The sequence below is a fragment of the Ranitomeya variabilis genome, chromosome 2 (assembly GCF_051348905.1).
Source record: "Ranitomeya variabilis isolate aRanVar5 chromosome 2, aRanVar5.hap1, whole genome shotgun sequence".
NCBI classification, from domain to species: Eukaryota; Metazoa; Chordata; class Amphibia; order Anura; family Dendrobatidae; genus Ranitomeya; species Ranitomeya variabilis.
The window spans coordinates 599,643,481-599,712,416 of record NC_135233.1 but is presented as its reverse complement, the minus strand read 5'-3'; the positions used below and the strand labels follow the sequence as shown (position 1 = coordinate 599,712,416).

At 45.6% G+C, this 68,936-nt stretch overlaps 3 protein-coding genes across 8 annotated transcripts; 1 reads left to right on the top strand and 2 right to left on the bottom strand.

Moving 5' to 3' along the window:
- Positions 1-9,744: 9,744 nt before the first annotated feature.
- GABARAPL2 (GABA type A receptor associated protein like 2) lies at positions 9,745-15,575 on the top strand. The gene is made up of 4 exons (XM_077288580.1): positions 9,745-9,866; positions 13,450-13,505; positions 14,106-14,278; positions 14,989-15,575. Exons 1-4 carry the CDS (start codon positions 9,833-9,835, stop codon positions 15,077-15,079), a joined length of 354 nt encoding a protein of 117 aa, XP_077144695.1. The 5' UTR covers positions 9,745-9,832; the 3' UTR covers positions 15,080-15,575.
- Positions 15,576-17,231: 1,656 nt separating this feature from the next.
- Positions 17,232-35,712, bottom strand: ADAT1 (adenosine deaminase tRNA specific 1). Of its 5 annotated transcripts, none has more exons than XM_077288584.1 (10): positions 35,564-35,712; positions 34,730-34,875; positions 27,862-27,918; positions 27,216-27,270; positions 26,220-26,350; positions 25,561-26,071; positions 25,336-25,475; positions 25,031-25,130; positions 24,712-24,798; positions 17,232-17,830 (listed from the first exon to the last, which is right to left on the bottom strand). In XM_077288584.1, exons 1-10 carry the CDS (start codon positions 35,566-35,568, stop codon positions 17,704-17,706), a joined length of 1,359 nt encoding a protein of 452 aa, XP_077144699.1. In that variant the 5' UTR covers positions 35,569-35,712; the 3' UTR covers positions 17,232-17,703. The 5 variants fall into 5 exon arrangements, with proteins under 5 accessions (XP_077144699.1, XP_077144700.1, XP_077144698.1 ...); XM_077288585.1 differs by having other exon boundaries at positions 35,519-35,592; XM_077288583.1 differs by having other exon boundaries at positions 35,422-35,590.
- Positions 35,713-45,206: 9,494 nt separating this feature from the next.
- Positions 45,207-56,602, bottom strand: KARS1 (lysyl-tRNA synthetase 1). 2 transcript variants are annotated; one of them, XM_077288578.1, is made up of 15 exons: positions 56,503-56,596; positions 51,916-52,088; positions 51,570-51,702; positions 51,274-51,436; positions 50,958-51,051; positions 49,160-49,346; positions 48,116-48,241; positions 47,919-48,038; positions 47,690-47,852; positions 46,435-46,608; positions 46,236-46,321; positions 46,017-46,102; positions 45,803-45,929; positions 45,493-45,636; positions 45,207-45,409 (listed from the first exon to the last, which is right to left on the bottom strand). In XM_077288578.1, exons 2-15 carry the CDS (start codon positions 52,047-52,049, stop codon positions 45,323-45,325), a joined length of 1,824 nt encoding a protein of 607 aa, XP_077144693.1. In that variant the 5' UTR covers positions 52,050-52,088; positions 56,503-56,596; the 3' UTR covers positions 45,207-45,322. The 2 variants fall into 2 exon arrangements, with proteins under 2 accessions (XP_077144693.1, XP_077144694.1); XM_077288579.1 differs by lacking the exon at positions 51,916-52,088 and having other exon boundaries at positions 56,503-56,602.
- Between the last annotated feature and the right edge of the window lie 12,334 nt (positions 56,603-68,936).

The window sequence follows — 68,936 nt, the reverse complement described above, 5'->3', positions numbered from 1 at the left end:
ACTGTCCATGAAATAGCCTTGGAGTCAATTGTCCAATTACTTTTGTTCCCTTTAAAAACAGGGTGGCACATGTTAAGGAGCTGAAACTCCTAAACCCTTCATCCAATTTTAATGTGGATACCCTCAAATGAAAGCTGAAAGTCTGAACTTCAACTGCATCTGAATTGTTTTGTTTAAAATTCATTGTGGTAATGTCTATAACCAAAATTAGAAAAAGGTTGTCTCTGTCCAAATATATATGGACCTAACTGTATATGTCATTGAGACACACACACATATATATATATATATATATATATATATATATATATATATATATATATGTATATATATATATACAGTCATGGCCAAAAGTATTGACATCCCTGCAATTCTGTCAGATAATACTCAGTTTCTTCCTGAAGATGATTGCAAACACAAATTCTTTGTTATTATTAACATCATTTAACCCCTTAGTGACAGAGCCAATTTGGTACTTAATGACCGAGCCAATTTTTACAATTCTGACCACTGTCACTTTATGAGGTTATAACTCTGGAACGCTGTATCGGATCCAGCTGATTCTGAGATTGTTTTTTCGTGACATGTTGTACTTCAAGTTAGTGGTAACATTTCTTCGATATTACTTGCAATTATTTATGAAAAAGACGGAAATATGGCGAAAATTTTAAAAATTTTGCAATTTTCAAACTTTGTATTTTTATGCCCTTAAATCAGAGAGATATGTCACGAAAAATAGTTAATAAATAACATTTTCCACATGTCCACTTTACATCAGCACAATTTTGGAAACAAATTTTTTTTTTGTTAGGGAGTTATAAGGGTTAAAAGTTGACCAGCAATTTCTCATTTTTACAACACCATGTTTTTTTTAGGGACCACATCAACTTTGAAGTCATTTTGAGGGGTCTATATGATAGAAAATAACCAAGTGTGACACCATTCTAAAAACTGCACCCCTCAAGCTGCTCAAAACCACATTCAAGAAGTTTATTAACCCTTTACGTATTTCACAGGAACTGAAACAATGTGGAAGAAAAAAATGAACATTTAACTTTTTTTTGCAAATATTTTACTTCAGAACCATTTTTTTTTAATTTTCACAAGTGTAAACACAGAAATTTAACCATAAATGTTGTTGTGCAATTTCTCCTGAATACGCCGATACCCCATATGTGGAGGTAAACCACTGTTTGGGCGCACCGCAGAGTCTTGGAAGTGAAGGAGCGCCGTTTGACTGTTTCAATGCAGAATTGGCTGGAATTGAGATCGGACGCCATGTCGCGTTTGGAGAGCCCCTAATGTGCTTAAACAGTGGAAACCCCCCACAAGTGACACCATTTTGGAAACTAGACCCCTTAAGGAACTTATCTAGATGTGTGGTGAGCACTTTGAACCCCCAAGTGCTTCACAGAAGTTTATAACGTAGAGCCGTGAAAATAAAAAATCGCATTTGTTTTCACAAAAATGATTTTTTCGCCCACAAATTCTTATTTTCACAAGGGTAACAGGAGAAATTAGACCACAAAAGTTGTTGTGCAATTTCTCCTGAGTACGTCGATACCCCATATGTGGGGGTAAACCACTGTTTGGGCGCACCGCAGAGCTTGGAAGTGAAGGAGCACCGTTTGACTTTTTCAATGCAGAATTGGCTGGAATTGAGATCGGATGCCATGTCGCGTTTGGAGAGCCCCTGATGTGCCTAAACAGTGGAAACCCCCCACAAGTGATACCATTTTGGAAACTAGACCCCTTAAGGAACTTATCTAGATGTGCGGTGAGCACTTTGAACCCCCAAGTGCTTCACAGAAGTTTATAACGTAGAGCCGTGAAAATAAAAAATCGCATTTTTTCTACAAAAATGATCTTTTTGTCCCCAAATTTTTATTTTCACAAGGGTAACAGGAGAAATTAGACCACAAACGTTGTTGTGCAATTTCTCCTGAGTACGTCGATACCCCATATGTGGGGGTAAACCTCTGTTTGGGCGCATGGCTGAGCTCAGAAGCAAAGGAGCGCCATTTGACTTTACAATGCAAAATTGACTGGAATTAAGATCGGACGCCATGTCGCGTTTGGAGAGCCCCTGATGTGCCTAAACAGTAGAAACCCCCCAAAAGTGACCCCATTTTGGAAACTAGACCCCCCATGGGACTTATCTAGATGTGTAGTGAGAACTTTGAATGCCCAAGTGCATCACAGAAGTTTATAATGCAGAGTCGTGAAAATAAAAAAGATTTTTTTTTTAACAAAAAAGATTTTTTAGCCCCCAAGTTTTTATTTTCACAAGGGTAACAAGAGAAATTGGACCCCAAAAGTTGTTGTCCAATTTGTCCTGAGTATGCTGGTACCCCATATGTGGGGGTAAACCACTGTTTGGGCGCATGGCTGAGCTCGGAAGGGAAGGAGCGCCGTTTTGGAATGCAGACTTTGATAGAATTGTCTGCTGGCGTTATGTTGCGTTTGCAGACCCCTAATGTACCTAAACAGTAGAAACCCCCAACAAGTGACCCCATTTTGGAAAATAGACCCCCCAAGGAACTTATCTAGATATGTGGTGAGAACTTTGAATGCCCAAGTGCTTCACAGAAGTTTATAATGCAGAGTAGTGAAAATAAAAAATATTTTTTTTTCCCACAAAAAAGATTTTTTAGCCCCCAAATTTTTATTTTCACAAGCGTAACAAGAGAAATTGGACACCAATATTTGTTCTCCAATTTGTCCTGAGTATGCTGGTACCCCATATGTGGGGGTAAACCACTCTTTGGGCACACGGCAGAGCTCGGAAGAGAAGGAGCGCCATTTTGGAATTCAGACTTTGATAGAATTGTCTGTGGGTGTTATGTTGCGTTTGCAGAGCCCCTGATGTACCTAAACAGTAGAAACCCCCCACAAGTGACCACATTTTGGAAACTAGACCCCCTAAGGAACTTATCTAGATATGTTGTGAGAACTTTGAATGCTCAAGTGCTTCACAGAAGTTTATAATGCAGAGTAGTGAAAATAAAAAATATTTTTTTCCCACAAAAAAGATTTTTAGCCCCCAAGTTTTTATTTTCACAAGGGTAACAGGAGAAATTGGACCCCAAAAGTTGTTGTCCAATTTATCTCGAGTACGCTGATGCCCCATATGTGGGGGTAAAGCACTGTTTGGGCGCACGGCAGAGCTCAGAAGAGAGGGAGCACCATTTGACTTTTTTAGCGCAAAATTGTCTGTTGTGTTTGGAGACCCCCTGATGTACCTAAACAGTGGAAACCCTGAAATTCTAACTCCAACCCTAACTCCAACACACCCCTAACCCTAATCTCAACCCGGTCCATAATCCTAATCACAACCCTAACGATAATCACAACCCTAACCCCAAACAGCCCTAATCTCAACTCTAACCATAACCCTAATCAAAACCCTAAATCCAACACACCCCTAACCCTAATCTCAACCCTAACCTCAAACCTAACCCTAATCCCAATACGCCCCTAACCCTAATCCCAACCTTAACCTTAACCCTAATCCCAACCCTAGCCCTAATCCCAACCCTAATCCCAAACATAACCCTAATCCCAACCGTAACCCTAATACCAACCCTAATCCAAACCCTTACCCTAATCCCAACTCTATCCCTAACTTTAGCCCCAACCCTAACCCTAATTTTAGCCCCAACCCTAGCCCTAACCCTAACTTTAGCCCCAATCCTAACCCTAAATTTAACCCTAACCCTAGCCCTAACTTTAGCCCCAACCCTAACCCTAAGGCTACTTTCACACTTGCGTCGTGTGGCATCCGTCACAATCCATCGTTTTGGACAAAAAACGGATCCTGCAAATGTGCCCACAGGATGCCTTTTTTGCCCATAGACTTGTATTACCGACGGATGGCCACACGTCGCGTCCATCGTGCACTGGATCCGTTGTGTTTTGGCGGACCGTCGTCACAAAAAAAGTTCAATGTAACCTTTTTTTTGTACGTCGCGTCCGCCATTTCCGCGCATGCGTGGCCGTAACTCTGCCCCCTCCTCCCCAAGACAAAGACTGGGCAGCGGATGCGTTGAAAAACTGCATCCACTCCCCACGTTGTGCACAATTTTCACAACGTGCGTCGGTACGTCGGGCTGACGCATTGCGACCGCCCCATACCGACGCAAGTGTGAAAGAAGCCTAAGGCTACTTTCACACTAGCGTCGTACTCGGCCCATCGCAGTGTGTCGGGCCGATGTACCGACGCTAGTGTTGTAAGCGCCGCACAACGGGTGCAGAGGATGCTGTTTTTTCAACGCATCCGCTGCCCCATTGCGAGGTGCGGGGAGGCGGGGGCGGAGTTCCGGCCGCGCATGCACGGTCGGAAATGGCGGACACGTCGCACAAAAAAAGTTACATGTAGCGTTTTTTTGTGCCGACGGTCCGCCAAAGCACGACGCATCCGTCGCACGACGGATGCGACGTGTGGCAATCCGTCGCAATGTGTCGCTAATGCAAGTCAATGGAGAAAAAAACGCATCCTGCAAGCACTTTTGCAGGATGCGTTTTTTCTCCAACGACGCATTGCGACGGAAGCCAAAAAACGCTAGTGTGAAAGTAGCCTAACCCTAACCCTAAATTTAGCCCCAACCCTAGCCCTAACCCTAGCCCTAACCCTAGCCCTAACCCTAACCCTAGCCCTAACCCTAGCCCTAACCCTAGCCCTAACCCTAACCCTAACCCTAGCCCTAACCCTAACCCTAATTTTAGCCCCAACTCGTCTCTCCTGCCGGCCGGCAGATGGCAGCAGATGGCGGGCGCACTGCGCATGCGCCCGCCATTTTCTTTGCAGAGGAAGAAGCCGGCCGGCAAGAGGAGACGCAGGAGGACTCGGGGACACCGGGTGAGTATGATAGGGTCCCCGAATCCCCCTATTTCTCTGTCCTCTGATGTGCGATCACATCAGAGGACAGAGAATTACAGATCGCTTTTTTTTTTTTTGCGGTCGCCGGTAAACAGTTAATTACCGGCGATCGCAAAACAGGGGTCGGTAAAAACCGACCCCGATCATGTTCTTTGGGGTCTCGGCTACCCCCGGCAGCCGAGACCCCAAAGATCTTCCGGGTGCCGGGCGGCGGGCGCACTGCGCATGCGCCCGCCATTTTTTCCCGGAAAAAAGATGGCGGCGCCCATCGGGAGCCACGAGGAGCACCGGGGGAGATAGGTGAGTATTGGGGGGCTATTGGGGGCCATCGGGGACACTATTTCTCTGTCCTCCGATGTGCGATCACATCGGAGGACAGAGAAATTAAATGGCAAATCGCGTTTTGTTTTTTTTTGTTGCGACCGCCGGTAAACGGTTAATTACCGGCGATCGCAACTCGGGGGTCGGTAAAAACCCCCCGAATCATGTTTTCTGGGGTCTCGGCTACCCTCGGCAACCGAGACCCCAGAGAAAATCCGACTCTGGGGGGCGATATTCACTTTTTCCACAGCGCCGTTAATTAACGGCGCTGTGGTTTAAGTACCCTTAGCGGCCGCCGTTAAAAGGCGCATCGGCGGTCGTTAAGGGGTTAATTTGTCTTAAATGAAAAAAACACAAAAGAGAATTAAGCAAAAAGCAAAACATTGATCATTTCACACAAAACTCCAAAAATGGGCCAGACAGAAGTATTGGCACCCTCAGCCTAATACTTGGTTGCACAACCTTTAGCCAAAATAACTGCGACCAACCGCTTCCGGTAACAAACAATGAGATTCTTACAATGCTCTGCTGGCATTTTAGACCATTCTTCTTTGGCAAACTGCTCCAGGTCCCTGATATTTGAAGGGTGCCTTCTCCAAACTGCCATTTTTAGATCTCTCCACAGGTGTTCTATGGGATTCAGGTCTGGACTCATTGCTGGCCACCTTATAAGTCTCCAGTGCTTTCTCTCAAACCATTTTCTAGTGTTTTTTTGAAGTGTGTTTTGGGTCATTGTCCTGCTGGAAGACCCATGACCTCTGAGGGAGACCCTGCTTTCTCACACTGGGCCTTACATTATGCTGCAAAATTTGTTGGTAGTCTTCAGACTTCATAATGCCATGCACACGGTCAAGCAGTCCAGTGCCAGAGGCAGCAAAGCAACCCCAAAACATCAGGGAACCTCCGCCACGTTTGACTGTAGGGACCGTGTTCTTTTCTTTGAATGCCTCTTTTTTTCTCCTGTAAACTCTATGTTGATGCCTTTGCCCAAAAAGCTCTACTTTTGTCTCATCTGACCAGAGAACATTCTGCCAAAACATTTTATTCTTTTTTGGGTAAATTTTGGCAAACTCCAGCCTGGCTTTTTTATGTCTCGGGGTAAGAAGTGGGGTCTTCCTGGGTCTCCTACCATACAATCCCTTTTCATTCAGATGCCGACGGATAGTACGGGTTGACACTGTTGTACCCTTGGACTGCAGGGCAGCTTGAACTTGTTTGGATGTTAGTCGAGGTTCTTTATCCAACATCCGCACAATCTTGTGTTGAAATCTCTTGTGAATTTTTCTTTTCCGTCCACATCTAGGGAGGTTAGCCACAGTGCCATGGGCTTTACACTTCTTGATGACCCTGCGCACAGTAGACACAGGAACATTCAGGTCTTTGGAGATGGACTTGTAGCCTTGAGATTGCTCATGCTTCCTCACAATTTGGTTTCCCAAGTCCTCAGACAGTTCTTTGGTCTTCTTTCTTTTCTCCATGCTCAATGTGGTACACCCAAGGACACAGGACAGAGGTTGAGTCAACTTTAATCCATGTCAACTGGCTGCAAGTGTGATTTAGTTATTGCCAACACCTGCTAGGTGCCACAGGTAAGTTACAGGTGCTGTTAATTACGCAAATTAGAGAAGCATCACATGATTTTCCAACAGTGCCAATACTTTTGTCCACCCCCTTTTTTATGTTTGATGTGGAATTATATCCAATTTGGCTTTAGGACAATTCTTTTTGTGTTGTTTTCATTTAAGACAAATTAAATGAAGATAATAAAACCAAAGAATTTGTGTTTGTAATCATTTTCAGGAAGAAACTAAGTATTATCTGACAGAATTGCAGGGGTGTCAATACTTTTGGCCATGACTGTGTATATATATATATATATATATATATACTGTATTTATATTTAATTCAGCGCTAGATATCCTAAAAGCCGGTAATTCAATTGCCGGCTTTTCATTTCTCCTTCACAAACCCGACAGGATATGAGACATGGTTTACATACAGTAAACCATCTCATATCATTTTTTTTTGCATATTCCACACTACTAATGTTAGTAGTGTGTATGTGCAAAATTTGGGCCCTCTAGCTATTAAATTAAAGGGTTAAATCCCGGAAAAAATTGGCGTGGGCTCCCGCGCAATTTTCTCCGCCAGAGTGGTAAAGCCAGTGACTGAGGGCAGATATTAATAGCCTAGAGAGGGTCCATGGTTATTGGCCCCCCCCTGGCTAAAAACATCTGCCCCTAGCCACCCCAGAAAAGGCACATCTGGAAGATGCGCCTATTCTGGCACTTGGCCACTCTCTTTCCACTCCCTTATAGTGGTGGGATATGGGGTAATGAAGGGTTAATGTCACCTTGCTATTGTAAGGTGACATTTAAGCCAGATTAATAATGGAGAGGCATCAATTATGACACCTATCCATTATTAATCCAATCGTACGAAATGGTTAATAAAATGCACACACACATTATTCAAAACTATTTTAATGAAATAAAGACACGGTGTTTTAATATTTTATTAGACTCTTAATCCACCTGAAGACCCTTGTCACCTGAAATAAAGTAAAAAAAAAAAAACAACAATATTCCATACCTTCCGTCGTTCCGTCAGTCCTACGAGATGTAAATCCATCTGAAGGGGTTAAATCATTTTACACTCAGGAGCTGTGCTAATGCAGTCGCTCCTGTCTGTAAAACCCCGGGGAATGAATGGAAAGCAGGGGAATGTCCTGTAGTTACCTTCATTTGCGGTGATGCACCCCCTGCTGGATGTCCTCATATGAACTCGAGCCTGGGAAACGTTCCCACGCTCGAGTTCATATGAGGACATCCAGCAGAGGGCGCATCATCACGACTCAAGGTAACTACAGGACATTCCCCTGCATTACATTCATTCACAACATTTTACAGACAGGAGCGACTGCATTAGCACAGCTCCTGGCTGTAAAATGATTTAACCCCTTCAGATGGATTTACATCGTGGGACTGACGGAACGACGGAAGGTATGGAATATTGTTGTTTGTTTTTTTTTTACTTTATTTCAGGTGATAAGGGTCTTCAGGTGGATTAAGAGTCTAATAAAATATTACAACAACCTGTGTCTTTATTTCATTAAAATACTTTTAAATAATGCGTGTTTTATTAATCATTTCGTACTATTGGATTAATAATGGATAGGTGTCATAATTGACGCCTCTCCATTATTAATCTGGCTTAATGTCACCTTCCAATAGCAAGGTGGCATTAACCCTTCATTACCCCATATCCCACCGCTACAGGGAGTGGGAAGAGAGTGGCCAAGTGCCAGAATAGGCGCATCTTCCAGATGTGCCTTTTCTGGGGTGGCTGGGGGCAGATGTTTGTAGCCAGGGGGGGCCAATAACCATGGACCCTCTCCTGGCTATTAATATCTGCCCTCAGTCACTGGCTTTACCGCTCTGGCGGAGAAAACTGTGCGGGAGCCCACGCCAATTATTTCCGCCATTTAACCCTTTTTTTTTAGCAGCTACAGTGCCAAAATTTTGCACATACACACTACTAACATTAGTAGTGTGGAATATGCAAAAAAAAAGGGATATGAGATGGTTTACTGTATGTAAACCATGTCTCATATCCTGTCGGGTTTGGGAAGGAGAAATGAGAAGCCGGCAATTGAATTACCGGCTTTTCACTAACACCGCTGCGTATTTCTCGCAGGTCACACTGCTGGTCCGTGTGTAATCCGTATTTTTCTCGCCCCCATAGACTTTCATTAGCGATTTTTTTGCGCAATACGGTGACAAACGCAGCATGCTGCGATTTTCTATGGCCGTACAAGACCGTATAATACGGATCAGTAAAATACGGCAGATAGGAGCTGGGCCATAGGGAATCATTGGGCCGTGTGTTATGCGTATTTTACGGGTGTATTTTCTGCGCTCATACGTCTGGAAAACTCGCTAGTGTGAAAGTAGCCTAAGGCTGCCGTCACACTAGCAGTATTTGGTCAGTATTTTACATCAGTATTTGTAAGCCAAAGCCAGGAGTGGGTGATAAGTGCAGAAGTGGTGCATATGTTTCTATTATACTTTTCCTCTAATTGTTCCACTCCTCGTTTTGGCTTACAAATACTGGTGTAAAATACTGACCAAATACTGATAGTGTGACGGCAGCCTAAGATTAGGGTTTGTATTAGATTAGGGGTCTGTATTAGTTTAGGGGTCTGGTCTGGGGTCTGTTAGTTTAAGGGTCTGATCTGGGGTCTCTATACATTAGGGTCAGGTCTAGGTGAGAGTCAGCATGTGTTGGGGGCCATCTCCACTACTTGAGATCCATGTGCTGTATATAGAGGCTCCTGCTGTCTGTGGTGACACTTGGTGTTAGCTCAGGGTGATCCTTGGCCTCGGGGTCACTGACAGCAGAATGTGACACGTGACCCCTCTCTGACACTGCACTCACACGGTGACGCTGCCTTGTGACCACCTGACTGTCCGGGATGACGTCACTGGCGCGGCCTGTACGTCCCACGTGACTCCTCCCTATTTTCATTCAATTGTAGGAGGAGTCACAGAATAGAAAGCTTTTTACCGCGGAAGTGACGTCAGAGAAGGCCCCGCCCTGTTGTTGTTGTCGTTGCTGTCTGTGCTCGGGAACATGAAGTGGATGTTCAAGGAAGACCACGCACTGGGTGAGAGGCCGGGGGCGGCGGGAGTCCCGACAGCTGATCTGTCACACTGTGCTGCCATGTCACGACAGAGGACGAGGTCATGTCCCCCATACACTGCAATGTCGCCCCCCCGTCCTGTGTATTATACCCCCCTCCCCCTGTACATTATATCCTGTGTATTATACCCCCCTCCCCCTGTACATTATATCCTGTGTATTATATCCTCCTGTCTCTCCCCCTGTACATTATATCCTGTGTATTATACCCTCCTGTCTCTCCCCCTGTACATTATATCCTGTGTATTATACCCCTGCCCCTGGACATTATATCCTGTGTATTATACCCTCCCCCTGGACATTATATCCTGTGTATTATACCCTCCCCCCTGGACATTATATCCTGTGTATTATACCCTCCTGTCTCTCCCCCTGTACATTATATCCTGTGTATTATATCCTCCTGTCTCTCCCCCTGTACATTATATCCTGTGTATTATACCCTCCTGTCTCTCCCCCTGTACATTATATCCTGTGTATTATACCCCTGCCCCTGGACATTATATCCTGTGTATTATACCCTCCCCCTGTACATTATATCCTGTGTATTATACCCTCCTGTCTCTCCCCCTGTACATTATATCCTGTGTATTATATCCTCCTGTCTCTCCCCCTGTACATTATATCCTGTGTATTATACCCTCCTGTCTCTCCCCCTGTACATTATATCCTGTGTATTATACCCCTGCCCCTGGACATTATATCCTGTGTATTATACCCTCCCCCTGGACATTATATCCTGTGTATTATACCCTCCCCCCTGGACATTATATCCTGTGTATTATACCCTCCCCCTCGACATTATATCCTGTGTATTATATCCTCCTGTCTCTCCCCCTGTACATTATATCCAGTGTATTATACCCCTGCCCCTCCCTCTGTACATTATATCCTGTGTATTATACCCCTGCCCCTGGACATTATATCCTGTGTATTATACCCTCCCCCTGGACATTATATCCTGTGTATTATACCCCTGCCCCTGGACATTATATCCTGTGTATTATACCCTCCCCCTGGACATTATATCCTGTGTATTATACCCTCCCCCCTGGACATTATATCCTGTGTATTCTACCCTCCCCCTCGACATTATATCCTGTGTATTATATCCTCCTGTCTCTCCCCCTGTACATTATATCCTGTGTATTATATCCTCCTGTCTTTCCCCCTGTACATTATATCCTGTGTATTATATCCTCCTGTCTCTCCCCCTGTACATTATATCCTGTGTATTATATCCTCCTGTCTCTCCCCCTGTACATTATATCCTGTGTATTATATCCTCCTGTCTCTCCCCCTGTACATTATATCCTGTGTATTATATCCTCCTGTCTCTCCCCCTGTACATTATATCCTGTGTATTATATCCTCCTGTCTCTCCCCCTGTACATTATATCCTGTGTATTATATCCTCCTGTCTCTCCCCCTGTACATTATATCCTGTGTATTATATCCTCCTGTCTCTCCCCCTGTACATTATATCCTGTGTATTATATCCTCCTGTCTCTCCCCCTGTACATTATATCCTGTGTATTATATCCTCCTGTCTCTCCCCCTGTACATTATATCCTGTGTATTATATCCTCCTGTCTCTCCCCCTGTACATTATATCCTGTGTATTATATCCTCCTGTCTCTCCCCCTGTACATTATATCCTGTGTATTATACCCCTGCCCCTGTACATTATATCCTGTGTATTATATCCTCCTGTCTCTCCCCCTGTACATTATATCCTGTGTATTATACCCCTGCCCCTCCCTCTGTACATTATATCCTGTGTATTATACCCCTGCCCCTGGACATTATATCCTGTGTATTATACCCTCCCCCTGGACATTATATCCTGTGTATTATACCCTCCCCCTGGACATTATATCCTGTGTATTATACCCTCCCCCTGGACATTATATCCTGTGTATTCTACCCTCCCCCTCGACATTATATCCTGTGTATTATACCCTCCCCCTCGACATTATATCCTGTGTATTATACCCTCCCCCCTCGACATTATATCCAGTGTATTATACCCTCCCCCTGTACATTATATCCTGTGTATTATACCCTCCCCCTGTACATTATATCCTGTGTATTATACCCTCCTGTCTCTCCCCCTGTACATTATATCCAGTGTATTATACCCCTGCCCCTCCCTCTGTACATTATATCCTGTGTATTATACCCCTGCCCCTGGACATTATATCCTGTGTATTATACCCCTGCCCCTCCCTCTGTACATTATATCCTGTGTATTATACCCCTCCCCCTGGACATTATATCCTGTGTATTATACCCTCCCCCTGGACATTATATCCTGTGTATTATACCCTCCCCCTGGACATTATATCCTGTGTATTCTACCCTCCCCCTCGACATTATATCCTGTGTATTATACCCTCCCCCTCGACATTATATCCTGTGTATTATACCCTCCCCCCTCGACATTATATCCTGTGTATTATACCCTCCCCCTGTACATTATATCCTGTGTATTATACCCTCCCCCTGTACATTATATCCTGTGTATTATACCCTCCCCCTGTACATTATATCCTGTGTATTATACCCTCCTGCCCCTCCCACATTTATATATTTTTGTTCTGTGTATTTTCTATTTGTGGTGGAAGATAAATAAGTGACGCCATTCTTGTAGATTGGGACATTTGAGTCTCCGATAATTCTCCGGGGCAGCGGTCACACGTCTGTGATATCAAGTCACCGGCTAAGATCAATAAGCAACCCTCGTGGGTCTCCGCCCCTTCTACCGAGCCCCTCCAGCCTGCCTCGTGCCCCCTCTCCTGTTCTTCCACCCTCTCTCATTTCTCCTGGCTCGCGCCGCCGGTCATGAGAAGGCCTCACTCGGACATTTCCATTTCTTAATGAAGCGTTACACAAAAATGCTTGGTCTGAGACTTGGGCCGCTCGGTATTCATTGCCCGGGGGGCCTGAGCCCTCTCCTACTGTCCGTCGGATAGGTGGCGACATAGACTTTTCGCCCCACCTCTCTTGCACCCGTACTCTCAGGACGAGGATCGTCTGCCCCGACTGAGATTGATGTGATCAGTCACTGGTCATGTGATGTGCACCCCCAGCTTATTGACCCAAATTTGTCTTTGACGGTCAGTTAGATAAACGATAAAGTATGACGAGGGAGAAGTCCGGGTTTATTTTGTAAGTCAAATGTGGGGGGCTACGGGCTTGGATAAAAAAAAAAAATCTTGTGTGGTGCCCCCTTTCTATTTCTTATTGTTCATGAAGTGGATGTTTCATGTCCCCCTATATCTGTCTGTTTTGTGTGTGACAAGCTGCTCCTTGTTACTATCTGGCCCAGGGAGCAGGTGCCTTGTGCCAGGTACATCGGGGCCACGCACCTGTGCAATCCCATGAATAACCTGCCATGTCTCACTCCTAAAGAATCTCTTGTCGGCGGTCGCCCCACATTCCTGCCGTGCGGCTCACTTGTCTGGTGACTCCTCCGTCATCTCCCAGTTATTATGTGGATTCTTTCCTGAGTCTTCCTTTATTCCTATTTTTTTTTTTTTTTTCAGAACACAGGTGCGTGGAGTCGGCGAAAATTCGGGCCAAATATCCGGACCGCGTTCCGGTAAGTTGTGATGTTTCCTGCGAGGGCTCATCCATTATTCAGCACTTGCTCTATTAGAGCTGTATATAGATTGCATTGGGTACAAGCAATAATTCCCCTCTTATCTCCATGTACCAGAATCTGTTTGAGATTCCATTATCCCATAGTCTTAAAGGAGACCCTACACTTATCAATAATACGTATTATTGCTACCTGGTGTAAATTGTTTTTTTGTACTCCATTATCCGGTGCTGTTTTGGTTTTGTTCCTGGGACTTTTTGCTCTTGTATATGCTCCATTTCTTTTATATATAAATCTAGTCTTGTTAGCCAAGTGGGTGTGATCCTCAACTCTTCTCTATTGGTAGCTTTTTATGACCACACCCACTTTGATAATGCAAAACATACAGAGGTCCCACCAAAATCGTTAGGTTCGACCCATTTTCATGTAATGGATATGGTCACCAAAGTGGCCCCTCACTTGTGCAGATCCTCTGTTATTCCTTCTGGAAATGTTCCCAATAAATCGAGTTGTCCTTATCAGTATGGGACATTTAGTGGTGACTACTCCTCCATATACAGTGATAATTCACAGCACTAATATGACTCGTGCACTTCCCAGGTCATCGTGGAGAAAGTATCTGGTTCACAAATTGTGGATATCGACAAGCGGAAATACCTGGTCCCCTCTGACATCACCGTGGCTCAGTTTATGTGGATCATTAGAAAACGCATTCAACTGCCTTCAGAAAAAGCCATCTTCCTGTTTGTAGACAAGACTGTGCCTCAGTCCAGGTGAGATGAGGACGACATAATCGCTGCACATGAGAATGACTCCTAACACCCAGCTTGTGCCGCATGTTGGGGAGAGCACGCACCATGGGTTGTGCCAAACATTGTGCACCACGGTGGGGCGCTGCACATCATGGTGAAGGGCGCGCGCTGGGGAAGTGGGGTGTCTCAATGTTTAGCCAGGTTATCCCCTTTAAAAGATACTGATTGCATCTCTGTTGTGCCACACTGGAAACAATGCGGCTCCTGGCCTGGCACATTGCCGATGGGGCACTTGTCATTAAAGTATCCCCCCTTGGTGTTAAGGTACCTACACATCTTAGATCGCTGGGGGCTGAATACTAATCCTTTGCCGACTCCTCCATAGTTCTGTGGGGGGTATTGAAGGGTGATAACAGCTAGATTGGTGGGAACTCTCACACTGATGGCTGCACGTCCTGCACTGAAACGGTGCGTGCTGCCGCTTCATTCCAAGTTCTGGACCGTCACACTCGTTATTCATCAGACCCCAACAATCTAGCAATTGTCACTTGTCCTGTGCATGGGAGAGAACTTGGAATATCCCTTTTAAAGAGGTTAGCAGATTTCCAGATATATTAACAAGCCGTGGAAATCAGTCTTATCAGTGTCTAATCAAATGAAAAAGCCAAGGATTGATCCCGTGAAACGACAGTGTGGTTCAGTAATTTTTTTCCTGTCTTTTTCCCCTTCAGTCTAACCATGGGACAGCTGTACGAGAAAGAGAAAGACGAGGACGGCTTTTTGTACGTGGCGTACAGCGGAGAGAACACGTTCGGCTTTTAGACGCATCAACGGCTTGTGAATCTTGTAAATAATGTCAGTGGTTTTAACATGATGTGTAAGTCTCCATCCCGTAGGATTAGATGCATCTTAACTGGACGCCTTCTTTTGGTTTTCTTTTCCACGTCTTGTCCTCCATCTTTGTCTAAATATATATATATATTTTTTTTTTTAACGTAATTTATTATTTGTGCTTTGTGAAGACGTCACTTTACTGCCAAAGAGGCCGGCGACGTGTCAGAAGTTAGAAATCTGCAGCCTATTTACTCTGGCAGTGAAGTGGTTAAGTAATAGTACTTAGGAAGAGGTGGGGTCCGGCGACCCCCGCTAGTAGCATTCATCATATAAATAGGTTTTGGATTTTGTTTCCATGGTTCTGTCATTTGCTGACCTTCGCTATAAGACACAGACGATTAGTGATTGATATTGTAATCAGTAATTACCGGTATGTAATCTTCACCTTTACAAATTCCTGCAAATAAAACCATTCAGTCCATAACTTCTCGTTTTGACACAGTAAGGAATTATTCACACTATACATTTTACATCTCCAGACCTCAGCTATGGTTTATGGCAGGTCCGCTGAACGATGGTGGCAGCCTGTGGAGCTGTCCTGGAAGCGGCACTTCCCCTTCTTCTACTCAAATGTATTTGTGCCTTTTAGACACAAATACATGAAAACACTGTGGAGCTGGGACAGGAGCTGCGCTCATCAGTCCTTCTCCCCGGTGTGCAGCAGCGTGATGAGACGTCGCAGACAAAGGTAAGTGCTCCATCAAGGAGCCGAAGACTGAATTCAAAATCATTGTGGATGAGATGGGGAGGGGGTTAATGTTACTGTGAAGACACATAATTGGGGTGACCATTTTGAAAGGGGGCATAGTTTTGTTCGAGGTGGTGGTGGAGGGGTACCTAATTCAAAGGGGCAGTGTGGGGGGTATATTTTGCAGAGGGGGAGTACTGTCTGGTGAGGGACATTTTGCAGAGGGGCAGTACTGTCCGGTGGGGGAACATTTTGCAGAGGGGCAGGGCAGTAATGTCTGGTGGGGGAACATTTTGCAGAGGGGCAGGGCAGTAATGTCTGGTGGGGGACATTTTGCAGAGGGGCAGTGCGGTTTCATGGGAGACATTTTGCAGAGGGGCAGTGCGGTGGGTTATATTACGCAGGAAGCACAGGCGTGCAGCATGGGAGATCTTTATGGGGCAGTATAATGATACTTAAATTTTCAAAAGCACGGTGTCAGGAATCGCTGCTGAAGACGAAGAGCAGGGAAGTCTGAAGATGAGTTCCGAGCATGAAATCTCTCCATGGTGTCTGTGCTACATGGAGACAAGAAGTGATGGGAACGACTACAATCAGAGAAGATGTAAAATATCAGGTACCCAGATGTAATTATAAGGCCGGAGACACACTGGTGCGAGATACGGCCGAGTCTCGCTGGTTAAAAGCAAGCTGTGGCACCGGCACTCCGGAGCGGAGCGTGCGGCTCCATGTGTTGCTATGCAGCTGCACGCTCCGGAGTACAGGTGCCACAGCTTGCTTTTAACCAGCGAGACTCGGCCGTATCTCGCACCAGTGTGTCTCCGGCCTTAATCTGTGATACTGACTCGGTCTCATCAGTCCTGTGGTTCCTGCATGATCCGCAGTCTGATGACTTACGGTAATGACTCCCAGTATCTCCTCACCATTGTTAAAGAGAATCTGCCATCAGAATTTTGCTAAGTAAACTACAGACATTGTCAGGTTCGCAATTAAAAAAATATAACTACAGCAAAATGGCGTCGTCTGCGCAGTAGCATCTATCGGCAAGCGATGCCCTCAGTGGATATGGCATGCACAGACTAAGAGCATCGCTTTCAGAAAAATGCTACTGCGTAAACTAAACAGATTCTCTCCAAATCCTCCTCAAATACCCAAAACTTTGGTGATATATTGATGCAAGTACTGCTTTACATTTTTTTGCAGCCCTAGGATCAAAAAATGTTGTGTGCCCCTGGCGTATGGTGACCCAATAGTCTGGATCAACAAAACATGGTCACAGCTGTGCACGCTTTATATTCTGCTGTCACTCGATGCCGGGAGAAAGCAGCGGTGGAAGGGTGTAGGGTTTTTTGTGTGCCCAATGTTCAAAAATAAGACAAACTACAAAGAAAGTAATTGAAAGATGCCTTTTTTTTATCAAATAATAATCCTAGAAATACTCGTTTCCTGATAATTGGACGGTGTACAGAAGAGGCCAATCCCCGGGTTCGGTGCCAGTCTCACACTTAGGTGGACATGCCAATTACCAATCTCCGGGTTTGGTGCCAGTCTTACACTTGTGTGGATGCGTCAATTACCAATCTCCAGGTCCAATTACCAATTTCTGGGTTCGGTGCCAGTCTTACACAGGGGTTGACGTGCTGATTACCAATCCCCGGGTTCGGTGCCAGTTTCACACTTGGGTAGACGCACCGATTTCCCATCCCTGGGCTCGGTGCCAGTCTTACACTTGGGTGGACGCACAGATTACCAATCCCCGGGTTCAGTGACAGTCTTACACTTGGGTGGATGCACCGATTACCAATCCTCAGGTCCAGTGCCAGTCTTAACACTTGGGTGGACGTGCTTATTTCCATTGCGGGTCTCAGCTGAAGTGCAGGTAATCGCGTGACGCTCTGATCCAGGATGTGAAGCTCTGTTCCCGGAGTCGCCTCCAGGCCTCCTGGTAACACACAGCAGCTTCTTTGTAATCACAATATGTCCTCAAGTCCCTGGAGGAGAAAAAGTATGAGATATTGTACAAGGTTTACATAAACCAGCGATGGGACCAATAAACCCTGAAACCACCATAAAGACGAGTCCTTGAGTCACGGCCTAAGCTGGAAGAGCCGGGGTACAACCCTCGGGGTGATGTCCTCCAGCTCGCAGTTCTCTAGGAGGTAAGAAGCTGCGAGAGGAGAAAGTAAGGGATCGAGAGGCTAAAATCTCCCATGGGAGAGGTCTCCCCAAAGCTATTAACCAGTTAAATCCCGCTGACAGTTTAACAACTGGATTTAACGTGCCAGCTGGCAACGCATCGCAAATCCCACCCATCAGTACTCATCACATGATCGCGGGGTGCCAATAGGTTGTCATGACAGCAGGGGGTCTGTAGAAGACCCCCATGCTTGGCATTGTGAATCTCCTGTGAACGCCGGCTTGTGGCTTACGTTCACAGGAGAATGTGATTTTTGCTGTACATAGCAGGGCGGAAGCACTATGTGGAGATCGGGCGATCGCAGCTTCAACTCTCCCAAGAAATATAGTAAAAAGTAAAAGTTCAAATCGACCTCCTTTTGTCCCATTGAAAGTAAAACCATTAAATAAATTTAGTTTTAGTTGTTAAAGTAAATAATCGCCTTCCTATCCTTAAACGCAGCTCCTGTTGGGCAGATCAAGGGTGGGAATTGCCCAACAAGCCATTATTTCACAGGAGTGCTGCAAACATAGCAGTCTCGGGTGTGAGCACTGTCCATGGTTTGTTGGGCAATTCCCACCCTACAGCGAGTACTCACTGTATCACGCACCCTCCCAAATTTGGCTGTCAAAAATTTTAAAAAATCAAAAAAAGTGAAAACTAATTTTCAGATTCTGAAATTGGTGGTGCCCAAAACAGCATGTCCTCATGACGCAAGGTGTCAAAGCACAAAATGTAATGTAACATTTCACTTTATTACATGCATTTAAGTTTAAAAAAAAAAATAAAAAAAATTGGGATTAATTACAAATTTTGCACCGTTTTGCTTTTACAGGTTCTTTATTTCCTGAAACTTTCAACGTTGACGTGGTCTGTGGTTAATAATCAGCTGAGAGGAGCTCATGCCATCTGAATATGCTCACTGATGGATTCTTAGATGACTCATTCAATAAACTGCACATTACTGAGGCTATAAGGGTATGTTCACACTGGGCGTTTTTGCTACCTTTTTTGCTAATTTTCAGCTGCTTTTTACAGTACCAGAACAGCCTATGAGATTTCAGAAATCTCAAACACACATTTATTTTTTTTTTCATCAGGATTTTGTGCTTTGCTGCGTTTTTTTTTTTTTTTTTTTTACATAGAGCTGACACACGCTTCTTCCAGCGTTTTCCACCCACTGACTTGAATGGATGGTGAAAAAACGCTGCAAATACGCAGATTTACTTTTCTTGCAGCGTATGTGCTGCAGAAAAGTCAAGGAGAGCAGCATGTGACCTCACACTCGGCTCTGCTACCTCTAGATGGCAGGCGGCATGATGCATCCATGCAGTCTGTCATCCAGCAGAGCGGACCCGAACCCCATTCACTTGAAAACAGAATCTGACACGCTGTCATATGCATGACATCATGGCAAACACCCCTTTTAACGGGTAAATCGTCCCCGCCGGTCAGAGAGCCGCAGATCCCACGCTGTCAAAAACACTGAGCGCTCAGCTGTGATCGGAGGTAAACAGTTAACCTCCGGTCACTGGTGTCAGTTGATGGGACTACTACTCCTATCATCCAATACCTGCTGCCGCTAATAACACTGAGAGCAGGAGCAGATGATGGGAATTATTCATCAACAGCTCCTGTGCTGTAAATAAATAATAAAAAAACAAGCACAACTCGGCGTTGGTTCCCCTGTATTTTTGTTAACCAGCCAGGCAAAATTCACAGCTTGGGGCTGCAACTCTCAGCTGTCAGCAAAGCTAATTATCAAGAACAGCGGGTTCCTCACAACGTATTTTTTAATTAATTTTAAAAAACGGTGTGGGATCCCCCCATTTTTGACAACCAGCCTTGCTAAAGCAGACAGCTGGGGGCTCTTATTCTCAGGCTGGTAAGGGGCCATGGATGTTGCTTCCCCCGCCCAGCCTAAAGATAGCAGCCAGCAGCTGCCCAGGAAAGGCACATCTATTAAATGCACCAATTCTGGTGCTTTGCCCTGCTCTTCCCACTTGCCCTGTAGTGGTGGCAAGTGGGGTGATAGTTGGCGGGGGGGGGTTGATGTCACCTTTGTATGGGGTGATAGTTGCCGGGGTTGATGTCACCTTTGTATTGTCAGATGACATCAAGCCCCGAGGTTAGTTAATGGAGAGGCATCCAGAAGACACCTATCCATTACTAACCCCATAGTCACATTGTAAGAAAACAAGCACCAAGAATAAAGTCTTTTAATTGAAAACAATAACACAGCCTCCTTTAACCCCTTCCCGACATCTGACGTTATAGTACGTCAGATGTCGGGTCCCCTGCTTTGATGTGCGCTCCGGCGGTGAGCGCACATCAAAGTCGCGACATGTCAGCTGTTTTTTACAGCTGACATGTGCGCGCAATAGCGGCGGGTGAAATCGCGATCACCCGCCGCTATTAACTAGTTAAATGCCGCTGTCAAACGCAGACAGCGGCATTTAACTACCGCATCCGGCCGTGCGGCCGGATATGAGCGCATCGCCGACCCCCGTCACATGATCGGGGGTCGGCGATGCTCCTCCATTGTAACCATAGAGGTCCTGGAGACCTCTATGGTTACTGATCGCCGGTGGCTGTGAGTGCCCCCCTGTGGTCGGCGCTCACAGCACACCGGCATTTCTGCTGTGTAGCAGCGATCTTATGATCGCTGCTGCATAGCAGAGCCGATCGCGTTGTGCCTGCTTCTAGCCTCCCATGGAGGCTATTGAAGCATGGCAAAAGTAAAAAAAAAAAGTAAAAAAAATGTGAAAAAAATAAAAAAAATATAAAAGTTTAAATCACCCCCCTTTTGCCCCAATCAAAATAAATCAATAAAAAAAAAACCCAACCTACACATATTTGGTATTGCCGCGTTCAGAATCGCCCGATCTATCAATAAAAAAAAGCATTAACTTGATCGCTAAACGGCGTAATGAGAAAAAAAATCGAAACGCCAGATTTACGTTTTTTTGGTTGCCACGACATTGCATTAAAATGCAATAACGGGCGATCAAAAGAACGTATCTGCACCAAAATGCTATCATTAAAAATGCCAGCTCGGCACGCAAAAAATAAGCCCTCACCTGACCCCAGATCACGAAAAATGGAGACGCTACGAGTATCGGAAAATGGCGCAATTTTGTTTTGTTTTGTTTTTTGCAAAGTTTGGAATTTTTTTTCACCACTTAGGTGAAAAATAACCTAGTCATGTTAGGTGTCTATGAACTCGTACTGACCTGGAGAATCATAATGGCAGGTCAGTTTTAGCATTTAGTGAACCTAGCAAAATAGGCAAGCAAAAAACAAGTGTGGGATTGCACTTTTTTTGCAATTTCACTGCACTTGGAATTTTTTTCCCGTTTTCTAGTACACGACATGGTAAAACCAATTATGTCGTTCAAAAGTACAACTCGTCCCGCAAAAAATAAGCCCTCACATGGCCAAATTGACGGAAAAATAAAAAAGTTATGGCTCTGGGAAGGAGGGGAGTGAAAAAACGGAAAAAGCTCCGGGGGTGAAGGGGTTAATAATCTCATTTAAACCAGTAAAACTTCTGCACCGTGCGACTTTCTCACCGCAGTTCAGCCCAGCTGGGAACGGAGCCTTGGTGACGTCACCGCTAGTCACTGATGCTGCGCCCCCAGCAGGTCATTCACCAGTGGTTTTCAGCTGTGATGGTCGCATCTTGGCACCGTCCAGGTTGAAAACGAATTATCGCCCCCACACATGGATTACAGCGTGGGACAGAACGACAGAGAGGTGAGGGATGTTGTTTTATTATTTTTGGTTTATTACGGAAAACAAGGGCTTCCGTGGAATTAGGCAAGGTCGTAAGTATAGTTTAATTGAGATTATTAAAGGAGTCTGTGTCATTTTTTCAATTAAAGGACTTTTTTCTGGGTGTCTGTTTTCTTACAATGTGACTATGGTGTCAGTAATGGGGGTGTCTTATTGACGCCTCTCCTTTACTAACTTCCGGGCTTTATGCCACTTGACAATACAATGGTCACATCAACCTCCCAACTATTATGGCTGCAGGGTAAGTGGAAAGAGCGAGGCTAAGTGCCAGAATTGGCGCATGTTAGAGATGCGCTTTTTCTGGGGCTGCTGAGAGCTGATGTTTTTAGCCTGGAGAGGGGGGGGGCAGTATCTATGGCCCCTTCCTAGGCAATTAAAATCAGCCCACAGCTGTCTGCATAGCCTTTGCTAGTTATTAATTATAGGAAGACTGTTTTTTTTAGGGTCCCGCATTTTAATATCCAGTAAAGTTTAAGTATACAGTTGTGAGCTGATATTAATATCCTGGGAAGCTCCATCGGTATTATCCCCATCCCAGGCTATAAACATCGGCTCCCAGCCGTCTACTTTCCCTCTGCTGGTTACGAAAATTACGCAGAAACCCACACCATTTTTTTTTTTCCGACAAATAATCTTTTATTAATGAATTACATATCCAGTAATTTGCACACACTGTACTAACTGTATTTGTCCCAGACATCTGTATATCCATCTATCCTGTCTGCTTCTGCTGTGATCTTACACTACCCGGCAGATGAATAACCGACTTTTCTTCTACTTATCTATGTAATATATATATATACATATAAATGTGTGTTACTGATATATAGATATAGTGTATATATCTGTTCTAACCTGTCAGTGTGATTTTACTGTATGCAGCAGATGGATCTAGAGGTACGGTTCTACAGGAAGTAGTTTTTTTTTTTCCCTTTCCCCCCTCTGGGGGCACTCAACTTTATTAGCATGCACAAAGAGACACAAGTTAGCCCCCCAAACACATGAAAAAAATGCACCAAAACAAGCCTTTTTGCCGCAGCTTCTTTCCTGCCAAGAAATCAGGTTTTGCTGTAGAAAAAAAAAAAAAAGGAACAAAAATGCCCTGTGTGAACTTACCCTAAAAGGTGATCGGTGCAAAATTTTGAATAAAACCCAATTGCAAAAATTATTATTAGCCCCAAATACATGCATTTAAGTATAAAAAAAAAAAAAAAAAAAATCCCAAACATGGATAACATCCTAGGGTCTTGGCTTGTTGTCGGTGAATGAATATCTGGATGAGTTATAATAGCAGCCTCAATCTGTGTCCGGCAGCTTTTACTGACACATTGTAAGGAGACGGGCAGCTTCGTGAGAAGGACATGGGGAGAAAATGGTTTTTAGTGTCTGAAAGTTCAATAAAAAGTTGGCAAAGTTGATTTGGTCTAAGTGCAGTTGTAGAAAATTTGCTGAAAACCGATCCCACGTCCTCCTGGCACGAGGTGGTTCATTCATAGAAAAGCCTGTGATCCCAACCCCCCAGGGCTGGACCCCACTACAGACATTCGCCAGCTTTTCCTGGCACCGCTGCAGCCCTGACTTGTGCCGGTGATGGAGGCGCCTAATCCTCAGGGCTCAGAAGACGAGGCGACGACTAAAAGGGCGACTCATTTTTCCATTGTGCCGTTTAACCTCCTCCACAAGGAGCCACGTGGGTGTCCGATCACTCATCACAAAAGTAAAGGGGTCCCTGGTTTTGTTTTTTGTAACTAAAGCTTAAATCCTGCCGAAAAAGTCTGCAACTTTCCAAAAACACTCAGGTCCTCACAGTTTATACGATCTCTGCTTTCTTCACGCAACGTCTCACGTCTGACGGTTTGTCACAGAAGTATCCAGTCTAAATACATAAGAAGTAGCACAAAGCTACTTCCTATGCTGAGCGTTTGTTACAATATTTCAGTGCAGGCGAAATGTATCAAACATGTTACGAAAACACAGATACAAGTCCGATTTTGTTTACTTGTCAATTTAAGGCTAGGGGTCCACTAAAAAAGAAAAAAATAAATAAATTAGAGACCGCTCCGATCCCACTTGTGAGCTAACAATTTATGTCTCTTTGATAGAAGCTTTTTTTTTTTTTTTTTTTTTAAAAAGTTAGATCTGACACTTTGACCAAACCCTAATGAAAGTTGGTAAAAGAAAAAAAAAAAAATCATTGTCATTTGGATAAGTCCTTAGAGTTGAGCAAAGATTTATAGGACACCCAGCCAGCCCCCTTGCAGTGAGACTAAGGCGGATAGCAAGAGATCGCCGATTTATTGAAGTGGACAACCCCTTTAAGGTCGTTATAGGAGGACTGATTAGTGAGTAACCTGTAGCCCCGTTAGCTGTGACACGTAGGAAGGGTGGTCCTTTGACTGTAAACAAGAATAGTTGTCCTTTCGCCCCTCTGAATCCCAGGACGGGGTGACATCACAAGTCACTGACAATCCTTAATAGCAGGCAGGCGTCCCGGCCGTCCCACCCTGCGCGAGCCGTCCTGCCCGAACATTCAGCTTTACCTTTAACCCTTTGGCGCCATCCACTGTACATTTCCGTCAGGTACGCTGCTAAGTAATCAACGTCAAGCGCCATAAATGTACAGCGACCAATGCGGTCCACAGACCCTTTAGTTTAACCTTTTAGATGCTGTGGTCAAAAGTGACTGCAGAAATTAATCTGTGGCACCAAAAACCTGGACACATATCCAGCCAAAGGCCAGTTTCACATGTCTGACGTTCACGTTCTGTGATGTTAAGAGGGTGGCCGCCATGTCCAGACCTGGACTCAACTGTGCCATAGGAAACCATTACGCTGCTGAGTTCGGGTCAGTAGGCCCACATTCAGGACAGTTTATCATTTTCGGCTGTGTGGCGCCGTTACCTGAGGGTCGCCGGGATCTGCTCTTCGGCCAGATTCTCCACCAGGTGACGGAACGTGTGAAACATTTCTAATTTACAGATTCGGGATCTGGAGAAAAACATAAATCATCTTCCATTATATACAGCAGTAACTGCACCGCGTCCTCGCCGGGTCACAACATCGGACTAATCCCCAGGGGGACGCCATCCACCACAGATGTTAATGCTTTTTGGGCAATCCACTGTGTAGGTGGCTCGCCTCGATGTCCCGGCACCATGCCCGGTTACAGACCTGCTAGGGTGCAAAACCCTCTGCAGCCCCCCACCAGCGGCATCACTACCTAGACTGTGGCGCTCCGATTGCTTTCTTCGTTGTCCCTTGTCGGTAGCCGTTAGCGGTGACATCTAGTGGCTGATGTGGGACTGCGCACCAACTAATCGCTGCAGGAAACATTGAACACAACGTTAAAGATCAGTCGTGTCTGTGGAGGATTCGTCCGATGTAGCAGAGCTGAGATGGTCGTTCCACACCAGACACAATCTCTGTACGTTTTTTGGCTGTACTATCTGGTTGCTGTGCCCTTGATAACATTAGGGACCCGTGCAGCAGGGTACGGTCAGGCATACATCTCTGACATACACTCACCTGCCCCACAGGGCACCATCTTCCTTGCACTGTCCGCCTTGCTCAGTGAGTCTCTTCCATGCTGAAACTGTAGTTGTGACTGCAGAATCTGCGGCTCATGCGCCCGGTATCCGTCGGGCAGACCCCATACATCTCGGCACCTGGATAGGGAAGAAATAAGCAAATCAGATGTGTTTGCCACTGCTCAATGTGAACAGTGACCATGGAGCACGGAGTATGGAGTACCGGCTGTGCAGAGCCCGCTCCATGGACTGCCGGCTGAACGAGCACTTGCCCACCACCACAGAGGACAGATAGATGGGCTGTTGTAGAAAGTGCATGAGTAGCGCCCCCTGGAGGCCCAGCACGTTCCAGCGCGCCATCTTATCGCTGCAGGACATGGATATGGTGCGGTCCCCCCGGCCAGGCTTGATGCGGAGGACCCCCACAGTGTGATAGTCTGGCCCTGGATCCCGCCTGTCCTGCACCTCCCCAGGAACGCACTTCGCTCCGGTCCTGAACACATCTATGGGCTCAGGGGTCAAATCTGCACTGTCCTCCTGTTCCTTCTCTTCAGTTTTTCCCCTGGTTTCCGGATTGGATCCATCTTGTCTCATTCTCTTAGCAGCGGTGGAATCACAAGCCGATGGCTTCCTTTTATTGCCAGCCGTGATCAATGTCTCCTCGGATGATGCTGCGGACGTGGGACAGAGCTGGTCCTCTGGGGAAAGCATGGGAATAATGGAGGCATCACCGCCTGTAGGGCAAATAGTGGGGTATTAGATGGATGCTCTATGGTGGCCAGACACGGGAGGGAACGGTGTGTCTCCTATGTGGATCCACAGGGGCCCCAACATGGCAGCGACACACAGGGACCCCCTCTATTAGCATAAGCAGGTACTTACATGGTGTGTGACTGGTGAAGAACATAAAGGAGACCCCCGGCCTCAGTGCCCACCTCTTGGGGTCGCTTCCAGGGACAAGAACACAATCCCGGCTCCCTGACAGCGCTAAGGAAAGCTGATGGAGGAGATACCTGGCCGAGACAAGAAGGCAGAGCCCCCATTACAGCCTGTAGTACTAAGCAAAAGCCAAGTGTCGCTCTGGAAGACGAGCGGTCTGATCATCCCCTAGACATGGCCGATCTTATACGCGACTCAAGTCACAGTTATATCATCACAAGCAGCGCCCAGATTGAGAACGACATTGCAGCTCGTTCCCACATATTACGGCGCTGACCTGCATCTCCGCACCCGACCAGTGCACAGAACACAATGGTCATGTTTTCTAATCCTCTACGAGCCGTATTGTCCCTTCACTTTCTGCCTTTTATTTTTGCATTGGGCTTTTATGCTTCAGCGCACAGGACGGGAGATCTGCGGAGGAAATGGGCGCCAGTCACGTGTACTGTGCTGTGCTCCAGCTTCTCTCAGCCTGTAGGTAAAGATGAGAAGTGCTACTCCACCCTACAGTTTGGGGAGGATACACCCATTCTCAATCCTATACTCGCCCCCCGTTGGCGCTCCTATACACACACCCCCGTTGTCCTATACTCGCCCCCCCCCGGTGACGCTCCAAATTAATTTCTTGAGGGTTCAGGTACAATCAGGCCTCCTGTGAACATGTCTGAATGCTCCTGACAATCGCTGGGATAAAACCTCATCACAGGAAGTAGAGGTTTACCGGACCGGCCAGGACCAGTCATGGGGAGACTAAAAAGTATATTTTGCTCCCTGCAGAAGATCAGCAGGAAAGTCAAGACCAACATCTGAAACATTAAGTGTAGACTTGCCACTGTGGATTTACTACGGAAACTTTCCCCAGCAAAGCCGACAAGTAATGAGATGTTTGGTTCTCCTGTCTGTGACTAACAAGCATTCATGCAAACTCAGCATCGTTACCTCTGAAAACTCCTCTTGGCAATTATCTCTGCATGACTGTCCTGGAGAACGTCACCTGGGCAGGAACATAATGTAGTGGTTAATGACAGGGCTCGTGTCTGTCCCCGTATACAGTACAAGACATTGAAATAAGTGGAGTCAACATCCGCTCAGTCCTATTAAATTACACATATATTTTGGCCCATCTGAGTGTTTATTTATGGACGGGCAGACGAGTTGACTCCCATCATACCGGCCATAATGGATGACAGATCTCTATTTAGAAGTTAACAAAAAAAGTTGAGCAATTCATAAAGATCCTTAACTCCTTCACCCCCAGCCTGCTTTCAGCTTCATGATTGCATTGTGCCAATGGGAGCAGTAACGGAGTTCCCTCCTGCTGCGATGCCCATCGATGTCACTACTGACAGGGGCATTAGAGGAGTTAAACGTCCACGATCTGCGCTAGCACAGATTGTTTCTGCCGGTGTCAGCCATGATCTAAAGCAGACACCCGCTAATTGTGCCGGCTCTGCAAGTGAGCTGACACTATCATTGCCCCATGTATGAGGGTTTGCAGGAATGCACATCCCGCAGCGCTGTATATGTACGGCGAATGTCGTGAAGGGGTTAAAGAGATTCTTCAATCTAGTGATGGCATACTCACCGGTCTTCTGTAATTTTGATTGCCCGATACATTTTGTTCCAGTTCCCATAGCAACAACTGTGAAATACAACGGAAATAAAATACAGTATAAGACGATCGCATCTTAGAATTGGAAATAGACGCGTTACACCACCTGGTGGGAAGAGAGGGAACTACAACCCCTGGCAATAATTATGTAATCTCCGGCCTTGGAAGATGTTCATTCAGTTGTTTAATTTTGTAGAAAAAAAGCAGATCACAGACATGGCGCAAAACTACAGTCATTTCAAATGGCAACTTTCTGGCGTTAAGAAACACTAAAAGAAATCAAGAACAAAAAATGGTAATCAGTAGTGGTTACTTTTTTTAACCAAGCATAGGGGGAAAATTATGAAATCATGAAAAACAAACCAAAAAAACCACTCCAACATCACTAGTATTTTGTTGCACCACCTCTGGCTTTTCTAACAGCTTGCAGTCTCTGGGGCATGGACTTAATGAGTGTCACACAGGACTCTTCATCAATCTGGCTCCAACTTTCTCTGATTGCTGTTGCCAGATCAGCTTTGCAGGTTGGAGCCTTGTCATGGACCATTTTCTCCAACTTCCACCAAAGATTTTCAATTGGATTGAGATCCGTACTGTTTGCAGGCTATGACATTGACCTTATGTGTCTATTTTCAAGGAATGTTTGCACAGTTTTTGCTCTATGGCAGGATGCGTTATCATCTTGAAAAATGATTTCATCATCCCCAAACATCCTTTCAATTTATGGGATAATAAAATTGTCCAAAATATCAACATAAACTTGTGCATTTATTGAAGATGTAATGTCAGCCATCTCCCCAGTGCCTTTACCTGACACGCAGCCCCATATCATCAATGACTGTGGAAATTTGCATGTTCTCTTCAGGCAGTCATCTTTATAAATCTCATTGGAACGGCACCAAACAAAAGTTCCAGCATCATCACCTTGCCCAATGCAGATTTGCGATTCATCACTGAATATGACTTTCATCCAGTCATCCACAGTCCACGGTTGCTTTTCCTTAGCCCATTGTAACCTTGGTTTTTTCTGTTTAGGTGTTAATGATGGCTTTCTTTAGCTTTTCTGTATGTAAATCCCATTTCCTTTAGGCAGTTTCTTACAGTTCGGTCACAGACGTTGACTCCAGTTTCCTCCCATTCCTTCCTCATTTGTTTTGTTGTGCATTTCCTGTTTTGGAGACATATTGCTTTAACCCCTTAACAACCGCCGATATGCCTTTTAACGGCGGCCGCTAAGGGTACTTAAACCACAGCGCCGTTAATTAACGGCGCTGTGGAAAAAGTGAATAGCGCCCCCCAGAGTCGGATTTTCTCTGGGGTCTCGGTTGCCGAGGGTAGCCGAGACCCCAGAGAACATGATTTGGGGGGTTTTTACCGACCCCCGAGTTGCGATCGCCGGTAATTAACCGTTTACCGGCGGTCGCAACAAAAAAAACCAAAAACGCGATTTGCCATTTAATTTCTCTGTCCTCCGATGTGATCGCACATCGGAGGACAGAGAAATAGGGTCCCCGATGGCCCCCAAATACTCACCTATCTCCCCCGGTGCTCCTCGTGGCTCCCGATGGGCGCCGCCATCTTTTTTCCGGGGAAAAAATGGCGGGCGCATGCGCAGTGCGCCCGCCGCCCGGAAGATCTTTGGGGTCTCGGCTGCCGGGGGTAGCCGAGACCCCAAAGAACATGATCGGGGTCGGTTTTTACCAACCCCTGTTTTGCGATCGCCGGTAATTAACTGTTTAACTGTGATCGCACATCAGAGGACAGAGAAATAGGGGGATTCGGGGACCCTATCATACTCACCCGGTGTCCCTGGGTCCTCCTGCGTCTCCTCTTGCCGGCCGGCTTCTTCCTCGGGAAAGAAAATGGCGGGCGCATGCGCAGTGCGCCCGCCATCTGCCGGCCGGCAGGAGAGACGAGTTGGGGCTAAAATTAGGGTTAGAGCTAGGGTTAGGGCTAGGGTTAGGGCTAGGGTTGGTGCTAAATTTAGGGTTGGGGCTAAATTTAGGGCTAGGGTTAGGGTTAGGCTACTTTCACACTAGCGTTTTTTGGCTTCCGTCGCAATGCGTCGTTGGAGAAAAAACGCATCCTGCAAAAGTGCTTGCAGGATGCGTTTTTTCTCCATTGACTTGCATTAGCGACGGATGCGTCGTGCTTTGGCGGACCGTCGGCAAAAAACCGCTACATGTAACTTTTTTTGTGCGACGTGTCCGCCATTTCTGACCGCGCATGCGCTGCCGGAACTCCACCCCCACCTCCCCGCACCTCACAATGGGGCAGCGGATGCGTTGAAAAAACAGCATCCGCTGCACCCGTTGTGCGGCGCTTACAACGCTAGCGTCGGTACGTCGGCCCGACACACTGCGATGGGCCGAGTACAACGCTAGTGTGAAAGTAGCCTTAGGCTTCTTTCACACTTGCGTCGGTACGGGGAGGTCGCAATGCGTCGGCCCGACGTACCGACGCACGTTGTGAAAATTGTGCACAACGTGGGCAGCAGATGCAGTTTTTCAACGCATCCGCTGCCCAGTCTATGTCCTGGGGAGGAGGGGGCAGAGTTACGGCCACGCATGTGCGGAAATGGCGGATGCGACGTACAAAAAAAAAGGTTACATTGAACTTTTTTGTGACGACGGTCCGCCAAAACACAAAGGATCCAGTGCACGATGGACGCGACGTGTGGCCATCCGTCGGTAATACAAGCCTATGGGCAAAAAAGGCATCCTGTGGGCACATTTGCAGGATCCGTTTTTTGTCCAAAACGACGGATTGCGACGGATGCCACACGACGCAAGTGTGAAAGTAGCCTTAGGGTTAGGGTTGGGGCTAAAGTTAGGGCTAGGGTTAGGGTTAAAATTAGGGTTAGGGTTGGGGCTAAAGTTAGGGTTGGGGCTAAAGTTAGGGTTGGGGCTAAAATTAGGGTTAGGGTTGGGACTAAAGTTATGGTTAGGGTTGGGGCTAAAGTTAGTGTTAGAGTTGGGATTAGGGTTAGGGTTTGGATTAGGGTTACGTTTGGGATTAGGGTTGGGATTAGGGTTAGGGTTGTATTGGGATTAGGGTTAGGTTTGAGGTTAGGGTTGAGATTAGGGTTAGGGGTGTGTTGGATTTAGGGTTTTGATTAGGGTTATGGTTAGGGTTGAGATTAGGGCTGTTTTGGGGTTAGGGTTGTGATTATCGTTAGGGTTGTGATTAGGATTATGGATTGGGTTGAGATTAGGGTTAGGGGTGTGTTGGAGTTAGGGTTGGAGTTAGAATTGGGGGGTTTCCACTGTTTAGGTACATCAGGGGGTCTCCAAACACGACAGCCAATTTTGCGCTAAAAAAGTCAAATGGTGCTCCCTCCCTTCTGAGCTCTGCCGTGCGCCCAAACAGTGGTTTACTCCCACATATGGGGCATCAGCGTACTCGGGATAAATTGGACAACAACTTTTGGGGTCCAATTTCTCCTGTTACCCTTGTGAAAATAAAAACTTGGGGGCTAAAAATCTTTTTTGTGGGAAAAAAAATATTTTTTTATTTTCACTACTCTGCATTATAAACTTCTGTGAAGCACTTGAGCATTCAAAGTTATCACCACATATCTAGATAAGTTCCTTAGGGGGTCTAGTTTCCAAAATGTGGTCACTTGTGGGGGGTTTCTACTGTTTAGGTACATCAGGGGCTCTGCAAACGCAACATAACACCCACAGACAATTCTATCAAAGTCTGAATTCCAAAATGGCGCTCCTTCTCTTCCGAGCTCTGCCGTGTGCCCAAACAGTGGTTTCCCCCCCATATGGGGTACCAGCATACTCAGGACAAATTGGAGAACAAATATTGGCGTCCAATTTCTCCTGTTACCCTTGTGAAAATAAAAACTTGGGGGCTAAAAATCTTTTTTGTGGGAAAAAAAAATATTTTTTTATTTTCACTACTCTGCATTATAAACTTCTGTGAAGCACTTGAGCATGCAAAGCTCTCACCACATATCTAGATAAGTTCCTTAGGGGGTCTAGTTTCCAAAATTTGGTCACTTGTGGGGGGTTTGTACTGTTTAGGTACATCAGGGGCTCTGCAAACGCAACATAACACCCACAGACAATTCTATCAAAGTCTGCATTCCAAAATGGCGCTCCTTCTCTTCCGAGCTCAGCCATGCGCCCAAACAGTGGTTTACCCCCACATATTGGGTACCAGCATACTCAGGACAAATTGGACAACAACTTTTGGGTTCCAATTTCTCTTGTTACCCTTGTGAAAATAAAAATTTGGGGGCTAAAAAATCTTTTTTGTGGGAAAAAAATATATTTTTTATTTTCACTACTCTGCATTATAAACTTCTGTGACGCACTTGGGCATTCAAAGTTCTCACCACATATCTAGATAAGTTCCTTGGGGGGTCTATTTTCCAAAATGGGGTCACTTGTTGGGGGTTTCTACTGTTTAGGTACATTAGGGGTCTGCAAACCCAACACAACGCTCGCAGACAATTCTATCAAAGTCTGCATTCCAAAACGGCGCTCCTTCCCTTCCGAGCTCAGCCATGCGCCCAAACAGTGGTTTACCCCCACATATGGGGTACCAGCATACTCAGGACAAATTGGACAACAACTTTTGGGGTCCAATTTCTCTTGTTACCCTTGTGAAAATAAAAACTTGGGGGCTAAAAAATCTTGGGGTCTAGTTTCCAAAATGGTGTCATTTGTGGGGGGTTTCCACTGTTTAGGCACATCAGGGGCTCTCCAAACGCGACATGGCATCCGATCTCAATTCCAGCCAATTCTGCATTGAAAAAGTCAAACGGTGCTCCTTCACTTCCAAGCTCTGCGGTGCGCCCAAACAGTGGTTTACCTCCACATATGGGGTATCGACGTACTCAGGAGAAATTGCACAACAACTTTTGTGGTCTAATTTCTCCTGTTACCCTTGTGAAAATAAGAATTTGTGGGCGAAAAAATCATTTTTGTGAAAACAAATGCGATTTTTTATTTTCACGGCTCTACGTTATAAACTTCTGTGAAGCACTTGGGGGTTCAAAGTGCTCACCACACATCTAGATAAGTTTCTTAAGGGGTCTAGTTTCCAAAATGGTGTCACTTGTGGGGGGTTTCCACTGTTTAGGCACATTATGGGGCTCTCCAAACGCGACATGGCGTCCGATCTCAATTCCAGCCAATTCTGCATTGAAACAGTCAAACGGCACTCCTTCTCTTCCAAGCTCTGCGGTGCGCCCAAACAGTGGTTACCTTCACATATGGGGTATCGGCGTACTCAGGAGAAATTGCACAACAAAATTTGTGGTTAAATTTCTGTTTTTACACTTGTGAAAATTAAAAAAAATGGTTCTGAAGTAAAATGTTTGCAAAAAAAAGTTAAATGTTCATTTTTTTCTTCCACATTGTTTCAGTTCCTGTGAAGTACGTAAAGGGTTAATAAACTTCTTGAATGTGGTTTTGAGCAGCTTGAGGGGTGCAGTTTTTAGAATGGTGTCACACTTGGTTATTTTCTATCATATAGACCCCTCAAAATGACTTCAAAGGTGATGTGGTCCCTAAAAAAAACACGGTGTTGTAAAAATGAGAAATTGCTGGTCAACTTTTAACCCTTATAACTCCCTAACAAAAAAAAAATGTTGTTTCCAAAATTGTGCTGATGTAAAGTAGACATGTGGGAAATGTTATTTATTAACTATTTTTCGTGACATATCTCTCTGATTTAAGGGCATAAAAATACAAAGTTTGAAAATTGCAAAATTTTAAAAATTTTCGCCATATTTCCGTTTTTTTCATAAATAATCGCAAGTAATATCGAAGAAATGTTACCACTAACTTGAAGTACAATATGTCACGAAAAAACACTCAGAATCAGCGGGATCCGATAAAGCGTTCCAGAGTTATAACCTCATAAAGTGACAGTGGTCAGAATTGTAAAAATTGGCTTGGTCATTAAGTACCAAATTGGCTCTGTCACTAAGGGGTTAAGTTTCCAGTCTTGACACTTTGATGTCTTCCTTGGTCTACCAGTATGTTTGCCTTTAACAACCCTTCCATGTTTGTATTTGTTCCAGATTTTAGACACAACTGGCTGTGAACAACCAACATCTTTTGCAACATTGCGTGATAATTTACCCTCTTAAGAGTTTGATAATCCTCTCCTTTGTTTCAGTTGACATCTCTCTTGTTGGAGCCATGATTCAAGTTAGTCCACTTGGTGCGACAGCTCTCCAAGGTGTGATCACTCCTTGTTAGATGCAGAATAACGAGCAGATCTAATTTGATGCAGGTGTTATTTTTGGGTATGAAAACTTACAGGGTGATTCCATAATTTTCCCCTATGCTTGGTTAAAAAAAAAAAGTAACCATTACTGACGACCACATTTTTTGTTCTTGATTTCTTTTAGTGTTTCTTAAAGCCAGAAAGTTGCCATTTGAATGACTGTAGTTTTGTGCCATGTCTGTGATTTGGGTTTTTTTCCGCAAAATTAAACAACTGAATGAACATCCTCCAAGGCCGGTGATTCCATAATTTTTGCCAGGGGTTGTAGACGGGCAGGATTGGAAATGGCAGCGTTACATCACCTGGTGGACAGAGAGGGAACTACGTGGGCAAGATTGGATATGGAAGCGTTACACCACCTGGTGGACAGAGAGGGAACTACGTGGGCAGGATTGGAAATGGAAGCGTTACATCACCTGGTGGACAGAGAGGGAACTACGTGGGCAAGATTGGATATGGAAGCGTTACACCACCTGGTGCACAGAGAGGGAACTACGTGGGCAGAATTGGAAATGGAGGCATTACACCACCTGGTGGACAGAGAGGGAACTACGTGGGCAGGTCTCAGCAGCCCAGTATCCACCATCACCTTTCTTGGTTCCGGGCACAGACTCCACCTGTATCACCGCCGCCATCAGGGTCCATTCCTTGCTGGTGTCTGGTTGGCCTTGCTTAGGGAGCTTGGTGCGATAATGATCATAACACAACACAGCGATCTCATCTGCAGCGTCCGACCTGTAACCGGAAAAAAGATCCCGTTATGAACCACCAGATACAAGTCATGCAACCAGTCCTGGCTTAGGCTGGGACTTAATGGTGAATGTGGCATGCCAGGACATTGTGACCTGGCTCACGACAAGCAAGTGGCAGTCGTAATTAGCCGGAGTGTTGGCGACTTGCTTGCTGCGCACTTGCGGGTGATAAAGCAATCACATGGCATTCGCTTGGATTAAAGGGATCATCCGTTGCAGCTCACTACACAGGTACTTGGAGACGTGACGTCACAGCGCTCACCTCCCGGGGCAGAAGTGACCTGTGATGGACAATCCCTTTAATTCATGAGATCCATTGGTTACAAGGTTGGCAGGACTGGGGGGAGGGATGGTTCCTGCCCCAAACTGTAAATAATCGCCCATAGAGACGCGCAGCGTCCGGTTTCCAGCGCTATTCCCAGAGGGAAATACCGGCAGCCTGGCTGCATTGGAGACTGCTCAGGCCGACCCCTGTGGGTCCTGGGCACCGCAGAGCCTTCTGGGAGCTGCTGCACACCGGCTCCCATACCCCGCCATTAGTGATGACGTCACCACGCGCGCCGCTGAGTACGGAGGCTATAAAGGCGCCGCGGCCGACAGTCCACACTCCACTTCTCCTCACACACCGGGCTCCGCGGCTCGTTCCTTTCTTTCCGTCATGTTACACTCACATCATACTTAGCGCCTGACCGGAATGTGGGCGTCACGCCTGAGGGCTTCTGGGAGTTGTAGTCTTTTCCCGCTGGTTGGTTTCGTTACAGATAAGCCGATGTTACATGCAGGACTACAATACCCAGAATCCCTCACACAGTGCACTGGTGATATGGAGACTGAGACCAAATCGGGATGTGTGTGCAGACTGCGGATAAATGCAGAGGGAAACAGATGATTTATGTCATTATATACCTGAATACTAGGAGGGGAAGGGACACCGAACAGTGGTGTTATAGAGCAATGCAGATCTCTGCTGAGTGCAGAACTACAACTCCCAGGGTGCCCTGATAACTGCAGGCTACAGCAGATGCTATTTCTCACATTAATCTATGGGGAGAAACTGGATCCTACATCTTTTATGCTGCTAATGAAAACTGGACTCTCAGAGTAAAGGCTCCACCCCTGAGTAATCAGGCTGATGGCTCCCACCCCCGAGTAATCTGGTTGTTGGCTCCACCCTCGAGTAATCAGGATTTGCCGCCTTTAGAAGAGTATTTTGGCTTTAGAAAATATACACTGTGTGCAGAATTATTAGGCAAGTAGTATTTTGATCCCATGATACTTTTTATACATGTTGTCCTACTCCAAGCTGTTCAGGCTTGAGAGCCAACTACCAATTAAGTAAATCAGGTGATGTGCATCTCTGTAATGAGGAGGGGTGTTGTCTAATGACATCAAAACCCTATATAAGGTGTGCTTAATTATTAGGCAACTTCCTTTCCTTTGGCAAAATGGGTCAGAAGAGAGATTTGACGGGCTCTGAAAAGTCCAAAATTGTGAGATGTCTTGCAGAGGGATGCAGCAGTCTTGAAATTGCCAAACTTTTGAAGCGTGATCACCGAACAATCAAGTGTTTCATGGCAAATAGCCAACAGGGTCGCAAGAAGTGTGTTAGGCAAAAAAGGCTCAAAATAACTGCCCATGAATTGAGGAAAATCAAGCGTGAAGCTGCCAAGATGCCATTTGCCACCAGTTTTGCCATATTTCAGAACTGCAACGTTACTGGAGTAACAAAAAGCACAAGGTGTGCGATACTCAGGGACATGGCCAAGGTAAGGAAGGCTGAAAAACGACCACCTTTGTACAAGAAACATGAGATAAAACGTCAACTGGGCCAAGAAATATCTTAAGACTGACTCGAAGGTTTTATGGGCTGATGGAATGAGAGTGACTCTTGATGGGCCTGAGGCTGGATCAGTAAAGGGCAGAGAGCTCCACTCTTACTCAGACGCCAGCAAGGTGGAGGTGGGGTACTGATATGGGCTGGTGTCATCAAAGATGAACTTGTGGGACCTTTTCTGGTTGAGGATGGAGTGAAGCTCAACTCCTAGACCTACTGCCAGTTTCTGGAAGACAACTTCTTCAAGCAGTGGTACAGGAAGAAGTCGGTATCGTTCAAGAAAAACATGATTTTCATGCAGGACAATGCTCCATCACATGCCTCCAACTACCACTACCTGTGGTCCCTCATAAAATGTGAGATCTACAGGGAGGGAAAACAGTCCACCTCTCGGAACAGTGTCTGGGAGGCTGTGGTGGCTGCTGCACGCAATGTTGGTCGTAAACAGAACAAGCAACTGACAGAATCTATGGATGGAGGCTGCTGAGTGTCATCAGAAAGAAAGGTGGCTGTATTGGTCACTAACTATTGGGGATTTTGTTTTTGCATGTCAGAAATGTTTATTTCTAAATTTTGTGCAGTTATATTGGTTTAAATAAACAAGTGAGATGTTAGTATATTTGGTTTTTATTAAGTTGCCTAGTAATTCTGCACAGTAATAGTTACCTGCACAAACAGATATCCTCCTAAGATAGCCAAATCTAAAAAAAAAAACACTCCAGCTTCCAAAAATATTAAGCTTTGATATTTATGAGTCTTTTGGGTTGATTGAGAACTTAGTTGTTGATCAATAATAAAAATAATCCTTTAAAATACAACTTGCCTAATAATTCTGCACACAGTGTAGTGGAGGTTGAGACCGAAAGAAACAAAGGGCCAGCAGCCCTGATCAACATCTAATTCCCAAAACTCATATTCTAGAAGATAGTAGCAAGGTGAGAAAAGTAAAATGTAACTTTCCTAAACTCCGGTCCTCAAGAACCACCAACAGGTCATGTTTTCCGGATTTCCTTAGTATGTCACAGGTTATGGAATGCTTGACTTTCCAGGTAATGCAATGATCACCTGGGCAATACTAAGGAAATCCTGAAGACATGACCTGTTGGTGGCTCTTGAGGACCGGAGTTGGGCAACACTGATGTAGAGGGTAGTATAAAAGGAGAACTCCTTCGTTACACATAGGTAATATAAATGAATAGACAGTCGCAGTGGTGGACAAGTCATTAATAGAGAATATAGACCTGAGGAGGGAAACTCTGCTGCTCTGCCTCCGAATGTCAAAGCATTCAGCATATGGAGACAAATATAACACTGAGTCAAATGGAATAAGAAAAAAAAAAAAAGGAAATCTCTCACCCCATGTGTCATCCCTAGGATGAAGCGGAAGATATGATTTTATCTGTAAGTATAAGAAGTTGCATTTTCATCATCCTTTTCATTTAACATGTGGCAGTTTATCCTAATGTGTCTATTGCTGTTTTTTGGATGCCTATTTTCATTTTTTTTTTTTTTTTTTTTAAGAGGTTTTGGTGCAGGTCTTAAGGCAGCATTTTTAATTGCTTTTTCAGAAGCCAATAGGGAAAATTAAAAGGCACGGTTCACATGCAACTATAAAGGCACAGCGGGCAGGCGGCGTTTTCAGAGTCACATCCACTTTGCTCAAACTGTAAATTGAAGTGGATTTTCCGCATTAAAAAAAAAAAAAAAACACTGGAGGAGAAAAATAATAATTTGCAGAAACTATGCTTTGGGGTCGTGGACTTGCATATTATAGGTCCGATTCATTAGTTGCAGTCTTTAATTGCCTTTTGGTCTTGTTTTTTTGTGCTAAAATCTCCAAATACAGCACACACGTACTCATGGATTTTGAGCAAAAGAAAAACAAAATTCTCTATATTTGTCTTAATTTATTTGTACCTTTCTAGACCATCGTTAAAAATAATCTATAAAAAAAAGGAAAAAATTAAATAAGAGTGCCGCAAATTCTTTCGTTTTTGATGCAAAGAGATGAAGTGCACGTTTCAAGTCCTTCATCGGAGGTCCTATCGTTGGGTGGTTCTTGCCGTTTTCTGGCACAGAATGTAGTTAAGTACCAACGTCGCCTTCGCAAGACACACCTGATGGATGCAAATACTTTCAGAAGGCTCACAAATGAGCTCTCAACGAGGCGACCTGTTCATTAGAAGCCATTCCAGGTGACTACCTGATGAAGCTGCCAGAGAAAGCCAAGGGGGTGTAAAGAGGTCATCAGAGTAAAAGGGGGTACAGTTAGGAACCAAAGGCGAAACAGTTTCTGGTTTGGTCCTTACATCTTGTTTCCATTTGCGTTCCTTCCTTCGTGGTTTTGCCACCTTCAGTCTGAATCTACAATGCGCACCTTACACCATTGTATGAACAGACATGTCCAAAGTTTTGTATAAACCAAAAAGACAAGGATCCCTAAAAACGGTAATTAGTCTTACCGGTAATAGTATTTCCAGGAATCCATCCTGACAGCACCATGGAGGTTGTCTTCTTATCCACAGTGGGACAGGAAACCACGAGTATAAAAGGACCCTCCCCTTACCAAACTTCAGTGATTTTCAAAGAACCACATCTGGATGGATGCCAAAAAGAAAGTTTTATTTAAACATAAACAAGATACAAATGTTTACATCACATCAGTACTTAGTAAATTAGCATGGGAAGGGAAACTAACAGTGCTGTCAGGATGGATTCCTGGAAATACTATTACCGGTAAGACTAATTACCGTTTTCCAGTTCATCCACCTGACAGCACCATGGAGAAGTACCAAAGCAGACTACTTCCTAGGGTGGGAATACTGCCTGGAGTACCCTCCTGCCAAAACTTAATTGCGTTGACGTCACGTCTAGTTTGTAATGTTTGGAGAATGTACTAAGATTTGACCAGGAAGCGGCGTTACAAATTTGATCTGCTGAAGCCCCCCCTTTTTCTGCCCATGAGGCTGCCATTGACCTAAACGAATGTGCTCTGATATATCCCGGCGGATCCCTTCCCCGGGCTTTATAAGGCGAAATTATCGTAGATCTAATCCATCTTGCGATTGTGGATTTAGACACTTTCCTACCCTTATTTGGGCCTTTAAACTGAACAAAAAGATTATTATCCACCCTCCAGGGTGCTGTAACCTCTAGGTATTTAAGAACCGATTCTCTAACGTCCAGGCTATGGTAAAGAGACTCTTTTTGATTTCTGGGAGACTGAAAAAAGGAAGGAAGTATGACCTCCTGATTAATATTTGATTCGGAGACCACTTTCGGGAGGAAAGCTGGGTCCAGTCTCAGAACTAGTCTATCATGAAAGACCTGTAAATATGGATCCTGAATAGAGAGGGCCTGAAGCTCTCCTAGTCTCTTTGCCGAAGTAATGGCTACAAGAAAGGCCGTCTTTAGGGACAATTTACCTATGTCTGGATTATCCCCTGAATCAAGCTGAATTTTACACAATTCGTTAAGGACCAAATTTAAATCCCAAGGCGGAATAGTTTTCCTTATTAATGGCTTTAGTCTTGAAACTGCCCTGGAGAATCGACTTATCCATGGGTGAGCTGATAAAGAACAATCATAAAAAACGCTAAGGGCCGCTACTTGTACCCTTAAAGTGCTAGGTCTAAGACCTGCTTTAAACCCTGCCTGTAAAAAGTCAAGGATTTTAGGTACGTTAGACTGGTCAGTATCGACTAGTTTCTCCACAGTAGCTGCAGAATTTTTTCCAAATTTTGGAATAGATTGAAGAGGTTACTGGCTTTCTACTTGCTTTCAATGTAGAAATCACTTCATCTGATAAACCCTTTGCTCTCAGGACTTGCCGCTCAGGATCCAGGCCGATAGACGAAGGGTTTCTGGATTCCGGTGGAGAATAGGACCTTGAAAGAGGATGTCTGCTCTTTGTGGAAGAATAATTGGTTTCTCCTTTGACATTTTTTTCAGTAAGGCAAACCAGCTCCTCTTCGGCCAGTATGGTACCACGAGCAGGACTGTGGCTCTGTCTTCTGCAATTTTCCTGAGAGTTTTTGGTATTAGTGCAAGCGGAGGGAACGCATACAACAGACCTCTTTCCCATGATTGGGAGAAGGCATCGACTCCCGCCGGGTTTTCCTGGGGGTTCAGCGAGTAGAAGATGTTGACCTTTGCATTTTGTCTGGTCGCAAAGAGGTCTATCTTCGGGTTTCCCCAATGATGACACAAGTTTTTGAAAACCTCGTTGTTTAACTCCCATTCTGTTGATAGAACCGTTCTTCTGCTCAGGAAGTCCGCCACTTGGTTGCTGGAGCCTTCCAAGTGAACAGCCGAGACCGAGAGTACCGTCATCTCTGCCCACCTGAAGATTCGTTCCGCCAACTGTTGTAGAGCCCTGTGCCTCGGACCACCCTGATGTCGAAGGAAGGCAACTGCTGTTGTGTTGTCCGAGAGTACTTTCACGTGTTTGTTCTTTACCAAGGCTTGTGCTGAAGATAGAACCTTCCAGACTGCGAGTAGTTCTCTGAAATTTGAGGACCGCGAACTGTCTTCCCGAGTCCACTGACCCTGGTAATATCTTCCCTGGATGTGACCGCCCCAGCCTTGTTGACTTGCGTCCGTGGTAATTATCACCTCGGGAACATGATTCCAAACCACTCCTTGCCTGAGATTCTTGGGATTTGTCCACCAACGTAACGAGGTCTTCACTTGGTTTGGCAGCTGTATAATTTTGTCCAAGGATCCCTGTCTTCTGTCCCAGGATGAGAGAATCGCCTCCAGGATGAGAGAATCGCCTGTTGAAGCCGTCTGGAATGAAATTGACTCCAATTTACACAAGGCATGCAAGCCGTCATTAGTCCCAGGATCTTCATGGCATCTCTGATGGAAACCCTGCTCTCTGTAAAAAGATGAATTTTGTCTATTATGCCTCGCAGTTTTTCTTCTGGCAGAAAAGACATTCTCACGTTCGAGTCTAGTATGACTCCGAGGAATTTTATTCTCCGTTTGGGAACCAGATCGGATTTTGCCCAATTTATGATCCACCCCAAATTCTGCAGAGTGGAGATTACAAACTGACAGTCGGTCCTGAGTTGACTCACTGTGTCTGCAACCACTAAAAAGTCGTCCAGATACGGGACGACTATGACATCTCGATTTCTTAGGTAGGCTACTACCTCTGTCATAATCTTCGTAAAAACCCTTGGGGCCGAAGCTAGACCAAACGGAAGACAGCGAAACTGGTAATGAAGGACTTTTCCTTCTTTTTCTACTGCGAACCTCAGATATTTTTGGTGGTTTAGGCAGATAGGAACGTGGTAATACGCACTCTTTAAGTCTAGGGTGCACATCACCACCCCCCTGTCCAAGAGGGGAACCGTAGATTTTAGTGACTCCATCTTGAACCGTTTGTACACAACCCAAGTATTTAGATGTTTGAGGTTTATAATGGTCCTGGACTCCCCCGAGGGTTTTATAATGGAAAATAGGCTTGAGTAAAACCCTTGCCCTATCTCTTGGGGAGGTACTGGGACAATCGCGGCTGTTTTCAGAAGATCCTGAATATCTACCCACATGGGAGATGATGAGGCGAGATGGGAGCTGGAGATCAGGAATTTCCGTGGGGGAGGGGAGGAGAATTCTATTCTGTAACCCTGAGCCACTAGTTGTAGCACCCATGGGCTTGTAGTGATTTTTTGCCAGCCCTCCAAAAAATCGGTTAAACGCCCCCCCACACTGATGGCGTCACTTTCTGTGGTAACCCGACGTTGAGCCTGAGAAGGTGGATTCTTTACTTTTAGTTTTAGTTTCTCCACCCTTTGGGTAACTCCACCTTCCTTGTTTCCCTTTCCCCCTATAGTCAGTTCTCTGATTAAAACGTGACCTCCGAAAGGGCTGATACTTTTTGCGTTTGTCCTCAGGGAACCCCTTTTTATCATCTGACGCTTTCTCTAAGATGTCGTCTAGTACCGGACCGAATACCCTCCCGCCTGAAAATGGGATGGCGCAGAGTTTATTTTTGGAATGTACGTCCCCTGACCAATTTTTAAGCCAGATTGCTCTTCTGGTCGCATTTGTTAAGGACTGATTTCTAGCGGTAAATCTTACTGATTCTGCCGATGCGTCTGCTAGGAAATCTGTTCCCATTTTAAGAAGGGGAAGGGATTTTAATATAGCTTCTCTAGGGGTTTTAGAGGAAAGTTGATCCGCTAGGTCATCTACCCATAAGTGCATAGATCGCGCTACTGATGTCGCCGCTATGTTAGCACGCATTACAGCTGCCGAGCTCTCCCAGGCTCTTTTCAAGAGACTGTCTGCTTTTCTATCCATAGCCTCCTTCAAGTTAGATGAGTCCTCGAAGGGTATTGCCGTTCGCTTGGAGACCCTAGCTAGAGGAACGTCTATTTTGGGAACGTCCTCCCAGTCTTTGACTTCCGCTGGATCAAATGGGAGGCGTAGTTTAAAGTCTTTAGGGACAATTAGGCGTTTTTCCGCCTCTTCCCACTCCTCCAGGATCATCCCGCGAATATGAGCATTAACGGGAAAGACTTTTGAGGTGTGGGCTCGTAATCCGCCGAACATCTCATCTTGTATTGAACGAGAGGTTGGTGGTTCTTCAATTTGCATGGTGTGCCTCACAGCACCTAGCAACTCATCCGTGTCAACTGAAGAAAACAAGTACTTTTTTCCCTTCTCAGGAGGGTCTCTAAACTCGTCTTCCTCCAGATCTGAATTGGACAACGCTCCTTCAGACGTAGAGTCCGAATCCCTCATTCTCTTCCTATTATCCGGCTGTGAGATTTGAGGGGTCATTAAACCAGAGACTGACGCCTGCACCTCCTCCCTGATAATAGCCCGCATGTTAAGACATGAGAGCGGCCTGTTCTTCCCCCAGGATGCGATTAGTGCAGGGCTCACACAGGGGTTTTTGCCATGTCTCTTTCAATTTAATGGAGCATATGGGGCACTTCTTATATTTTCCTTTCTTGGCCGCAGTGGCGGGGGCTACCTACAACAATAGAAACAGCCCCGTTTTAGAAGGATGTGCATGTTACTGGGAGGTAAGCCTTAGTGGTTGCCCTCTCTAGGGGACTTACGTGTGCCTGGCTCTCTCCCTCTATCCTGGCGGTATCCTCCATTTCGGACCATATGCAGGATAGTGTCTAATGCTCTTTTTACCTTATAAGCTTGTCCTCCTGGCGTTGAAGCGTTCGCGCTCGCCGGTATGCCCCGGAAGTGCTCTGTTCTCCCATAGAGAGAGAGACAGACGCCGACCCCGCCCACCGCGACCCGGAAGTAGTATGCGGGGTTACAGCGTGCAGCGCTTCAGTGATGCGGCGCTGCGGTGAGATGCAGGGCTGCCCGCCCGCCGGAGAAAGTCTGGGCGGCGGTGAACGGCAGGGCCGCCCGCCCGTTCACAGGGGCAGCCCTGGGCGGCGTGCACGGTCAAGAGCCCCTCAAGAGGAGTGACCGGCGATCCCAGGAGCAGCGCTGCACTGGGTAAGCTGAGGGACCCTGTGTCGGGTTTCAGTGCACGGGGTCTTGCAGTGGGAAGGGTAAAAAGGGCCTAAGCCCCCCGATCCACACTCCCCGGAACGGAGCTACCGGAGTCTCGTAGTTCCTATCCAAAGTGGGACAGGAAAAACACTGAAGTTTGGTAAGGGGAGGGTCCTTTTATACTCGTGGTTTCCTGTCCCACTGTGGATAAGAAGACAACCTCCATGGTGCTGTCAGGTGGATGAACTGGAAATGTAACTTTTAATAGAACCAGTAAAAAACTCTATTTAACATGAATAATTGAGTAAAACAAGTGAGAAAATATTCAATGTACCTAAAAAAAAACCTAGGTCACACTACAATGAGTACTGCCTGGCAGTGGAGGTAGACACCCTGATTTACTGCGGTAGGTGCCCCCACTCAACGATGACTGCCCCTAGGCCTAGGGGCAGTCATCGTTGAGTGGGGGCACCTACCGCAGTAAATCAGGGTGTCTACCTCCACTGCCAGGCAGGTGATAGTATAGGTACATGATTTTAGGGTTCACCAGTTTTCCTTTATTGTAGGTATTTTCTAGGGAATAAAAGGGTGAGCCGTCGAGGAGTGGGGGCGCCAACCGAGAAAAAGTAGGGTGCCAACCTCCACTGCCAGGCAGTACTCATTGTAGTGTGACCTAGGGGTTTTTTTTAGGTACATTGAATATTTTCTCACTTTTTTTACTCAATTATTCATGTTAAATAGAGTTTTTTACTGGTTCTATTAAAAAGTTACAGTTTAGGGATCCTTGTCTTTTTTGTTTATAGATTTTTTCTAGGATTTCGGTCCATCTTAGCTTGGTTTTTTTCCATGTCCAAAGTTTTGCCCAGTTCTGTATACGAGAGCTGGAATCCGAGCACGACGATGTATGAAGAGCGACGATGAGGGCTCAGAACCAACGCAGCCACCTTCAGCACAGGAACAGTCCCACAGCTACCACCGTATATTAACACTCTACACGCCAAGAACACAGTTTATATAATTTATTTTTCAGTATAAAGCAGCACAGAGCTGTGATGAGGTGTACACCGAGCCCCTGACAAACACGTATCAAACAATTTAAAAGAAGACAGATCCCAAAAAGTTACACAGAAGTCCCGGAGTCCTGACTGGGTGCAGATTCCTTCTTGTTGTTGTCTTCAGGCTTCATGGCTGGGAACAGGAGCACCTCCTAGAGAAACGGGAGAGCTGGTATCAGATCATAGTAACCTCCGCTGTTTGGGATAACCCCGGAACTGTCACAAGTGCCCTCACCTTTATATTATTGGAGTCCGTCAAGAACATGGTCAGTCTATCAATACCCATCCCCCAGCCGGCGGTAGGTGGCAGGCCATATTCCAGGGCGGTGCAGAAGTTGTCATCGATAAACATGGCTTCATCATCGCCGGCTGCTTTGGCCTAAGAAAAGGAAACAGTTCACATGGAAGATTTAAGTTTTTTCTTAAAAGTTAGAGATGTCACGACCTGCACAATCAGTCAGGTTGAGGTTGGCACATGGTCCTACTTCTGACCAATTTTTAGCTCTGGGAGTCAACATGGCAGGAGCTAGACATTAGTAATTTACCTTTGCTTGGTCTTCAAAGAGTTCCCTCTGCCTGACTGGGTCGTTCAGTTCGGTATAAGCATTGCAAATCTCCTTCTTCATGACAAACAGCTCAAACCTTTCTGTCAGCCCCTTCTCAGACCGATGCCTTGGGTGCAGGGTAAGGAAACTGGTTATAAATATGTAGGATATTACAGATACGCCACGTCCGCTCAGGTTGTAGGTCGGGTCTTACCATTTAGCAAGAGGGCTCATGATTTGCGGATGGTCACAGATGTAAGTTGGGTTGATGCAAGTTACTTCCAAGAAGTCGCCAACAAGCTGGAAGAATTAAAAAAAAAAAAAAGGATTAAAGGGATGTGCTGTGCTGTGCTGACTAGATCCCTTTAACTACCAACGAGCTGATGGATAGGCGTAAGAGGCGCAGAACTGCCCTTTTTCTATCCCCACATACCTTATCTAATAGCCTCGCTGTGGTCCTAGGTGGCGGACACTCCACGCCCTTCTCTGCACACAGCTCATCCAGGAACTTGCGGGTTTCTGATTTAGAGAATTCGACAAAGACAACCATTTACAAAACGTTGAGAACATATTTGGTCTTAGACAACGTGGCTAAAATTGATGAGTTCATACATTCCAGCAGTTATTCTTACCTTCAGTGTCAAATTGATCTGTAGCCGGGAGCTTCTTTCCTAGAACCTTCTCCAGCTCGTGCACCATGCTGATCCTCCTGAATGGCGGAGTGAAGTCTATCTCCTGGGCTGGTCCTTCTGGACCCTCCGGGTGGTAGATCACTTTATAACCACCAGTGATGTGTTTAACCATGCCTGCAATCAGATAGGTGGTGGAACTAATGACCCAGTCAAGAAGGGGTGAAACAAGATATCCTCTTTTCACAACTTTATATTAAGACTTATATGACTTGCAAGCAATTAAAAAAAAAAAGTAAATATTAGAAATGAGCAGTTTGATGCCCTGTTACGGTCCTCACTTCTGCGCCCGACGTCCTCAGCTCCCACGACATCATGGAGTCGCATGATGACTAGTCGCTAGGCTAAAGAAGGACAACATGGTGCATGTCTGGGAGATCTCGTGAGCCCCCAGAGGCACCTAAGGTGCAGAAGTGAAGTACAGCCACCATGGGGGACCGGACACTGAACGAAGGCACTGTAAATCAAATTGCTCATCTGCAGCCATCACAGGACTTAATCTCATCATTTCTGTAAAAGTTAATTAATAGAGTTGTATATGCAAATTGCCTCTTCTGAGAAAAAAAGAGGACTTAACTCTATAGCGCCACCTGTTGGAAGCAGCGATCCTACAAGTCACAATCAACCCATTAACCCATTAATAGAGTCGGTGAGAATCGATTTGTAGGACTCGACCCAGCGGCCAGGTCAGTAATCTGTGTGCCCTGCAGACTGCCCATTACCTCCCGGCTCTTCTTTTGATTAGCCGGCCTGGTATGACATGACACACGTGGTATATCACCAAGTCGGCTAATCAAAAAGAAAAGTCACTGATAACGGGAGGTGAAAGATGGTTCTCAGGACTTTCGTCAGACTACTGATGGGCCTCTGGACCGAGTCTACGACATACCAAAATGACTTCCATCGCAGCTTCCCCAAACTCATGAATAGCAGTTCGTGATAAAGCTTTTGCACCCTTTTCTTCTGCAAATCACGTTTGCTGTTCAGGAGACTGGAAAAGCTGGACAACCAATATTAATGATTAAAATACCCAATTATTAAGGAAGATTTACATACTAGAAAAAAATAATTTCTGAAAATCAAATATCAATTAATCTAAATGGGATTGTGATTTTTTGGTAGGTCTCATTCGCATGAAAAGTCTGCAGCACATCTGCCACGTGTGAATATACCCCTACGTATGGTGGGCGCTACATACCCGACACCAGCTTCTCTGTGATCTCCATCAGGTCGTTATAGTCAGCGTACGCCATGTAAAATTCACAGGTCGTGAACTCGGGATTGTGCGTCAGGTCGATTCCTTCGTTCCTGAACTGTCGGCCCACCTCATAGACCCTGTCGATGCCACCAACCACCAGCATCTGAATAAATAGACTCATTAGCTACAGGGTGCCATCTTGGACTGTCATGGGGCAACGGACAAGTACCTTGTGATACAGCTCGGGGGCGATCCTCATGTACAGGTCCATGTCCAGCTCGTTGTGATGAGTGATGAACGGTTTGGCTACTGCACCTCCAGGAATAATATTCATCATTGGAGTCTCGATCTGTCAATATATGAATTAGCTTAAGGATGACTTCACCGGGCAAACATCATCTGCGTCGATCGGAAAGTGTTAATTACTTCGAGGAATCCCAGGTCGTCCAAAAATCTGCGGAGGTAAGTGATGATTTTCGCTCTGACGATAAACTTCTGCCGTACATAGTCGTTGAGAATGAGGTCGAGATAACGCTGGCGGAATCTGGTCTCCTGGAAAATAAAGGGAGGGATGAGGATTACAGTGAATTATGAAACAAGCTTTACAGATAATTCCACATAGCTGGGATTCCTTGTGCCTGTCCTCTTCTGGCACGTTCATCTCCATTCTATGCAGCACTTTCCTAGTAATATCAGTTTGGAAAGTTAGATGATGTAAATAATGGCAGCAGTCAGTACTCCTTCCCAAGTTGAGATCCAGCTTTCCTAGACTCCAGAATAGCATATTTATCTATGTATGCACTAGTAGACCCGATCCAGCAGCCATGTCAGCCCTGCGGATCACCCTACCTGTCATAATTCCTCTTTTGATTAGCCGGGCTGGATTTGATGTCAATGATGTCGTGACAGTCCAGCTAATCAAAAGGAGAGCCATTTATGCTGACAGGTAAGGGCCAGAGAATATGGACCAGGGATCCCCAGATGTCAGACCCTCATTGATCATACATTTACCACTCATCTTGTGGATAGGTATATAACGTTGTTGGTGGGGGTAATCCCTTTGTGACAATAATGTACAAATTAAATTAACTTTGTCACCTATCACAGTCAATAAAAATTATATCGTGGAAGGACATTTTTGGTTGTCAATGGCAAGACTACCATTTTTTTCTTACCTCTGGACTAGCACATAATACCATGTGTGTTTTGCTTAATCCTCCATACACAGATTATATTCAGGCGAACCCTAAACAAGCATGATCGGCCGACATCATGTGCATGGAGACTTATAGGCTCTCCCCGACAGATGACGTCGGGGAAGAGAACGGACCGACCAGTCCTTTAGCTTTGCAGAAGGTACGACACCGATAGAGAAGACTGCCCGAGTTTCTAGGAGATCTTGGCGGAGTATCGGAAAATAGGAGTGATCGTTATCGGCCAAACAATCATGTGTATGGGGGGGGCCTTTACCTTGTCTTTCAATCCGAAGTGCAGATGAGGTAACATATGTAGACAAGGAGACAGAAGGGTCATTTCCTGGGGTATGATGCTCAGTTCTCCCTTTTTGGTTTTGCCGGGGTTTCCTTTCACGCCGATTATGTCTCCACGTCTCAGTTTGTTGTTTACTGCAATGAATTCTTCCTCGGATTTGTAAAATCTGAAGTTGGAAAGAAAAAAAAATAAAATGATCAAGTGGTTACTTTAGGGCCCAAATGTAACACTGTCACACTGCCTTCCTCCAATTCTTGCCTTGGGGAACAGGTTACAATGTGTTCTAGCATCATGTACTGAGGATCAAGAGACATAAGGAAATGGAGTACAATAGTTGGTGACTCGCTGCCCTGAAAATGGTGGACTCATTGATATTAAAGGATCTCTAAATCCTTTGCAGAGGATGGGGCACGTCTCCTGCGCTCTATTCAGTTCTTCTTTGACTCCCCTTGCTCAGGTGTACAGTCTTTTCTCATTCTCAAGAGCTGAAGATAATTTCTGATGAAGGCCTAGTTTTGGCCGGAACGTCAACATTTTCAAACAGTGGATGTACCCATACCAATAAAATTATTTCTATTTTTTCTGCATCTAAAAGGGTGTGGTGTTGTGAAATTGGATTCTGGGCTCCCCCGGTGGCCACTTGTGGAATTGTACTTGTGTGCATCATCCCCTCTGTTCACCTGCTCCTATCAGGATGTGGGAGTCGCTATATAACCTTGCTCCTCTGTCAGTTTCATGCCGGTCAACAATGTAATCAGAAGCCTTCTGTGCATGTTCCTGCTACTAGACAACTCCTAGCTAAGTTGGACTTTTGTCCTTGTGTGTTTTTGCATTTTGTTCCTGTTCACAGCTGCTGTTTCGTTACTGTGTCTGGAAAGCTCTTGTGAGCGGAAATTGCCACTCTGGTGTTATGAGTTAATGCTAGAGTCTTAAAGTAATTTCTGGATGGTGTTTTGATAGGGTTTTCTGCTGACCATGAAAGTGCCCTTTCTGTCTTCATGCTATCTAGTAAGCGGACCTCGATTTTGCTAAACCTATTTTCATACTACGTTTGTCATTTCATCTAAAATCACCGCCAATATATGTGGGGGCCTCTGTCTGCCTTTTGGGAAAATTTCTCTAGAGGTGAGCCAGGACTGTCTTTTCCTCTGCTAGGATTAGGTAGTTCTCCGGCTGGCGCTGGGCATCTAGGGATAAAAAACGTAGGCATGCTACCCGGCCACTTCTAGTTGTGCGGCAGGTTTAGTTCATGGTCAGTATAGTTTCCATCTTCCAAGAGCTAGTTCTCATATATGCTGGGCTATGTTCTCTCGCCATTGAGAATCATGACAGTGTGGCGAATTTATTTTTATATTATATTGGAGCAGTATCCTATTCATGCACCCCTGAATATTGGAGAGCCGCGCAGCCTAGTTTGGTATCAACTCGTAATGGCCTGAAGAATCCTACTGGAGCGTCAGTTTTAGCAAGGTCATGAAGGGGTTAAAGAAGCAGTCCGGTGAAAACAAGTTACCACCCATCCACAAGATAGGCGACTACTTATCAATCGGCACAGGTCCGACGGTTGGGACCAAGCTCTGTGCTCAGCTTTTTCCGGCAACCCCTTAAAGAGAAGGGTGTGGATCAGCGTCCAAACCCGGCGCTCAATTTTATAACAAGGATTCAAGTTGAGGAATAAAAAAAAAATCCCCTATTTTGCCTATCGGTGGGGGTCCCAGACTTCGGACCCCCAGCGATCAGAAAGTTTTCACCTATCCTTCGGGGTCACAGGACTTACCTAGAATTGGCCATAACCTGCAGCTTCATGCCTTCTCCACGGAGGTCATAAAAGATCAACTTGGCCCCGGATATACGTTTGGCATGGATTCTGCCTAAAATAAAGACACAAAATGTGTATCAAACAAATAAAGAATGGAAAATAAAAATGGAAAGAGAAGTAGTTTTGTTGGTTTTGCCGTTCGAGCAAATTTTAGGGCTTTTGTAAAAGTGACATTTAGCATAAAGGTGATGAGAAGAACAGTGAAATAAAAGTTGCATTGTTCAGCGAAATAAATGACAATCAATGAGATATCAGCCGTTCAGAGGGAATGTACCGGCTATGGTGACGACCTCTTCCAAGTGGTCGCCGACCTGCAGGTTGCTGTATTGCTGGATGAATTTGGTGAGAGACATCTGAACTTGGAACTTGTGAGGATACGGGTCGTCCTTGGTGCCTTTCAGCTGCTGGATGGCCTGCGTTCTGATTTTGTAGTATTGCTGCAAAAGAAGGGGGAAAAAAAAAAAAAAATTATGAGAAAAGCAGAATACTCCCCTCCGAGGGAGATTGCAAACAACTACTCCCATTGTTCCATGACAATCAGGATGATTATTTTTCAGATCAGGAACTTACATTGGGATCGAGACTTTCCTCGTCCACTACCTCGTCTTCTGCTTCCGGTTTCTGCGTTTTCTCATTCTGATCTTTCTGTTTTGCTTCTTTCTCCGCTGCCTTTTTTTCTGCTTTCATTCGCCTTTTCAGCTCACTGTAAAAGAAGAGAGAAATAAAAGCAACTTAGGTAACCAAGGCAGGGAGCCATCAAACTAAGAATCCCTTGTCGGCAACTTCTCGGTATATAGGTGATTTGTATACGGTGATCGGCATTGGACAGACGTGTCAGTGGCTACCGGACAGGAGTAAGGACAGAAGTTCATAAGGAAAAAAGATGGTGGGGCGCAGAGAAACAGAAGGCACCAACCTTTTTTTCCCATGAAGTGTCTGGTCCTTGTAGAGAGGAGAAAAAGTAGAGAGATGTTTTCCAAGGATATTCTCTTTAAGTGCTCTGGGGGCCCAAACCGGGCTCCTAAACAGCCTGAGGAGAGCCAGTGCCATCACAGCACATAACTCCTAACCCCCGGGGTGCGTTACCACCTAACAGGAAGACAACAAGGCGGAATATATTATATATAATAGGCAATCAAAGCATCACCGCACAACACCCACGTCACGTGTTGCCAAACACACAGTCACTTGTCTCCTATCTGGGATATATATTTAAAAAAATAAAATAAAGGGAACACTAAAATCTTACATATCACAGAATGAAATATTCCAGCTGCAAATCTTAATTACATAGTGGAATGCCTTGAGAACATTAAAACATAAAAATGATCAATGTGAATAAAAATTAATATCCCATGGAGGTACGGAGTTGGAATGATGGTCAAAATCAAAATGGAAAATCAAATTACAGGCTGATCCATCTTCAGTGGAAATGCCTCATGACAAGGAAATGATGCTCAGTAGTGTGTGTGGCCTCCACGTGCCTGTATGACCTCCCTACTGTACAACGCCTGGGCATGCTCCTGATGAGGCGGCGGATGTCTCCTGAGGGATCGTGACATTGGTGGATGGAGCGAGATATGATGTCCCAGATGTGTTCAATCGGATTCAGGTCTGGGGAACGGGCGGGCTAGTCCATAGCTTCAATGCCTTCTTCTTGCAGGAACTGCTGACACTCCAGCCACATGAGGTCTGGCATTGTCTTGCATTAGGAGGAACCCAGGGCCAACCGCGCCAGCATATGGTCTCACAAGGGGCCTGAGGATCTCATCTCGGTACCTAATGGCAGTCAGGCTACCTCTGGCGAGCATATGGAGGGCTGTGCGCCCCTCCAAAGAAATGCCACCCCACACCATTACTGACCCACTGCCAAACCGGTCATACTGAAGGATGTTGCAGGCAGCAGATCGCTCTCCACGGCATCTCCAGACTCTGTCACATGTGCTCAGTGTGAACCTGCTTTCATCTGTGAAGAGCACAGGGCACCAGTGGCGAATCTGCCAATGTTGATGCTCTGTGGCAAATACCAAGCGTCCTGCAGTTTTATTCCAAGTCTCACCTCCTATAATTTTTACACATAATCATCTGTACTATCCTTTTAAGAGTCGTTTCTTTTGCTTGTGTGAATCTCAGCCCTTGAACACTTAATAGCCGTTAAAATTGGATTTGGGTAGTTTTAATATTGAGCAGCAATAAGGACCCCACTTCTCTTTGATGCTCTCTCCAATTTAATGATTTGTAAAGAATATTTAATATTAGTTTATATTTCTTGTTTCAAAGTAAACTTGCCAGATTAGACAACGTTCAGTATTATTCACCGTTTTATGCAGCGGCCTACACCGCTCCCGTATGTTTGTCTGAAATTCACTTGCAAATTACTATTGTAAAATTAAATTACGTCTTGATGAACTGCTGTCCAACCCGCACTGAAAGTGAATGGAGTGTAGGAGCATTTAGAGTAGCGTATAGTCGCACTCCCGTCACGGTTCCGAACAATAAAGTTTGTTGAAAGGCTGATTTGCAGGGCAGCCAATCAATAAACTTTGCGGCTGCAGCCCGTCCCTCAGGCATAGGTCGCTAATGGTGAAGGTGCACAGCCGTACACAGGCATTCGCTCATCCCTAGTACTGTACAGAATCGTAGTCAACATGTACCAGTGCTACCAGCGAAGCCAACAAATTGGGTTCTGGGAAAAAGCAAGAATCCCAACAAGGCAACAATACCAAGTGATCAGTAAGGCGAAGAGTCTGTATGGTCAATGGAAGAGTCTCAAGAAGAACGGTAAATGGCGCACCAAAACACAAGAATCCAAGAAGAAGGAATTGGTTAATAAATTTGATGAATAGTTTCTTTGCCGCTTGTGCCGAGGCCATGAAACACCAGACAGGCTCATCCCCGGCACCGAGAGATTACAGCAAATGCTATCACAGCTCCCTTCCATAGTGGGCCACTGACTGTACGCTGGGACGAGAAAAGGTTTGCAAAGCCAGACCCGCAATGAAACTGCTGAGCAACTGGCAGTGCTGGTGTCAGAGGAGGAATGGAGAAGTTGTCAGTCCCCGAGATACCCAAGAGCACGAGTCCAGGGTCTGCAGGACTGGCAGCTACACGACCAGTAGTAACATTGGTACAAAGGCCGGGGGGCGGGTCCTCTCGCAACACAAACTTATGGAGTGTCTAGTGGAATTTTGCACAATGCCATCGAAGAGATGATTACAAGGAATTGCTAACTCCTGTTCCTTGATTTGCAAAGACGTACACACCAATACTCCAGGCGCCTACCATGGATGGCCAAAGTGATGTACGCTACGGAGATCTTCATGCTCGTCACCAATTTCGTTTAACTTTGACAGAGTTAAAAAATCAATTTTGCACTTTTATTGTCACTTATACCTGAAGGCTTGGTACCTCTGTCAGACACCAGCCACATCGCCACAAAATGACTTGATATTATAACAAGAACTCGAAGCATTCAAAGGAATCAAGGCGCCTGTTACTGGGGCAGAAATAAAAAACTTTCGACATACACCTGTGGTGCCTCAGTGAGATTATAGGGGGTCCTGGCTTTTTTTTTTTTTTTTAAACTGAGGTTCCAACCGCAGAGGGAAGGCAACAATGTTTGAGCCACAAGTCAACAATGTTGAAGTGTTACAAAGTTTTGTCTAAATTGCAATCACACCAAACTGAATGATTCCCAGGTGGTGAGACCTAAAAATGTGCACAAAATGTTTTTGACCATCACCCTAATAAGTGTCTCTGCAAACAAGCAAAAACCAGAAGTGAAAAATAAATGTGCAGCGAATTCATGGGTGCGTCTCAACGTCCCAGGATTGCAAGAAATCACATGACCCGTCGGCCCGATTGCAAAGCAGATAAACTACAACATTTAGGGCTTGTTTCCACTTGCGAGAAACACGTCCGTGTCTCGCATGTGGAAACCAAGCTCTGGCGCCGGCAATCCAGAGCGGAACGTGCGGCTCCATGTGTTCCTATGCGGCCGCACGCTCCACTCTGGAGTGCCGACGCCAGAACTTGGTTTCCAAATGCGAGACACGGACGTGTTTCTCGCGAATGGAAACAAGCCCTAAAGATTAACATACATGGCCGACATAAACAGGTTTAATCCCTTCCTGCAGCAGACAACTTTCATTTGTTTTCCTCCCCCTTCTTCCCTGACCAATAGCTTTTTTTCCCCATCTAAGGACTTGTGTTTTTGTTTTTTTGCAGTTTTGAATGATGCCATATAATGTACTCAAAAAATGAGGAAAGGTGAAATACTCAAACTAAGGATAAGACATCAATTTAAAAAGAACTGGAACATCCCTTTAAGAGAGTCCCAACTCGCAAGAAGAATTGTAGCTTTTTTGGAATACTTTTTTAATTTGAGATCTGTGAACAGGAGCGGAGCCCTCATCACTGGGACCTTAAAGGGATAGTCTCAAGTTTGTAATAATGGATAACGTCCCATTGGCTGGGGGATCTGACCCCTGGAGCCCAGTGTAAATGGAGTGGTGGTTGATTATCTGCACTGTTGCTCCCAGCGGCCATACCCCCTGCAACTTTACAAGGTTCTTCTCATCTTCATAGATGGATATTGTTGGATTAAACACTTGTGCTTGATCAAATTTGCAGCCATTCTTGAGATATTAACCCTTTCCCTTTTGTTTACACTTTGTTACCTAGGAGACCGACCACTGCTGTTTAGCTTGTAAACACTGAGCTGAAGTCTGCTGAGATTAGAAGGTAACTGCAAGCTCCAGCTTCAAAATAGAGCTTACAATCGCGCCAGAAAAGAGCTTGTAAGCACGGTGTGCGTTCTGCCATCTTCAGCAGCAGTGGTCGGTCTCCAAGGCAACAAGCTGTGAACAAAACATGACTTTTACTTTGCAACACACCCATCTCCTCCATAGCAAATGCCTCTGCAACGCTCAGCCGCTCACACGTCAGGATTATTAAAGGACCGTACATTTTTTCTATCCTCCGGAGGTAAACAATTCACCGCCAGCAAGCAGAGTTCTTTAAGGATGAGAAAAGATGGAACAGAAGTGAAGCGGTTACCCACGGCAACCAATCAGATTGCATCGCTCCTTTTTTGATCGGTTGCCGTGGGTAACTAGTAATTTACCTTTGCATTAATTTTTATATAAAAAGTCGCAGAAACATTAATTTTACAATAAAAAAATCATGAAAATCTTTGTAAGGGTCAATTATAGGCCCTAAATCTGGCCTCAGGATTAATAATAAATCTGCAGTCACTTTTCCAGAAATGTCCGCACAAGGCTCAGAGAGCCTGCACTAGTTACATCAGCCGCAGGCTTCGGCCTTGGGAGTTGTAGTTTTTTAGAGCACTCACGCAATAGGCTGTAACGAGTAGGAAACTACATTTCCCAGAGTCCCACAGTGTGTACACCTCAGGCAGAGCACATGCTGCTGCTCAGAGAAAAGAGCTTGGTGCAGGAGCTGCGCTTTATATCCGTTACGTCACCCTCTGAGTAGCGCTTACTTTTTGCTCAGTTTCCCCTCGCAGTCCCCGGTAGCAGCTTCCTGAACGTCCGCCATGTCCTCAGCTCAGACCGGTGAAAAGAAAGCACTTCCGCCTGCGCAGAGAGAAGCCGCTAAAACTACTTCCGCCCAAAGGGGTGGGGCTAAGTGACGTGGCAACATTGGATTGGCTCCCGGAGTGACATACCTTAGCTGGTGGTTCTTGGATGCTGCAGTTCCTGTCAGACGGCTGATAACGTGCGGTCACCAAGCCGTTCATATATGACAGGTGGTTACGTCATATATCAAGAGTGGAATATGACATTTAAGCTGCGCTGTGATTGGTTCTTGTTTTATTATTAGGGTTTCATAAGTTTTGGGGGTTTTATGTGTTTTATCTCAACATTTTGCCGATTTATTTTATCTCCTAATATTTGATTTATCTTATTTTTTTATTATATACTAGCTGAAGAGCCCGGCGTTGCCTGGGCATAGTAAATATCTGTGGTTAGTTATAGCACCTCACTTCTCTTATTTTCCCATTACGCCTCTGATTTTCCCCATCACATCTTTCATTTTCCCCCTCACATCTCTCATTTTCCCCCTCACATCTCTCATTTTCTCCCTCACACCTCTCATTTTCCCCCTCACTCCTCTCATTCCCCCCTAACACTTGTCATTTCGACCTCACATCTGTCATTTTCTGATCACTCCACTATTTTCCCTCACTCCTCTCATTTTGCACTCACACCTTTTCATTTTCACCTCACACCTCATTTTCACCTCAGTATATACATGTTTGTCATCTCCCTTATATATAGTATACACCTGTATGTCATCTCCTGTATATAGTAAATACCTGTATGTCATCTGTATATAGTATATACCTGCTGTCATCTCCCCTGTATATAGTATATACCTGTATGTCATCTCCTATATATAGTATATACCTGTATGTCATCTCCTCCTGTATATAGTATATACCTGTGTGTCATCTCACCTATATATAGTATATATCTGTGTGTCATCTCCTCCTGTATATAGTATATACCTGTATGTCATCTCCTCCTATACATAGCATATACCTGTATGTCATCTCCTCCTGTATATACTATATACCTGTAGGTAATCTGCTCCTGTATATAGTATATACGTGTCATCTCCTCCTGTATATAGTATATACCTGTGTCATCTCCTGTATGTAGTATGTACCTGTATGTCATCTCCTCTATATAGTATATATCTGTGTGTCATCTCCTCCTGTATATAGTACATACCTGTGTGTCATCTCCCCTGTAAATAGTATATATCTGTATGTCATCTCCTCCTGTATTAGACCTCGTTCACACGTTATTTGGTCAGTATTATTACCTCAGTATTTGTAAGCTAAATTGGCAGCCTGATAAATCCCCAGCCAAGAGTAAGCCCACGCCCTGGCAGTATATATTAGCTCACACATACACATAATAGACAGGTCATGTGACTGACAGCTGCCGGATTCCTATATGGTACATTTGTTGCTCTTGTAGTTTGCTTATTAATCAGATTTTTATTTTTGAAGGATAATACCAGACTTGTGTGTGTTTTAGGGCGAGTTTCGTGTGTCAAGTTGTGTGTGTTGAGTTGCGTGTGGCGACATGCATGTAGCGACTTTTGTGAGATGAGTTTTGTGTGGCGACATGCGTGTAGCAACTTTTTGTGTGTCGAGTTGCATGTGACAGGTTAGTGTAGCAAGTTGTGTGCAGCAAGTTTTGCGCATGGCGAGTTTTGCGCGTGGCGAGTTTTATGTGTGGTGTCTTTTGAGTATGTGCAAGTTTTGTGTGAGGCAACTTTTGCATGTGTTGCAACTTTTGTGCATGTGGCAATTTTTCCACGTGTGCAAGTTTTGCGTGTGGCGAGTTTTCCATGAGGTGAGTTTTGCACATGTGGCGAGTTTTGCATGTGGAGAGTTTTGCGCGTGGCGCGTTTTGAGCGGCGACTTTTGTGTTTCGACTTTTATGTGGCGAAGTTGGTGTATGTGTGGTGAAATGTGCGCTGAGGGTGGTATATGTGTTCGAGCACGTGGTAGTGCGTGGCGCATTTTGTGTGTGTGTTCATATCCCCGTGGTGGTGTGGTGATTATCCCATGTCGGGGCCCCACCTTAGCAACTGTACAGTATATACTCTTTGGCGCCATCGCTCTCATTCTTTAAGTCCCCCTTTGTCATGATTCTCAATGGCGAGAGAACATAGCCCAGCATATATGAGAACTAGCTCTTGGAAGATGGAAACTATACTGACCATGAACTAAACCTGCCGCACAACTAGAAGTGGCCGGGTAGCATGCCTACGTTTTTTTATCCCTAGATGCCCAGCGCCAGCCGGAGAACTACCTAATCCTAGCAGAGGAAAAGACAGTCCTGGCTCACCTCTAGAGAAATTTTCCCAAAAGGCAGACAGAGGCCCCCACATATATTGGCGGTGATTCAAGATGAAATGACAAACGTAGTATGAAAATAGGTTTAGCAAAATCGAGGTCCGCTCACTAGATAGCATGAAGACAGAAAGGGCACTTTCATGGTCAGCAGAAAACCCTATCAAAACACCATCCAGAAATTACTTTAAGACTCTAGCATTAACTCATAACACCAGAGTGGCAATTTCCGCTCACAAGAGCTTTCCAGACACAGTAACGAAACAGCAGCTGTGAACAGGAACAAAATGCAAAAACACACAAGGACAAAAGTCCAACTTAGCTGGGAGTTGTCTAGTAGCAGGAACATGCACAGAAAGGCTACTGATACATTGTTGACCGGCATGAAACTGACAGAGGAGCAAGGTTATATAGCGACTCCCATATCCTGATAGGAGCAGGTGAACAGAGGGGATGATGCACACAAGTTAAATTCCACAAGTGGCCACCGGGGGAGCCCAGAATCCAATTTCACAACAGTACCCCCCCCTCAAGGAGGGGGCACCGAACCCTCACCAGAACCACCAGGGCGATCAGGATGAGCCCTATGAAAGGCACGGACAAGATCGGAGGCATGAACATCAGAGGCAGTGACCCAAGAATTATCCTCCTGACCGTATCCCTTCCATTTGACCAGATACTGGAGTTTCCGTCTGGAAACACGAGAGTCCAAGATCTTTTCCACAACGTACTCCAACTCACCCTCAACCAACACCGGAGCAGGAGGCTCAACGGAAGGCACAGCTGGTACCTCATACCTGCGCAACAATGACCGATGAAAAACATTATGAATCGAAAAGGATGCAGGGAGGTCCAAACGGAAGGACACAGGGTTAAGAATCTCCAATATCTTGTACGGGCCGATGAACCGAGGCTTAAACTTAGGAGAAGAAACCCTCATAGGGACAAAACGAGAAGACAACCACACCAAGTCCCCAACACAAAGCCGAGGACCAACACGACGACGGCGGTTGGCAAAAAGCTGAGTCTTCTCCTGGGACAACTTCAAATTGTCCACCACCTGCCCCCAAATCTGATGCAACCTCTCCACCACAGCATCCACTCCAGGACAATCCGAAGATTCCACTTGACCGGAGGAAAATCGAGGATGAAACCCCGAATTACAGAAAAACGGGGACACCAAGGTGGCAGAGCTGGCCCGATTATTGAGGGCGAACTCCGCCAAAGGCAAAAAAGCAACCCAATCATCCTGATCCGCAGACACAAAACACCTCAAATATGTCTCCAAGGTCTGATTAGTCCGCTCGGTCTGGCCATTAGTCTGAGGATGGAAAGCAGACGAAAAAGACAAATCTATGCCCATCCTAGCACAGAATGCCCGCCAAAATCTAGACACGAACTGGGTCCCTCTGTCAGAAACGATATTCTCCGGAATACCATGCAAACGAACAACATTTTGAAAAAACAGAGGAACCAACTCGGAAGAAGAAGGCAACTTAGGCAAGGGAACCAGATGGACCATCTTAGAGAAACGGTCACACACCACCCAGATGACAGACATCTTCTGAGAAACAGGCAGATCCGAAATAAAATCCATCGAGATGTGCGTCCAAGGCCTCTTCGGGATAGGCAAGGGTAACAACAATCCACTAGCCCGAGAACAACAAGGCTTGGCCCGAGCACAAACGTCACAAGACTGCACAAAGCCTCGCACATCTCGTGACAGGGAAGGCCACCAGAAGGACCTTGCCACCAAATCCCTGGTACCAAAGATTCCAGGATGACCTGCCAACGCAGAAGAATGAACCTCAGAGATGACTCTACTGGTCCAATCATCAGGAACAAACAGTCTACCAGGTGGGCAACGATCAGGTCTATCCGCCTGAAACTCCTGCAAGGCCCGCCGCAGGTCTGGAGAAACGGCAAACAATATCACTCCATCTTTAAGGATACCTGTGGGCTCAGAATTACCAGGGGAGTCAGGCTCAAAACTCCTAGAAAGGGCATCCGCCTTAACATTCTTAGAACCCGGTAGGTAAGACACCACAAAATTAAACCGAGAGAAAAACAACGACCAGCGCGCTTGTCTAGGATTCAGGCGCCTGGCAGACTCAAGGTAAATTAAATTTTTGTGGTCAGTCAATACCACCACCTGATGTCTGGCCCCCTCAAGCCAGTGACGCCACTCCTCAAAAGCCCACTTCATGGCCAAAAGCTCCCGATTCCCAATATCATAATTCCGCTCGGCGGGCGAAAATTTACGGGAAAAAAAAGCACAAGGTCTCATCACGGAGCAGTCGGAACTTCTCTGCGACAACACCGCCCCAGCTCCGATTTCAGAAGCGTCGACCTCAACCTGAAAAGGAAGAGCAACATCAGGCTGACGCAACACTGGGGCGGAAGAAAAGCGGCGCTTGAGCTCCCGAAAGGCCTCCACAGCATCAGGGGACCAATCAGCAACATCAGCACCCTTCTTAGTCAAATCAGTCAATGGTTTTACAACATCAGAAAAACCAGCAATAAATCGACGATAAAAGTTAGCAAAGCCCAAAAATTTCTGAAGACTCTTAAGAGAAGAGGGTTGCGTCCAATCACCAATAGCCTGAACCTTGACAGGATCCATCTCGATGGAAGAGGGGGAAAAAATGTATCCCAAGAAGGAAATCTTCTGAACCCCAAAAACACACTTAGAACCCTTCACACACAAGGAATTAGACCGCAAAACCTGAAAAACCCTCCTGACCTGCTGGACATGAGAGTCCCAGTCATCCGAAAAAATCAGAATATCATCCAGATACACAATCATAAATTTATCCAAATAATCGCGGAAAATGTCATGCATAAAGGACTGGAAGACTGAAGGGGCATTTGAAAGACCAAAAGGCATCACCAAATACTCAAAATGGCCCTCGGGCGTATTAAATGCGGTTTTCCACTCATCCCCCTGCTTGATTCGCACCAAATTATACGCCCCACGGAGATCAATCTTAGAGAACCACTTGGCCCCCTTTATACGAGCAAACAAATCAGTAAGCAGTGGTAACGGATATTGATATTTAACCGTGATTTTATTCAAAAGTCGATAATCAATACACGGCCTCAAAGAGCCGTCTTTCTTAGACACAAAGAAAAAACCGGCTCCTAAGGGAGATGACGAAGGACGAATATGTCCCTTTTCCAAGGACTCCTTTATATATTCTCGCATAGCAGCGTGTTCAGGCACAGACAGATTAAATAAACGACCCTTAGGGTATTTACTACCCGGGATCAAGTCTATGGCACAATCGCACTCCCGGTGCGGAGGTAGTGAACCAACCTTGGGTTCTTCAAAAACGTCACGAAAGTCAGACAAGAATTCAGGAATCTCAGAGGGAATAGATGATGAAATGGAAACCAAAGGTACGTCCCCATGAGTTCCTTTACATCCCCAGCTTAACACAGACAAAGCTCTCCAGTCGAGGACTGGGTTATGAGATTGCAGCCATGGCAATCCCAGCACCAAAACATCATGTAGATTATACAGCACCAGAAAGCGAATAACCTCCTGGTGATCCGGATTAACACGCATAGTCACTTGTGTCCAGTATTGTGGTTTATTACTAGCCAATGGGGTGGAGTCAATCCCTTTCAGAGGTATCGGAGCCTCCAATGGCTCCAAATCATACCCACAGCGTTTGGCAAAGGACCAATCCATAAGACTCAAAGCAGCGCCAGAGTCGACATAGGCGTCCGCGGTAATAGATGACAAAGAACAAATCAGGGTCACAGATAGAATAAACTTAGACTGTAAAGTGCTAATTGAAACAGACTTGTCAGGCTTCTTAGTACGCTTAAAGCATGCTGATATAACATGAGTTGAATCACCACAATAGAAGCACAACCCATTTTTTCGTCTAAAATTCTGCCGCTCGCTTCTGGACAGAATTCTATCACATTGCATATTTTCTGGCGTTTTCTCAGTAGACACCGCCAAATGGTGCACAGGTTTGCGCTCCCGCAGACGCCTATCGATCTGAATAGCCATCGTCATGGACTCATTCAGACTCGCAGGCACAGGGAACCCCACCATAACATCCTTAATGGCATCAGAGAGACCTTCTCTGAAAATCGCCGCCAGGGCGCACTCATTCCACTGAGTAAGCACAGACCATTTGCGGAATTTTTGGCAGTATATTTCAGCTTCATCTTGCCCCTGAGACAAGGACATCAAGGCCTTTTCCGCCTGAAGCTCTAAATGAGGTTCCTCATAAAGCAACCCCAAGGCCAGAAAAAACGCATCCACATTGAGCAACGCAGGATCCCCTGGTGCCAATGCAAAAGCCCAGTCTTGAGGGTCGCCCCGGAGCAAGGAAATTACAATCCTGACCTGCTGTGCAGGGTCTCCGGCAGAGCGAGACTTCAGGGACAAAAACAATTTGCAATTATTTTTAAAATTTTGAAAGTGAGATCTATTCCCCGAGAAGAATTCAGGCAAAGGAATTCTAGGCTCAGACATAGGTGCATGAACAACAAAATCTTGCAAATTTTGTACCTTTGTGGCGAGATTATTCAAACCTGTAGCTACACTCTGAAGATCCATTTGAAACAGGTGAACACAGAGCCATTCAAGGATTAGAAGGAGAGGAAGAGAGGAAGGCTGCAGTATAGGCAGACTAGCAAGTGATTCAATTAAGAGCACACTCAGAACTAGAGGGAAAAAAAAAAAAAAAAAAAATTGTAGCAGACTTCTTTTTTCTCTCCTTTCTCAGCCAGTAATTTAACCCTTTTTTTTGGACCGGTCAAACTGTCATGATTCTCAATGGCGAGAGAACATAGCCCAGCATATATGAGAACTAGCTCTTGGAAGATGGAAACTATACTGACCATGAACTAAACCTGCCGCACAACTAGAAGTGGCCGGGTAGCATGCCTACGTTTTTTTATCCCTAGATGCCCAGCGCCAGCCGGAGAACTACCTAATCCTAGCAGAGGAAAAGACAGTCCTGGCTCACCTCTAGAGAAATTTTCCCAAAAGGCAGACAGAGGCCCCCACATATATTGGCGGTGATTCAAGATGAAATGACAAACGTAGTATGAAAATAGGTTTAGCAAAATCGAGGTCCGCTCACTAGATAGCATGAAGACAGAAAGGGCACTTTCATGGTCAGCAGAAAACCCTATCAAAACACCATCCAGAAATTACTTTAAGACTCTAGCATTAACTCATAACACCAGAGTGGCAATTTCCGCTCACAAGAGCTTTCCAGACACAGTAACGAAACAGCAGCTGTGAACAGGAACAAAATGCAAAAACACACAAGGACAAAAGTCCAACTTAGCTGGGAGTTGTCTAGTAGCAGGAACATGCACAGAAAGGCTACTGATACATTGTTGACCGGCATGAAACTGACAGAGGAGCAAGGTTATATAGCGACTCCCATATCCTGATAGGAGCAGGTGAACAGAGGGGATGATGCACACAAGTTAAATTCCACAAGTGGCCACCGGGGGAGCCCAGAATCCAATTTCACAACACCCCTTGTTCACATCTGGCAGCTGTTAATTTGCCTCCAACACTTTTCCTTTCATTTTTTCCCCATTATGTAGATAGGGGCAAAATTGTTTGGTGAATTGGAAAGCGCGGGGTTAAAATTTCACCTCACAACATAGCTTTGACGCTCTCGGGGTCCAGCCGTGTGACTGTGCAAAATTTTGTGCCTGTAGCTGCGACGCCTCCAACACTTTTCCTTTCACTTTTTCCCCATTATGTAGATAGGGGCAAAATTGTTTGGTGAATTGGAAAGCGCGGGGTTAAAATTTCACCTCACAACATAGCCTATGACGCTCTCGGGGTCCAGACGTGTGACTGTGCAAAATTTTGTGGCTGTAGCTGCGACGGTTCAGATGCCAATCCCGGACATACACACATACACACATTCAGCTTTATATATTAGATATATATATATATCTATAACTAGCTGTACTACCCGGCTTCGCCCGGGTTAATGACTGCTGTTAGCAAAATAGAATGTGTTAACAAAAATTTATTCTGCACACAAAAACCACAAAACAAATAGATAGAAATGTAATTATTAAAAGGCAAAAACTAAGCAAATAGAAGCATTTCACAACATATATTAGCTTTGTTATACTGAGAATGTCTTTGTTGCCTATATTAACCAATCAGAGCTCAGGTTAATTAACTGTAGCAAAATAGAAGCTGAGCTGTGATTGGTTGCTATTGGCAGCCTGATAAATCCCCAGCCAACAGGAAGCCCTCCCCCCTGGCAGTATATATTAGCTCACACATACACATAATAGACAGGTCATGTGACTGACAGCTGCCGTATTTCCTATATGGTACATTTGTTGCTCTTGTAGTTTGCTTATTAATCAGATTTTTATTTTTGAAGGACAATACCAGACTTGTGTGTGTTTTAGGGCGAGTTTTATGTGTCAAGTTGTGTGTGTTGAGTTGCGTGTGGCGACATGCATGTAGCGACTTTTGTGAGATGAGTTTTGTGTGGCGACATGCGTGTAGCAACATTTTGTGTGTTGAGTTGCATGTGACAGGTTAGTGTAGCAAGTTGTGTGCAGCAAGATTTGTGCATGGCGAGTTTTGCGCGTGGCGAGTTTTATGTGTGGTGCATTTTGAGTATGTGCAAGTTTTGTGTGAGGCAACTTTTGCATGTGGTGCAACTTTTGTACATGTGGCAATTTTTCTGTGTGTGCAAGTTTTGCATGAGGTGAGTTTTCCATGAGGTGAGTTTTGCACGTGTGGCGAGTTTTGCGTGAGCCTAGTTTTGCATATGGCGAGTTTTGCATGTAGCGAGTTTTGAGTGGTGACTTTTGTGTTTCGACTTTTATGTGGCGAGGTTGGTGTGTGTGTGTGGTGAAATGTGTGCTGAGGGTGGTATATGTGTTCAAGCACGTGGTAGTGTGTGGCGCATTTTGTGTTTGTGTTCATATCCCCGTGTGTGGTGAGTATCCCATGTCGGGGCCCCACCTTAGCAACTGTACGGTATATACTCTTTGTCGCCATCGCTCTCATTCTTTAAGTCCTCATTGTTCACATCTGGCAGCTGTCAATTTTCCTCCAACACTTTTCCCTTCACTTTTTCCCCATTATGTAGATAGGAGCAAAATTGTTTGGTGAATTGGAACGCGCGGGGTTAAAATTTCACCTCACAACATAGCCTATGACGCTCTCGGGGTCCAGACGTGTGACTGTGCAAAATTTTGTGGCTGTAGCTGCGACGGTACAGATGCCAATCCCGGACATACACACATACATACATACACACATTCAGCTTTATATATTAGATATACCTGTATGTAATCTCCTGTATATAGTATATACCTGTGTGTCATCTCACCTATATATAGTATATATCTGTGTGTCATCTCCTGTATATAGTATATACCTGTATGTCATCTCCTCCTATACATAGCATATACCTGTGTCATCTCCTCCTGTATATACTATATACCTGTAGGTAATCTGCTCCTGTATATAGTATATACCTGTGTGTCATCTCCTCCTGTATATAGTATATACCTGTATGTCATCTCCTCCTGTATGTAGTATGTACCTGTATGTCATCTCCTCCTCTATATAGTATATACCTGTGTGTCATCTCTCCTGTATATAGTATATATCTGTGTGTCATCTCCTCCTGTATATAGTATATACCTGTGTGTCATCTCCCCTGTAAATAGTATATACCTGTGTGTCATCTCCTGTATATAGTATATAGCTGTATGCCATCTCCTCCTGTATTAGCCCTCGTTCACACGTTATTTGGTCAGTATTTTTACCTCAGTATTTGTAAGCTAAAATGGCAGCCTGATAAATCCCCAGCCAACAGTAAGCCCACCCCCTGGCAGTATATATTAGCTCACACATACACATAATAGACTGGTCATGTGACTGACAGCTGCCGGATTCCTATATGGTACATTTGTTGCTCTTGTAGTTTGTCTGCTTATTAATCAGATTTTTATTTTTGAAGGATACCAGACTTGTGTGTGTTTTAGGGCGAGTTTTGTGTGTCAAGTTGTGTGTGTTGAGTTGCGTGTGGCGACATGCATGTAGGGACTTTTGTGAGATGAGTTTTGTGTGGCGACATGCGTGTAGCAACTTTTTGTGTGTCGAGTTGCATGTGACAGGTTAGTGTAGCAAGTTGTGTGCAGCAAGTTTTGCGCATGGCGAGTTTTGCGCGTGGCGAGTTTTATGTGTGGTGCCTTTTGAGTATGTGCAAGTTTTGTGTGAGGCAACTTTTGCATGTGTTGCAACTTTTGTGCATGTGGCAATTTTTCTGCGTGTGGCAATTTTTCTGCGTGTGCAAGTTTTGCGTGTGGCGAGTTTTGCACGTGTGGCGAGTTTTGCATGTGGAGAGTTTTGCGCGTGGCGAGTTTTGAGCGGCGACTTTTGTGTTTCTACTTTTATGTGGCGAGGTTGGTGTATGTGTGGTGAAATGTGCACTGAGGGTGGTATATGTGTTCGAGCACGTGGTAGTGTGTGGCGCATTTTGTGTGTGTGTTCATATCCCCGTGGTGGTGTGATTATCCCATGTTGGGGCCCCACCTTAGCAACTGTACAGTATATACTCTTTGGTGCCATCGCTGTCATTCTTTAAGTCCCCCTTGTTCACATCTGGCAGCTGTTAATTTGCCTCCAACACTTTTCCTTTCATTTTTTCCCCATTATGTAGATAGGGGCAAAATTGTTTGGTGACTTGGAAAGCGCGGGGTTAAAATTTCACCTCACAATATAGCTTTGACGCTCTCAGGGTCCAGACGTGTGACTGTGCAAAATTTTGTGCCTGTAGCTGCGACGCCTCCAACACTTTTCCTTTCACTTTTTCCCCATTATGTAGATAGGGGCAAAATTGTTTGGTGAATTGGAAAGCGCGGGGTTAAAATTTCACCTCACAACATAGCCTATGACGCTCTCGGGGTCCAGACGTGTGACTGTGCAAAATTTTGTGGCTGTAGCTGCTACGGTTCAGATGCCAATCCCGGACATACATACATACATACATACATACACACACACACACATTCAGCTTTATATATTAGATATAACGCTGGGAGCGTCACTCTGTCCGAAGCCTTTATAGACTGCGCAAGCGCAAGCTGGACCCCACAGAGTGACGCTCCCAGGAGGAGATCGCGGTATGCGTAAGCAGTGAACGCACACCGCGATCTCCAACGGAGAAGCAGGGACGAGCCAGGAGGGTGAGTATGTGATATTTACCTCTCCCCGTTCCAGTGATGCGCGCTGCTCCATCCTCCGCCTGCGACTGTTCAGTCAGAGGGCGGCGCGCATTAACGCGTCATCGCGCCCTCTGAACTGAACGGTTCAGAGGGCGCGATGACACGCTTAATGCGCGCCGCCCTCTGACTGAACAGGCAGAGGACCCGGAAGATGGAGCGGCGCGTAGCAGTGGAACGTTGGACAGGTAAATATAGCAAGTGCCGGGGGCCTGAGCTAGCGGCGACTCTGGCACCTGACCCCCCCAGCGCGCCGGTGTCCCCGCCTGCTCAGGCCGCCAGCACTCGGCGCCCAGCACAGCCACGCACAGCCGCCCACACTCACCAGAGCCACGCACAGCCGCCCACACTCACCAGAGCCACGCACAGCCGCCCACACTCACCAGAGCCACGCACAGCCGCCCACACTCACCAGAGCCACGCACAGCCGCCCACACTCACCAGAGCCACGCACAGCCGCCCACACTCACCAAGAGCCACGCACAGCCGCCCGCACTCACCAGAGCCACGCACAGCCGCCCGCACTCACCACCGCCACGCACAGCCGCCCGCACTCACCACCGCCACGCACAGCCGCCCGCACTCACCACCGCCACGCACAGCCGCCCGCACTCACCACCGCCACGCACAGCCGTCCGCACTCACCACAGCCACGCTCACCCGCCCGCACTCACCACAGCCACCCTCAGCCGCCCGCACTCAGCACCGCCACGCACAGCCGCCCGCACTCACCACCGCCACACACAGCCGCCCGCACTCACCACAGCCGCCCGCACTCAGCACTGCCA

Excerpts from the sequence above, each read along its gene's own strand:
- KARS1 (XM_077288578.1), bottom strand. The coding sequence starts at position 52,049 with ATGGCACTGGCTCTCCTCAGGCTGTTTAGGAGCCCGGTTTGGGCCCCC. Across the intron at positions 48,242-49,159 it reads ACTTCGGATTGAAAGACAAG|GAGACCAGATTCCGCCAGCG; the intron begins GTAAAGGCCCCC and ends TTTATTTTCCAG. Across the intron at positions 46,103-46,235 it reads CAGCGAGGCTATTAGATAAG|CTTGTTGGCGACTTCTTGGA; the intron begins GTATGTGGGGAT and ends TAATTCTTCCAG.
- GABARAPL2 (XM_077288580.1), top strand. The coding sequence starts at position 9,833 with ATGAAGTGGATGTTCAAGGAAGACCACGCACTGG. Across the intron at positions 13,506-14,105 it reads AATATCCGGACCGCGTTCCG|GTCATCGTGGAGAAAGTATC; the intron begins GTAAGTTGTGAT and ends TGCACTTCCCAG. Across the intron at positions 14,279-14,988 it reads AAGACTGTGCCTCAGTCCAG|TCTAACCATGGGACAGCTGT; the intron begins GTGAGATGAGGA and ends TTTCCCCTTCAG.
- ADAT1 (XM_077288581.1), bottom strand. The coding sequence starts at position 35,276 with ATGGGCGATTATTTACAGTTTGGGGCAGGAACCATCCCTCCCCCCAGT. Across the intron at positions 26,072-26,219 it reads CTTCACCAGTCACACACCAT|GCGGTGATGCCTCCATTATT; the intron begins GTAAGTACCTGC and ends TTTGCCCTACAG. Across the intron at positions 24,799-25,030 it reads ATCGGAGCGCCACAGTCTAG|ATCCCGAATCTGTAAATTAG; the intron begins GTAGTGATGCCG and ends GTTTTTCTCCAG.